The following is a 72,089-nucleotide window of genomic DNA, read 5'->3' as shown; positions in this document are numbered from 1 at the left end:
TAGACATTAAATGAGAACTAAAAATTAAAAGAATAATATGTCACTAAAAGACTTGATTTGTAACGATTATCAAAATTTAATAAAAGTTATAAATGTCATCCGGTTAATATCAACATTAAATCGTCTGTCAATAAAAAATGTGAAGAACAATTGGACAACACATAGTTTGGATTTAGAGGTGGATTGGGAACAAAAGAGGAATTGTGCGCAATGGTGGTACTATTACAAAAATGAAGAGATTATAATGAAAGCGTATTCTTATCTAATATAGATTTTCAAAAGTATTTGACACAGTTCAACCTGGTAAGCCCATACATGCACTAAAACACATAAACCTAGATACCAAGATATTAATTTAATAAAAAATCTACTAAAATCAAACAGCGGTCATGCGGGTGAAAGATGAGACAAATCAAGCAGAAATTCTAAAAGGAATCAGCCAGAGATATTTGTTGTGATGTGAAATGTCACCACAATTATTTAATGTGTACTCCCAACTACTATTTTAGGAGACACTATGGGAAAGAAGTAAGGAATGGAGTGAGCATCATTAATAACAAAAAATTTGCATACTAAACCCCAATTATAACAGAAAATATAGATGATTTACAAATTCTTATATAAATCATTAACAGATAAAGCAAAAAGATAGGACTAAACTAAACAGATAAAAGTCAATGTTTACAAATAAGAAATTGAGTATGGTTATTAGATTGAGATCGTCGAATGTTATGTATGGTTGCAACTGCTCTATGGGGTAGAAGCTTGGACCCTGAAAGCCAAATCTGTAAACAAATTAAAGGCATTCGAAATGTGGCTATATAAAATTCCTTGGACTGTAAAAGTCTCAAACGAATTGTCTATCTGGACATCGTATCTGGGCCACATAGTTCCAAACGATAAATACTCTCTTCTACGCGTCATCATGCAAGGAAGAGTAGAGGGAAGAAAAGTCTTGGGAAGAAAGACAAAATCTTTAAATCTCAAAAAGAATATCTAAAGTCAAATTTAACACGATTTCAAGCCTTGTAGTGAAATTTTGTTTCTTATTACAATACCGGATCCTGGAAAATTTTAAATACATTAAATTAAATCTCTCGTAAATTATAAAGCCTATTCTTAGATTAAAATAACAGACTTCTTAGTATTATGATATGTAGTATTGTGATAATGTATAGGTGTCAGTATTCTGTTAAAAGAGATTTATAGATTGGTATATAAATTTCACGGTCATGTTTCATACGGTTTTATCTTTCATACAAACATTAAAAACCTTAAAAAGTTTCATTTTACATACAATTAGCACGTTGGCTCTGAAAATGACCTATAAATATGCATTGTTAAAAATCGTACAGATTTATCAATTTAAAATGTTCTTTGTCGTCTTGATTATTTATCTCAATTCGTTCCTAATTAAGCATATGTTGTCCACAAGGTACCTCTCTCATTTTTTAATTACTACTTTTTTTTACCTTTTTGCCATAGTTTTCCTCATTTTCTTTATTCATATCGATTTCACTCATAACGAATATTGGGTAGTTTATTGTTTCATGAAACTTTCTCCTTATATGTCCGTATCATACAAGTTGTCTAGTTATTATAGCGTATATAATGTCGTATGTTAATTCCATTTTATTTAACAACAAAATACTAAAAACTTTGTTTTCAAAACTTTCACCAAATTAATTGTATCTTATCACTACAGCTGTTTCGGCAGAGTGCCTTTCTCAAGTCTCAAGTTTCTCGAATCCATCAATCATCTATTGCATTTCTTATCAAGATTTTGAAGCAGCTGTATTCCATTAGTCCATTTTTGTTGCTTTTTGTCACTGTTTCTTTTTTTTTCTTTATTGTCATCATTACGTAGCGCTACAACACTGAGTGGGTCTTCGCTAACTACAACTTTTTTCCAAGTTGATCGATTTTCCACGAATCTTCAATGAAATGTTAATTTTCTAAGATATGATTGGATGTTTTCTCTCCATTGTATACTGAGACGCCCAAGTGGCATTCTTCTGTGCTAAGTTTCTTCCATACCAGTTTTACAAGTTTGACATCTTGGCGTCTATGCATGTGTCCGATCTACCTTAAGCGATTTATTTTCCTGAACAATATCGTTATAAGAGCTTTCTTTATTCAGTATATGTTCTTATTCTATACGGATTTGTAGTGATATAATAATGAGGTTAAAAAATTTTAGAAAAATTATGCTCTGTATTTCTTTAGTGACATTATTATTAACCGTGATTATTGATCTAAGATATTTAAAGTATTCCATACTTTCGAAATTGAAGTTGTTGACTTTATTATTTTATCTAGATGTATTGAATTGCTCTCTTCTTTTGATTCGTTTGTATTTGGTTTTCATTTTGTTGATTTTAAGTGAAACATTTTTCGTACTCTCTTCACTTTGTTAATGTCGTTTGCGGACGGGAGAGAGTTTCTTATGAAATCAATATCATTAGCATATGCTAGGAGTGCTTTGTACCTTGGTCCATTAATGGATTGCATCTTAAATATGCGTTATTTCTATTTTAGTAAGCTGTTCATAAATTTTTTGAATATTTAAATCGAGAATCTGTATTTATTCGACTGATTTATAACACAGTTTCTTGGCGCCTATTTTAATCTCTGTTTTTTTGGTTCGGTTATCATTATTACAAAGATTTTTCGGGATATCGACATAGGGAACTCGATGGTATGTCCTTAACGTTTCCATAACCAACGTTCGAATATTTGTCTTACTGTAAAGTCATGACGATTTTACTAGGAAATATAGTGCTATTTAATAATAATAAAGTTCAAGCAACAATTCCTATATGCCTTAACTTGGTACTGATATCTCTGCTCCCCGATCCCAGGTAGCAGTCAAGAAAACATTAAAACTGCTACACTCATGTTTCCTATTATCCAACGATTAGCCAGTCCAGGACTATACGCCTTATTATAGTACTGATATTGCTTCTGCCCCTCATAAGTGAATCCCCCTCATCCATTGTATTTCTTATACTTTCATTTCAATCCCTTCCAATCAAGATTTTGAAGCAGCTTTGCTCCATTAGTCCATTTTTGTTGCTTTTTGTCACTGTTTCTCCTTTCTCTTTATCATCATTGTTACGTAGCGCTATAACATTGGATGAGTCTTCGCTAACTTTTCTCCAGTTGGTCGATTTTCCACGAATCTGTAATCAAACGAAATGTTAATTTTTTGAGATATGATTGGAAGTTTTCTCTCCATTGCATACTGAGACGCCCAAGTGGCATTCTTCTGTGCTAACTTCCTTCCATACCAGTTTTACAAGTTTGACATCTTGACGTCTATGCATGTGTCCGATCTACCTTAAGCGATTTATTTTCCTGAACAATATCGGTATAAGAGCTTTCTTTATTCAGTATATGTTCTTATTCTATACGGATTGGTAAGCGATATGATAATGAGGTTAAAACATTTTTTTTATTATTTTTCTTTCATATATTCGTAGTTCTTTCCTATTTTGTCCATGATTCGCATCCATGTATTAAAATAGGTCTAAAGTTTGAATTATGCTCTGTGATTCTTTAGTGGCATTATTGAAGTTATATTTCTATAGGCACGGTCGGCGTTGGAAATTTGCACGGGAGTGAATCTGTGTAACCATTACATATGTAAGATAATGAGTAAGAGAGAGACATAAGATATATTTTCTCTCTCTTCCTACCTCGGGAATAAAAATGTTCCTTTTGTATATATATTTAATATTATAAATATATTATATTATATTATATTATATAATGTTATATACTTATATAATATAATATATATTAATATTATTATTTATGTGATATGTTTTGTATTATTTATTAAATGTTCATAATTATTTTAGGCTTTTGCATTTCAAAATAATCACTGTATGACAGACAACTGTCAATTTTGAAATCCGTTAGTATCATGTCTAATTGGCAAATCTTTTACGTGTTTGGTTCATACGCTGGTGTACGTGAGTTCGAATCCCAATATGAATTTCCTTTTTTATTTTTGAAATATTTAAAAACCTCACGTTAATGTTATTAAATATATGTAATATACGCAAAAATGCTAAATTTTAAAATTAAATGAAAATTTACAACATAATCCGAGTTGTTGGTTTTTTATTTTTATCTTCGTAAAGTAAATTATGTATATTGGCAGTTTTAAATACTTATGAATATTGCATTTTAATTTGTATTGTATTATTATATTGAATTATGTTGCAGTGTATTGTATTGTCATTTTTATATTAATAACAAAATAAACAATGCATTTTACTGCAGAGTATGCGTAAAAAAATTTTTTTGCATTCAACTCCTTTTATACATATATCAAAATAAAAATATATATTTTCATTAAAATATTGATACAATCCTTCATTTACTATACTCCTATTACAGGTCAAATGTTTATATACAGCAAACGATGCACCATATACCTATATACCTAATTATTTTTCTCTTTCTGCTCTCTCTTACCTATAGCATTAAATATGTAAGGATTGTGCAGATTGACTCCCATATAAATTTGTAACGGCGAACGCGTGTATAGAAGTATAACTTCTACCGGCAGTCCCACTGGACTGCCACACCCGTTTTTTTTATTAACCACGATTATTTATCTAAGATATTTAAAGTGTTCCATATTTTCAAAATTAGTAGTTATTAACTTTAATATTTTATCGAGATTTATTGAATTGGTCTCTTTTGTTGATTCGCTTGTATTTGGTTTTCATTTCGTTGATTTTAAGTGAAACATTTTTCGTGCTGTCTTCACTTTATTGAAGTTTTTGGACGGGAGAGTTTCTTATTAGAGTTATGAGATATATATCATTAGCATATGCTAGGAGTGCTTTGTCCCTTGGGCCGTTAATGGAGTACTTCTTAAATAGGCGTTATTTCTATTTTAGTAAGCTGTTCATTAATTTTTTGACTATTTGAATTGAGAATCTGTATTTTATTCGACTGTTTTATAACACAGAGTTTCTTGGAGCATATTTTCATCTTTGGTTTCCCGTATCATTATTACAGGGATTTTGCTGGATATCGACATAGTGAACCCGGTGGTATGTACATGATGTTTTCATAACCAACGTTCAAAAATTTTTCTTACTGTAAATTCATGATTATTTTACTAGGGAATATATTGTTGTTCAATAATAATAAAGTTCAGGCAATAATTCCTATATTCTCGGTATATAACTCGGTAATGATAATTCTGCTCCCCGATACCAGGTAGCAGTCCCGAAAACAATAAAACTGCTACACTCATGCTTCTCATTATCCAACAATTAGCCAGTTCAGAACTATAAGCATTATTATGGTACTGATATTGCTGCTGCTCTTCATAAGTGAATAGAATATGCAAGGAAGGTTTTGACAATTTAATAGGATTTTGTATGTTAGAATATCTGAGAAAGTAAAGAATATCTATTTGCTATCCGGATTTAATCCATAAATTAAATAATAAATAAATAAAATAATGCTAGTAGCAGCAAAAAAAGCGGTCTAATAGTCACTAATGAGAAAATCAAATAAATGTTCTTTAACATACAAAAGAGAGGATCTAGATTAGGGCATAACGGAACAATAAAGCCATATAATTTTGAAAGATTGCAGCGTCTTAGATATCGTAGGTAACGTTGTTACATAAGAAATAAAAGGAAATATTCAGGTAGCCAACTGATGTATATGTATATATAACCCTCTTTTAAATCCAGAAGTCTAATTCGAATCCATAAAATTAGGGTATATAAAATAGTGAGCAAACCAGTGCTAATATGTGGAGACGTGACGAGAACGTATTAATTAGACCAGGATTGCTACAAAAGTCATCAGAGGTATTTTCCGACTTACAGAGGTCCGAGTACTAACCAATACCGAACAGAACTAATTCCAAGATCAAACACATATATAAAGATAGCAACGTCGTACAAGAAACTAAATCTCAATGCTAAAGTTGCGCTGGCTTTATCCAAAGACTATAATAACTGCATTTCCATGTTAAATTGGGAGGATGCCCCAGGAGAAAAAATGTCCTTAGGACTTCCACAAATGAAGGGGGAGGTAACATATGGTCAGATTTAGGAATAATGAGACTATCTACCGACCCATCATATTTATCAACACCTGCTATCCTACCTACAATCAATACTTATCTGTTGTGGACTATCAAATCAATTACATATAATCAAACGAACTAGGCTTAAAACAATTATCCTAGAAAAGGCACTTCAGAAATATTGACATAAATTTTAAAAACGCCATTTACGTGGCTGTATTTTCAAAAAGGCAATATAATCTTGTTGCGTTCTGACTATACGATGACGATGATCTTTATATAGAAAATATAGAAAATAAAAGCAAGAGAACTATAATTATGAAACGACAAGATTACGAAATGAAAAGATTATATAAATCCCTTATATTTACACAGACTGGTTTACAAAAGGTAACCGAATGAGCATAAAAACACAGCTGTTTTAAAAACTTAATATTATTAGACGAATTTAGGATCAATTTCACTCAAAATATGATATGCTAAAATATGATATGACAGAAAAAAAGGCAATGACTTTTACAGCTGATTGCCACATAAATATCAATGTAAATATGATAATTGAAATATGAAATCCAAATATGATGATTTTGCCACAGCATATGAATATTGTCTCGTACTGTTATATAGCAATTTGTTGTCACATTTTAACCTGTTTATTTCCTTATTATCCATATATGAGTTGTAAACCGATATTACAAGCTCATTTACTTTTCACAAAGAGACTATATAAGTACAGTTATTACTAAACAAATCTGACTCGAAATATCGTCTATAAGTAACAGTATGCAAAATTTAAATTTTTATGGAGTTCAAAGTAAAAGCCTTCACGAAATTTGAAGTTACAATAAGACCACCGCAATCGAGCGTACTCTTACTCTGGATAATGAATAATTATTTAATCGGTTAATTCTTCAATCAACCGTTCAATATGATGTTTGTCAAATCGGTCCTTTTTAGGACCAACTATTCTACTTATGTCTATAAATAGTAAGGACATATCTACAGATACACACACTCTACTTTACTTAAGCTTATCAGACATATACGCTTAACACAAATGTGACGTATTTCTACTGCAGGAAGCAAATAGAGGGCCAAACCTAGGGTATTTGGTATTAAGCTAATCCCTGAAAATAACGAAATAAACATAATAAATGCCGGCAAAGAAGCAAAGAAAAACTTAAAATAAGAGAGGACAAAATCAGTCAGCTGAGGAAACCTTTCAACGATGTTGAGTTTGGATCCACTATCCACGTATATTATGAACAATATTTTGGCTCCTGACTGAGGATCTAAACACAAAACTAATTATAAAATTTGGACAAAAAAATACAACAGTGGCTAATATCCAAAGTCTGTAGACAAGCAAAGTAAAGACAAAGTTGTTGCCTTGCTTAAACCTGACAAAAACCCCAACGACCACAAAAGCTATCGGCCAATATATCTATTTATTTTTTCACCTATACACAATACTTCTGCATATGATCCTTAATATAAACCGATAATAGAAGGAAAACTTAAATTTAAAGATAAAAGTGGCTATATATGACAGGGTAGATCATGTTCGCCACACATACTAAATCTTGCCCAACACAACGAGGACGGATATAAAAAATATCAGACATGAGGAGTGGTATTTGTCAATCTAAATTCTGCTTACGACACCTTAAATTAAAGGACATTTCTCCAAAATCTATGTGATATACCCTTAGGTAATAGAACAACAGAAGATTTTCCGTATCACTCAATGGTAAGAAAAGATGAAGATTGAAAACGTAGAAGAACGGTCTCCTTTGGGGTACCGTAATGGCACCTACACTGTATAACATTTACACAACCCATAACAGTAAATACTAGGACTTTTATTATGTAGACGATACATCTATTGTTGCAGAACCACAAACTTTTGTTGCTGAAGTGGAGAAAGATCTAAATTATATCTTAAACACAATAAAAATAGATTATAAATTAATTTTAAGCCAAACCCTGGAAAAAGTCAGGTGTGCTCCTTCAATGTCCCTAACAGAGACGCTTTCACAAATTTGAACATATACCTGAACCAATAGTGTCATGAAATCATTAAACACACTTTGTAATTTACAGAACTTTGTTTAAAACTAAATGGCAAACTAGAACCAGAAAAATAGTATTCTCCGCGAACTTGTCAGCTAAAAACGGGAAGCACATCCTTTCACTCTTAAAACGTAGACGCTTAAACTCTATGCTTCTGCTGCCAAATATACCTAGCTTGTATGGGTGACATCAATACATACTTGACACGTAGATTTAGCTACAAATTAGTCAGCCAAATTAAGCGGATATTAAGACTCTCATCCATACATAAGCTCTACAATATCGTAGTTATCAATCCACCTAATATCCGAAGATAAGTAGCTAGAGAACAAAAGAAACAAAGTCTAGATTCGTAACATTCACTCCTCGAATAACAACCCATTTTATGACTAGAATCGAGGAAAAACTGGCTAGATCAACACATCTGCAAGATATACAAAAAAAAATAAGCTGCTTCTCGCCATCTGAACCCTCAAAAGGAACTTCCTTATGGTAGTTATCTTCCTTAAATCTGCCAGGAAGACTCTTGCCTGCAAACAGCGGTTAACCTGTGTGAATCTGGGGTGATAAAAGATTCATTACACTTTCTTCGTTGACTTTGCCATTCAAATCGCTCTTTTCTGACGGGACAAGGTTTATTTATTTAAACTCAACATGTAAAGTACAGTCAGTAAGCTATTACTTATAAAGATCATTGCAAATTTAACACTAGCTTCACTTATATTGACTACATATTACCCCTAAATAGGAGATAAAACATTCAGAAGTATCTAATATGGGTGAAGTGGTATAATTCTTGTTAGATAAATTAAGCATTCTTCCCTTTTTTGTGCACTACTATCCATTTTTACACAAAAATATCTATTTAAGCAAATAAATATTTATTTTGAGATAACCTTCTATCCAGAATTATATGTAGTACACAGATAAAACCAGAAATAAAATAATAAAAATCTGTATACAAGATATCATAAAACATTGGATGAAATAAAAAAAGTTCATACTTATCGAATTCTTAAATAAAACGTATGAAGACATACTCACGTTAACAAAATACATTAGGAAATTTCCGCATATGAAAAAAATCCAATTTGGTAACGAAATCCTTTTGTATCTATAAAGCTATTTTTAGAAAAGCACGTACCTACCAAAAACAGGTAGTTAATAGTATACATATCTGTTACACACTGTAATGCGTATGAACGATAACAAAAATAAGGAGTCCATATCAACCGTTCAGACTATACGCGAGAAGTATACAGCTTAATGGCAGAGTTGCCAAACTATCAGAGCTTACTTAAACCGATATACCTATGGTTCCAATATACAGTGAAAAAGATCTGAACGACCCCTATAAGATATACACGTGAACTATGCAATATACATTCATGATACAGGGGTACTTAAGGGCTCCACAAAATTTTTAAAAATTATGAAACTATACATGTTGACGAATCGACAGACCCAATATTATGGAATGGTCAAGTGAGCTCCGTATATCGGTATCCACTTGACCACGGAGCTCAATTGAACCTGAATTTTAACATGGGCGGAGTTCACTTAATGCCGTAGATATATATATATATATATATATATATATATATATATATATATATATATATATATATATATATATATATATATATATATATATATATATTGTTATGATGTGTTTTTTGTTTGAATGATGAGCAATGAGTATTTTTAATAATATAATATATAGGGTTTTTATCGCGGTTCTCAAAGAATTAGCTTGTAAGTACTTTTTTAAATTATCTTTATTATAACTATTATGAAACACACATATATATCTAACCTAGCCAATGTAAATTTAAAATAAACTATCTTTAAATTGATACTCTTATAAAACTAATTAAATTCTATAGACAATGTAAAATTTAAACAAACTATCTTCAAAATTGAAATTGTTATGACATTAACTAAATTATATTAACAAAATTTTGTACCTTTCTTTCACTGAATGCCTAAATGAACTGTTTTCCACTATATAGATTCTAATCACCACTGAATGTCTTCGTACTTCAGTTATCCTTGTTTTTTGTGAAATTACTTTTTCCAATTATCAGCTTCTACCAATTTAAGATATAGTTTTCTTCACCAGCATTTATACACCACCAACCAAACCAGCAAACAGCATTTATATTTATTCTTCTTTTCAATATACCAATATCCAATTATTATAAGTTGATTTATACTAATCTCCAACCATAATATAATTTAATTTCTTCCAATATACTTTTTTTAATCTTCAATAATTATTTGTGTATAATTATAAATGTGCATTAAATTATATGCATAATTTTTAATCTTCATTTAACTCACTATATTAAACAATTTGACTATTTGTACCTGATTCACTGACTCCAACTAACTTTCATATTTCTTACTAAACTTTTCTGACTGACTTCTTGAAAATTCTGAACAATTTACTTCACTATTCACTAACTAAATGTGTCTCCTAACTTTCATAATGAACTGGCCTGACTTCTGACTAAAAACTCCCATCTTGAATCCAAATCACGGGTATTTATATCTTTTTGGATATTTTAGAACCATCTGGTAAGAGATCATGTTCCAATTTCGTTCTATTTCTTCGATATCGATGTTCTCGAAAAAATATCTGTTCCATCCACCGACATAATCATTATTCCAGAATGTTCGACCGTAAACAATGGTCACACTCTGCACTCTGGAGAATTCGTTAATGTTCCATTGATAATTTTGTTGACATTTAGGCTTTTCAGATCAGAATAAACATTCAAATTAGTAACTAACACTCTAATTTAATAAAATACACATTTCAAACAATATATTATTATAACCCCACTTTATATTCCTTATAATTCTTAATTTCTATCTGTCACTTCGAGAGTATTTTTGGTTGCCTATGCACATGGCTCACTTACATATATTTACAACATTAAAATACAACTTTTTACAATTATTATATGATAATTTCTTAAAAATACCCTCACATAAATAATTTTTATTAAATTCTCTAGTATATAACTTATTTAAAACAACCAAATATCTAATATTATGTAGTATATAACTTATAAATTATTTTCTATAAACCCTAATCGTATCAATACCCCAAAATAATATTTAAAATAAATAATTTACTTATTATTTTTTCAAATATTAATTTTCTCATACCTTATTAAATTTAATAAATTAATAATTCAATTTTTTTTTTTTTTTTTATTTAAAATGTGTTAAATACATCCCTGTTCGCTGTCTATGTCAAAGCAGAGAACAACGGAGCACAGTTCGGCTATTCTATGGTCAAACTGTCATGTCAAATGGGGCAATGGATGCGATATCAGAGAATAAAATATAAAAGGTAAAAGAAATAATAAGTTAGACTTACTCACAATCAATTTAATTTAACTAATCGGACGACCGGTTTCGCTTTCTATAATATGCAAAGCATCTTCAGGTCACGATACAAAGTTAAAATGCTGAAAATAATAATCCCATATTAGGGTGTTGTCTAATAAAGATAAAAAACATAGGTAGGTGATATAAATTATATAAATTACAGTAATTATGCCAATATTACATGTCTGTGGTTTTATAAATGAATAAAAAATAAAATGTTTAAGCAGACAAGGTAAGACCCACAAATTGGTAACATCGTCTATTAAACTGTAATGAATTAATAAATAAACCACTAAATAAACATTTCTTACATGCCGGTACTCTATTAATTGATGGTTGAAAGAACATGGTTCAAACTATCTTGGATTGTTGATTGGAGAACTCAGGTCAACTATTGTAATTGTTTAACAGTAAACTGGGAAGTTCTTGAGGAGACAGATTTTATCCAATGAAGTAGAGATAGGTGGAATGTATTGTTTGTTTTATGAAAGTAATGTTCTATACCATTAATTTCTTTAAAGTTATTTAAGTTTATTCTGGAGATATATTTATGAAATGTGTGTTATTTATTGAGATTTTATGTTTTGTTTTGGAAGGTGACAGTTGTAAGACAATGAATAGGAATGGATGTACAGATTGTGTGGGTGTGCAATTGTATAATCTTGTAGTTATCAAAATTTCTTTGATAAAGTTGTTGCAATATCTGGCAAATTATTGTAAAGTCCAAAGATTTTTATGTTAAAATTAAATTAAGACACTTTTACACACACAGAAACACACAGAAAACACTTTAAAAAACGGGGGACGAAACAAACATTTAATTTAAAAGGAGAGGATTTCCAAAAGAACTACATTTCTTACTAGGAGACAATGAGTTTTTTATGTGCTGTATATCAGATTTTAGAGGTAAACTTGACAAATGTAGGTTAAAGTGTGACAGTTCTTCTTCTATTTTAAATGCTGTAAGTTAAGTTATCCAGTTTATGAAACAAGCTGATATTAATAAAAATCTAAAATTTTTTAATTTTAGATATCAAAGTTATTTGATGTGTTAATATTGGCATACTTTAACAAACTTTAAATAATTGATTTCAATGTAACAATATAAATAATTGTAATACTTATTCTATGATAACTAACTCAGCTTAGTCAAAGTTACAGAACAAACTTAAGTGATTATTTGTTAATTAAATTAAAATATGTACATTTGTATTGAAAATGTATAATGTATAACTAAATTACAAACTTTCTTTGAAAATAATTGTTGGTGTGAGTCATCTGTCATGGTGTGTATAAGTATTTTTAAATATTTATTCCAATTCTGATATGTTAATATGGAACTGAAATAATAAGCAAATAAACCATTGTTGATAAAATTATTGATAAATTAAAGAAAATTAAAGAAATTGACTGAAAATTAAGTATTCAAAGGTTAGTTGGTAAAAGGTGAAAGAAATAATAAGTTAGACTTACTCACAATCAATTTAATTTAACTAATCGGACGACCGGTTTCGCTTTCTACAATATGCAAAGCATCTTCAGGTCACGATACAAAGTTAAAATGCTGAAAACGATAATCCCATATTAGGGTGTTGTCTAATAAAGATAAAAACATAGGTAGGTGATACAAATTATATAAATTACAGTAATTATGCCAATATTACATGTCTGTGGTTTTATAAATGAATAAAATAATAATAATAAAATGTTTAAGCAGACAAGGTAAGACCCACAAATTGGTAACATCGTCTATTAAACTGTAATGAATCAATAAATAAATGAACAACTAAATAAACATTACTTACATGCCGGTACTCTATTAATTGATGGTTGAAAGAACATGGTTCAAACTATTTTGGATTGTTGATTGGAGAACTCAGGTTAACTATTGTAATTGTTTAACAGTAAACTGGGAAGTTCTTGAGGAGACAGATTTTATCCAATGAAGTAGAGATAAGTGGAATGTATTGTTTGTTTTATGAAAGTAATGTTCTATACCATTAATTTATTTAAAGTTATTTAAGTTTATTATGGAGATATATTTATGAAATATGTGTTATTTATTGAGATTTTATGTTTTGTTCTGTAAGGTGACAGTTGTAAGACAATGAATAGGAATGGATGTATAGATTGTGTGGGTGTGCAATTGTATAAACTTGAAGTTATCAAAATTTCTTTGATAAATTTGTTGCAATAACTGGCAAATTATTGTAAAGTCGAAAGATTTTAAGTTAAAATTAAATTAAGACACTTTTACACACACAGAAACACACAGAAAACACTTTAAAAAACGGGGGACGAAACAAACATTTAATTAAAAAAAAAATAAAAGGAGAGGATTTCCAAAGAACTACATTTCTTATTAGGAGACAATGAGTTTTTTATGTGCTGTTTATCAAATTTTAGAGGTAAACTTGACAAATGTAGGTTAAAGTGTGACAGTTCTTCTTCTATTTTAAATGCTGTAAGTTAAGTTATCTAGTTTATGAAACAAGCTGATATTAATAAAATCTAAATTATTTTAATTTTAGATATCAAAGTTATTTGATGTGTTAATATTGGCATACTTTAACAAACTTTAAATAATTGATTTCAATGTAACAATATAAATAATTGTAATACTTATGCTATGATAACTAACTCAGCTAAGTCAAAGTTACAGAACAAACTTAAGTGATTATTTGTTAATTAAATTAAAATATGTACATTTGTATTGAAAATGTATAATGTATAACTAAATTACAAACTTTCTTTGAAAATAATTGTTGGTGTGAGTCATCTGTCATGGTGTGTATAAGTATTTTAAATATTTATTCAAATACTGATATGTTAATATGGAACTGAAAATAATAAGCAAATAAACCATTGTTGATAAAATTATTTATAAATTAAAGAAAATTAAAGAAATTGACTGAAATTAAGTATTCAAAGGTTAGTTGGTAATTTTTATATCTGACAGTTGGGACCGGAAATTGGTTATACCAACAGGTAAAAGGTTCTCTATTTAAACCGGTGTAAAGTAAAATTATTCTTATTTCAAAAAAATAAGAATAATATTTTATTTGAAATAAGAATAATTTTACTTTACACCGGTTTAAATAGAGAACCTTTTACCTGTTGGTATAACCAATTTCCGGTCCCAACTGTCAGATATAAAAATTACCAACTAACCTTTGAATACTTAATTTCAGTCAATTTCTTTAATTTTCTTTAATTTATAAATAATTTTATCAACAATGGTTTATTTGCTTATTATTTTCAGTTCCATATTAACATATCAGTATTTGAATAAATATTTAAAATACTTATACACACCATGACAGATGACTCACACCAACAATTATTTTCAAAGAAAGTTTGTAATTTAGTTATACATTATACATTTTCAATACAAATGTACATATTTTAATTTAATTAACAAATAATCACTTAAGTTTGTTCTGTAACTTTGACTTAGCTGAGTTAGTTATCATAGCATAAGTATTACAATTATTTATATTGTTACATTGAAATCAATTATTTAAAGTTTGTTAAAGTATGCCAATATTAACACATCAAATAACTTTGATATCTAAAATTAAAATAATTTAGATTTTATTAATATCAGCTTGTTTCATAAACTAGATAACTTAACTTACAGCATTTAAAATAGAAGAAGAACTGTCACACTTTAACCTACATTTGTCAAGTTTACCTCTAAAATTTGATAAACAGCACATAAAAAACTCATTGTCTCCTAATAAGAAATGTAGTTCTTTGGAAATCCTCTCCTTTTATTTTTTTTTTTTTTTTAATTAAATGTTTGTTTCGTCCCCCGTTTTTTAAAGTGTTTTCTGTGTGTTTCTGTGTGTGTAAAAGTGTCTTAATTTAATTTTAACTTAAAATCTTTCGACTTTACAATAATTTGCCAGTTATTGCAACAAATTTATCAAAGAAATTTTGATAACTTCAAGTTTATACAATTGCACACCCACACAATCTATACATCCATTCCTATTCATTGTCTTACAACTGTCACCTTACAGAACAAAACATAAAATCTCAATAAATAACACATATTTCATAAATATATCTCCATAATAAACTTAAATAACTTTAAATAAATTAATGGTATAGAACATTACTTTCATAAAACAAACAATACATTCCACTTATCTCTACTTCATTGGATAAAATCTGTCTCCTCAAGAACTTCCCAGTTTACTGTTAAACAATTACAATAGTTAACCTGAGTTCTCCAATCAACAATCCAAAATAGTTTGAACCATGTTCTTTCAACCATCAATTAATAGAGTACCGGCATGTAAGTAATGTTTATTTAGTTGTTCATTTATTTATTGATTCATTACAGTTTAATAGACGATGTTACCAATTTGTGGGTCTTACCTTGTCTGCTTAAACATTTTATTATTATTATTTTATTCATTTATAAAACCACAGACATGTAATATTGGCATAATTACTGTAATTTATATAATTTGTATCACCTACCTATGTTTTTATCTTTATTAGACAACACCCTAATATGGGATTATCGTTTTCAGCATTTTAACTTTGTATCGTGACCTGAAGATGCTTTGCATATTGTAGAAAGCGAAACCGGTCGTCCGATTAGTTAAATTAAATTGATTGTGAGTAAGTCTAACTTATTATTTCTTTCACCTTTTGAAATGGACTCACACAAGCAACACATTCATGGTTAGTTGGTAATTTTAATATCTGACAGTTGGGACCGGAAATTGGTTATACCAACAGGTAAAAGGTTCTCTATTTAAACCGGTGTAAAGTAAAATTATTCTTATTTCAATTTTCCAATACCATGAAGAAGTATCATCACACCGACACGAACAATGGTGAGTTTGTACAATAATTTCTGTGACACTTTACCAATTTTAAATTTAAAACAGTTTATAGTTAAAATATAATATTTCTATTAGAAAATGTAGATTTGCTAATTATTAGGATTAACAAAATTCTATTTAATTAATACTGCCAGTCTGAACGACTTTACCATGTTGTGTTGGGAACAATCAAACCACGTGTTAATTTGAAATTAAATATTTTGTAAAATGAGTGTATGTCGCAACCGGATGGGGTGTAATAATAATTTTGGGTTAAATAAGTTGAGGCACCATACCAGTTCAATACTGATGTTTTATATAGTTTTAGGAAAATGTAGTTTAAAGTAACATGTTAATGAATCCAGTGAACAAAAAACTTAATCAATGGGGACCGTATTTTAAACTTTATGTAGAAATTCAAATAATCTGAGGAGTATATCAAATGTATTTGAATGTATATGGGATACTGGAATAAAAAGTTTGACCATGATGTTGAAGTTAATTCCAGAAAATGTGCATGAAGATAATGGATACTGTATGGAAAACCTCATATAAAAGAAGATATTGGGTAATCAATTATATAAGTATATGGATTTTGGTGTGGAAAGCAGAAATGGAGTGAGATCAGGTAAAATTATTTATATTAAGTTTATTTAACCCAAAATTATTATTACACCCCATCCGGTTGCGACATACACTCATTTTACAAAATATTTAATTTCAAATTAACACGTGGTTTGATTGTTCCCAACACAACATGGTAAAGTCGTTCAGACTGGCAGTATTAATTAAATAGAATTTTGTTAATCCTAATAATTAGCAAATCTACATTTTCTAATAGAAATATTATATTTTAACTATAAACTGTTTTAAATTTAAAATTGGTAAAGTGTCACAGAAATTATTGTACAAACTCACCATTGTTCGTGTCGGTGTGATGATACTTCTTCATGGTATTGGAAAATTGAAATAAGAATAATTTTACTTTACACCGGTTTAAATAGAGAACCTTTTACCTGTTGGTATAACCAATTTCCGGTCCCAACTGTCAGATATTAAAATTACCAACTAACCTTTGAATACTTAATTTTCAGTCAATTTCTTTAATTTTCTTTAATTTATCAATAATTTTATCAACAATGGTTTATTTGCTTATTATTTCAGTTCCATATTAACATATCAGAATTGGAATAAATATTTAAAAATACTTATACACACCATGACAGATGACTCACACCAACAATTATTTTCAAAGAAAGTTTGTAATTTAGTTATACATTATACATTTTCAATACAAATGTACATATTTTAATTTAATTAACAAATAATCACTTAAGTTTGTTCTGTAACTTTGACTAAGCTGAGTTAGTTATCATAGAATAAGTATTACAATTATTTATATTGTTACATTGAAATCAATTATTTAAAGTTTGTTAAAGTATGCCAATATTAACACATCAAATAACTTTGATATCTAAAATTAAAAAATTTTAGATTTTTATTAATATCAGCTTGTTTCATAAACTGGATAACTTAACTTACAGCATTTAAAATAGAAGAAGAACTGTCACACTTTAACCTACATTTGTCAAGTTTACCTCTAAAATCTGATATACAGCACATAAAAAACTCATTGTCTCCTAGTAAGAAATGTAGTTCTTTTGGAAATCCTCTCCTTTTAAATTAAATGTTTGTTTCGTCCCCCGTTTTTTAAAGTGTTTTCTGTGTGTTTCTGTGTGTGTAAAAGTGCCTTAATTTAATTTTAACATAAAAATCTTTGGACTTTACAATAATTTGCCAGATATTGCAACAACTTTATCAAAGAAATTTTGATAACTACAAGATTATACAATTGCACACCCACACAATCTGTACATCCATTCCTATTCATTGTCTTACAACTGTCACCTTCCAAAACAAAACATAAAATCTCAATAAATAACACACATTTCATAAATATATCTCCAGAATAAACTTAAATAACTTTAAAGAAATTAATGGTATAGAACATTACTTTCATAAAACAAACAATACATTCCACCTATCTCTACTTCATTGGATAAAATCTGTCTCCTCAAGAACTTCCCAGTTTACTGTTAAACAATTACAATAGTTGACCTGAGTTCTCCAATCAACAATCCAAGATAGTTTGAACCATGTTCTTTCAACCATCAATTAATAGAGTACCGGCATGTAAGTAATGTTTATTTAGTGGTTTATTTATTAATTCATTACAGTTTAATAGACGATGTTACCAATTTGTGGGTCTTACCTTGTCTGCTTAAACATTTTATTTTTTATTCATTTATAAAACCACAGACATGTAATATTGGCATAATTACTGTAATTTATATAATTTATATCACCTACCTATGTTTTTTATCTTTATTAGACAACACCCTAATATGGGATTATTATTTTCAGCATTTTAACTTTGTATCGTGACCTGAAGATGCTTTGCATATTATAGAAAGCGAAACCGGTCGTCCGATTAGTTAAATTAAATTGATTGTGAGTAAGTCTAACTTATTATTTCTTTTACCTTTTGAAATGGACTCACACAAGCAACACATTCATGATTTGAATAAAATATAACCTTAATTAAAAATATAATCGATATGGTGTTCTGTTTGTTTATAGACAAAATCTAGGAATTATTTCCATTCAAAATAACTTTCATCAATATAAATTGGTAAGTTTTTTTTCACTTTATTATATTAGAAAGACATTTTTATAGCAATTATAGTATCAATTTTGTGTCTAACCCCAAATTATGATTTTTAGGGTACAAATTAATTTCCATATATACAAAATTCAACAAGTATGATGTCAAATTGATTCAAAATAATGAAATCTACCATCTACCATTTAACAAATCAAGTCTATTGAATAAAATGGATATATCAGTAAGTTATTAGTGTTATTATATTTGTGTTAAAGGTATAGAAATCATTATTCAATCTCTTCATGATATTGAAAAATGTCGTTGATATGAAATATGCCTCTTAGTCTGTTTTCTGCATCTATTAACACATAACTATTTAGTCCATTCTGATTTTCAATTGTATATGGACCTTCAAACATTGGTTGTAATTTCTTACAACGGTTTTCTTTAACATTACTTTTTCTAAGTGAACGAATTAACACTAGATCTCCTTTTTGAAATGTGATTGGTTTTTTTATATTTTGATTTTGTCTTCTGATATATTTTTCAGCTTTCCTCCTAATTCGGTTATTCACTTTCTGCATTACTTGTTCTAACATATCCTGATTATATTCACTAATCCACTTTCTGTTTCCTATATGGCCAAACATTAAATATTCTGGTACTTCCTCTGTATTCAAATTATGTGTATTATTTAAAAAATACTCTACTTGTGGTATATGTTGCTGCCAAGTTTCGTGTTGATTTTGGCACAGTATCCTTAAATATTTTATAACTTCTTTAATATATCTTTCTGCAGGATTTGCCTGAGGATGTCTGATACTTGTAAAATGAATGTTGATTCCCTTTTTCTCACAAAATGTCCGAAATTTTTGGTTGTTAAAATATGTAGCATTATCTATTATGCAATTTCTAAATGGTCCTATTTCTTCGAAAAATTGATTAATATATAATTTTAATGTTTTAACATTTGTTCTGGAGCAGGGATATAGTTTAATAAATTTTGTATATAAATCAACTATCACTAGTATATGCTTTTTTCCTGTTGGACTGAGAACTAAATTTGAAATAAAATCCATGGAAACTGTATTTAGTTTTTCATATACAACATTAGATTTATATGTGTTCTGGTTTTTGAAATTCTTTTCTTTGTTTAGTTGACATATTGGGCATTGGGTAGTAATTTCTTTTGCTATACTTATGTCATTCTTTGCAAAATAATTGTCCCTAAATAGCATCCATAGCTTTCTTGAACCAATATGCATATAATTGTTATGTAAATTTTTCAATATTTTCTTTGCTAAAGTTCTAGTTATTACATATACTTCTATGCCATTTATTATTTTATAATATACCCCATCTTTCCTAAGGACTTTTGTTTTTCACTCAAATTGATCTGATCTCTTATAATTTCTTCTTTAGAATATAATCCAGTACTTTCTACTAATTGATTTAATCCAATTTTTATTGTTCGCTTCCCTTTTTGTAGTGTATTTTCTAACCTTGATAAAGCATCTGTCACTATATTGGATTTTCCAGAAATGTATTTGATTTCAAAGCAGTATTCACTAAGTATTAGACTCCACCGATGTATTCTACTGTTTCCATATTTGTTATTTAATATAGACGTTAAAGCTTGGTGATCTGTTTCTATTGTAAATTCATTACCCAACAAATAAAATCTTAATTTTGTGACACAGTGTATTATACTTGCTAGTTCTAATTCTGAAACTGAGTAACCCTTTTCATGTGGCTTTGTGATTCTTGAAATGAATTGTATTGGGTATTCGACCCCATCATGTATTTGTAATAATACCCCTGATAATCTCTCTATGGATGCATCTGTTCTTAATATGAATGGCTGTGTGTAGTCAGGATAGTATATTTTCAAATTTGACAGAAAAATGTTTTTAATTTCTTGGAATGCTAGTTCTCTTCTCTGATCCCATCTCCATTTTACACCTCTTCTCAGTAGTTCAAGTAATGGAATTTCTTTTATACTTAGATCTGGTATCATCCTTTTATAATAATTAATTATTCCAATAAATCCTCTTAAAGTTCTTAAATTGTGTGGTGTTTTATATTCCTGAATGACTTGTGTCCGTTCTGGATCCATTTCGATTCCCTTAGTGTTAAGTTTATAACCTAGATATATGACTTCTTTTTGAAAAAATGTACATTTTTCTTGATTTATTTTTAGTCCAACTTTGTCTAATCTATTTATTATAATTTTTAGGTGTTTCTCATGATCTTCAGCCGTTTTAGAAAAAATTAATATATCATCAATGTAGTGAATTACAAAATGTTCATATTGATCCAAAATATCATGAAGACATCTACATAGAGCACTGCAAGATGATTGAAGTCCAAATGGTACTACTTTGAATTGATATACTACTCCATCTATCTGAAATCCTGTATACTGTCTACTTTTTCTTTCTAGAGGTATTAACCAGAAACTATGCTGTAAATCGATTTTAGTGAAAAATGACATTCCTGTAATTCTTCCTAATATTCCATCTATACTCATTGGTGCTTCAAATTGCTTTTCAGTAATCTTGTTAATATTCCTTGCATCCAAACATAACCTGATTTCACCTGATCTTTTTCGTACTACTACTATGGGGTTAATAAAACGTGTGTCTGCCTTCTCAATGATCCCATCTTCTAACATATTATTAATTGTTTTGTTTACTTCTTCTCTGTATTTATATGGTATTGGGTATGATTTTGTTTTAAAATCTTTTTCTTCTTTAACTTTTATACTATGGATATAATTTTGTGCAATTCTATTTTCTTTATTGACAAGTCCCTTGTGTTGCTGCAATATGGAAATGACTATTGATTTATATTCTTCAGGGCAATTTAAAACTTTCATTATATCTTCTTCTTTACAAATAAAATTATTCTTTATTATGTACTCATTATTCCTTGCTTCCAATTTTACGCACTCCGCCTCGTAGGCATCCATCTGCTTAAAATTTCCATTCCTTAAATATTCACTACAATAATTATTCTTTACATTCTTTTTGGACATTTCCCTATCATCAAAATACATTTCTTCTTCATAAACATCATTATTTTCTTTTAATAATATCCTATCAACTCTTATTCCTTCTTCCACCTCATCTTTCTGCATAAATTTAATTATTTGCCCTTCCAAAGTTACCATTTTTTTTTCAAAATCTATCTTTACTTTCTTCTTTTCCAATTCATCATTTCCCATTAATATATCAACACATAAATCCTTGACAATAAATCCTTGCATATTAATTTCTTTATTAAGAATATTAATTTTAAAATTGGCTAGTTTATCAATTTCACCCAACTTCTTATTATTTGCACCAACAATTAAAATTTTTGGAATCTTTATTATATCTGATAATTTTAATGTATTAAAAATAAAATTCTCCGAGACTAAAGTACTTTCTGAACCAGTATCTATCATAATCTTAATCATTTTATTTTTGGCCAAAGCATTTATATAAATTAAATTAATAGATTCAATAATTTTATCTTCATCTAAAGAAATAAATTCAGAAGGTTTTTCATAATAGCAATGGCCTAACTTGTAATTCAGAAAGTTTACTGCACAAAATTTTGATTATTAGAATTGTCAGATTGTATCTGACCACTTGGATCTGATGTACTATGTCTTTCCCTACTATGACTTCTACTCACATTTTCTTGCCTTGTACGATTTCGTTCCCTGTCTTCGCAGCTCCTATTCCTTCGAACACAATTTACCTGTCTGTTATAGTTAGGTCGCTCTGTATTTCTTCTATTGTTAAAATCTTGTCTATTATTATTAGTACTGTTATTAAAATGTTGTCTATTATAATTACTGTTATTATTATTAAAATTTTGTAAATTATTACCATATCTATTATATAATTGTCTATATTGTTGATTATCATTTTTATTATATTGAAAGTTATTATTGTTTTTTCTGTTTTTATTTTTACTTGTCATGTTGCCTCTTTGTATTCTTTGAATAAAATTAATAAAACTATCTATTGTTTGAATATTTTGTACAGTTACTGTTTGCACAACATCAGCATCAAGATGTCTAGATACATTTAAGACTGTTTCATCCTCTCTAAGTGGTGGTTCTAAATATTTTGCAACTGTTATCAATTTCAATGCATAATCTACCATATTTGATTTTAAATTTTGATTATACTTTCCAAAATATAGAATTTCTCTAAACTTGGCTTGCTCTAATTCACCCCAATAATAATTTAAAAATTTATTTTCAAATGTTTGAAAATGATCTAAATCATTCTCAATACTAGCAAACCAAGTTGCTGCATTGTCATTTAATGTCATTCTAATATAATCTTTAATATCATTAATATTATTCACAAATCTTAATTTATGTTTTAAACTATTTATGTATACTCTAGGATGCAAATTTTTTATATTACCAGAGAATTTAATCCCAGTCTCATTTGTTAAATTTAAGTAAGGTCTCCCTATGTCTCTCATTTGTGAAATATCATCTATTCTCTGTTCCACATTTCTTATTTGATTACAATTTATTTGGATATTTTGTTGTATATCGTCTAATTTTTCTTCTGTGTTTCTCCTGTCTTCGTTAATTTTTACTTCTAAGTCACATTTCTGTAACTCTATTTTCTGTTCTATATCTATCTTATTATCTTGAATAATCCTCTTTACTTCTGTCCTCTCATTGTCTATCCTTTTCTTGTAGTCATTCCGTATACTTTTTATTTCATTTGCTACTTTTTTCTCTGCAGCTTCAAGTTTTTTATCCATTTGTTTTACAATTTTATTATTATTATCTTCTATTTTCTTTTCTAATTTTCTATAATTCTCTTCCAATTTGTGTTCCATTTTTTTCATGTCTTCTTTGACTTCTTTTGAATTCTCTTCCAATTTTTTTATGTCTTCTTTGATTTCTTTTGAATGCTCTTCCATTTTTTGTTCTATTTTTTTCGTATTCTCTTCCATTGTCTTGTTCATCTGCATCATTAATGACATCAAAGCTGCCATATTGACATTTTCCTCTCTTTCTGGATTCATTTCTGCAGTATCTTGTGGAGCTTGTACTAAACTCTCCTCTTGTATAGGTTGTGTTTCTACTTCCACATCTTCTTCATTCTTTTTTGTTCTTGTACCTTTCTTTCCTTGAGACATTTTGAGACTTTACTTGTTCACATATAATTAAAATTAAAATCTATACTTTTTTCTTTCTACTGATAATTAATTTAATTATATGAGAGCACTTATCTTCCCAAACTAATTCTTTTAAATAGAGAGCCACCGCGTTGTGTGCCAAATTGTTATGATGTGTTTTTTGTTTGAATGATGAGCAATGAGTATTTTTAATAATATAATATATAGGGTTTTTATCGCGGTTCTCAAAGAATTAGCTTGTAAGTACTTTTTTAAATTATCTTTATTATAACTATTATGAAACACACATATATATCTAACCTAGCCAATGTAAATTTAAAATAAACTATCTTTAAATTGATACTCTTATAAAACTAATTCAATTCTATAGACAATGTAAAATTTAAACAAACTATCTTCAAAATTGAAATTGTTATGACATTAACTAAATTATATTAACAAAATTTTGTACCTTTCTTTCACTGAATGCCTAAATGAACTGTTTTCCACTATATAGATTCTAATCACCACTGAATGTCTTCGTACTTCAGTTATCCTTGTTTTTTGTGAAATTACTTTTTCCAATTATCAGCTTCTACCAATTTAAGATATAGTTTTCTTCACCAGCATTTATACACCACCAACCAAACCAGCAAACAGCATTTATATTTATTCTTCTTTTCAATATACCAATATCCAATTATTATAAGTTGATTTATACTAATCTCCAACCATAATATAATTTAATTTCTTCCAATATACTTTTTTTAATCTTCAATAATTATTTGTGTATAATTATAAATGTGCATTAAATTATATGCATAATTTTTAATCTTCATTTAACTCACTATATTAAACAATTTGACTATTTGTACCTGATTCACTGACTCCAACTAACTTTCATATTTCTTACTAAACTTTTCTGACTGACTTCTTGAAAATTCTGAACAATTTACTTCACTATTCACTAACTAAATGTGTCTCCTAACTTTCATAATGAACTGGCCTGACTTCTGACTAAAAACTCCCATCTTGAATCCAAATCACGGGTATTTATATCTTTTTGGATATTCTAGAACCATCTGGTAAGAGATCATGTTCCAATTTCGTTCTATTTCTTCGATATCGATGTTCTCGAAAAAATATCTGTTCCATCCACCGACATAATCATTATTCCAGAATGTTCGACCGTAAACAATGGTCACACTCTGCACTCTGGAGAATTCGTTAATGTTCCATTGATAATTTTGTTGACATTTAGGCTTTTCAGATCAGAATAAACATTCAAATTAGTAACTAACACTCTAATTTAATAAAATACACATTTCAAACAATATATTATTATAACCCCACTTTATATTCCTTATAATTCTTAATTTCTATCTGTCACTTCGAGAGTATTTTTGGTTGCCTATGCACATGGCTCACTTACATATATTTACAACATTAAAATACAACTTTTTACAATTATGATAATTTCTTAAAAATACCCTCACATAAATAATTTTTATTAAATTCTCTAGTATATAACTTATTTAAAACAACCAAATATCTAATATTATGTAGTATATAACTTATAAATTATTTTCTATAAACCCTAATCGTATCGTATATATATATATATATATATATATATATATATATATATATATATATATATCTATATATATTATATATATTATATATATATATATATATATATATATATATATATATATATATATATATATATATATATATATATATATATACTACAGGATTTAACTTGTAAATACAATACATTTTGGAGACGGCTATCGCCGTATTCCGTTTCTTCTCCACCAATCCTCCCGGTCCAAGGCATGGTCCTCCTCCAAACCACTCGATTCCATCGCACTTCTAATTCGTTTTTGGGACCAACGTTCGTCAGGCATTCTCAATAGGTGTCCAAACCATTCTAAACCTCTTTTTTTTTTATTCTGTCAATAACCGTTTCTGTAGTATTCATGTTATTTCTTATAGATTCGTTGGTCTTCCTCTCCTTAATTAATGTTCTAGCTTTTCTTTTCAAATAATACATTTCAACTGCCAACAATCTTCTCTTCAGGTCTGCATTAATTGTTCGTAATTAAGAGCCATAACAAAGAAATAATTCAATTATGGTTTGCCGTATTCTTTTTTTGTTCCTTTTGGAAATGTTGCGATACCACCATTAGGAGTACAATTTTACGTCCCTGATTAATTTGGTGTTTAATTTCAGTTTTTCCCAAGCCGTTCTTATCAATAAGTGCATCTAAATACATATTTCAATTTTTCCATTTGTTTGATTTTCACGTACTTTTCTATCAACACTTTAAACCTTGCATCTGAATTCTGTAAGTGTGTTGATAAGTAAATATTCTGTTTTTTTCATGCTGACTTGTAGCCTCGATTTTACATATTTTCTGTATAGACGCTTTATCATAAATTCTAGATCATAAGAATCTTGAGCTAAGACGACTTGGTCTTCAGCAAAGTCCAGGGAGAAGAGTACGTCATTTTCTATGGGGATTCGCATTCCCTGGCAGTGGTTTTTCCAATTTTGGACTGCTGGCTCAATATACATATAAATTAAACAGTAAGGGTGACATACTGCATCTTTGTCTTAGTTCTTTAGTTACTTTTATTGGCTCTAATAGTCTATTTCCGATTTTTAGGTAAGTAGTGTTTTCTCTTTATGCTTCTGTGATTATTCCTAAAAGGTATGAATAAATGCCGAGTTGTTGTATAGCTTGCCACAATGTAAGTTTTGGAACTGTGTCATACTCCTTTTCTAGGTTGATTAAGGCTAGATGTACTCCGGTACCAACCGCTATTCTTTTTTCTATTAATTGTTGGAGTATAAATAAGTTATCAGTGCAAGATCTACGAGGCGAAAATCCACTTTGGTCTTCGCTAATTAAATGTCCTACATCATCTTGTATTTTTCTATTTATTGTCTTTCCATACAATCTCCTGAAAGTAGGTAGGACACTTAATTCTTTGTAGCAGTTAGGATCTTTTCAAATACCTTTTTTAAAGATGGACACTTGGTGAGCGGTTTTCCATTCAGATGGTACTTTAATTTGTTGGCAGCATTGATTCATTAGAAAAGTTATTCGTTCTATTAGAAGTGGACCTCCTGCTTTAAGTAACTTTACAGCTATATTGCCAGGTACTGGAGATCGCCCGTTTTTTATTTTAATTAACGCAGTACGGACCTCAATATTAGTAGTATTAATGGTACTATTTGTTTGTCTCTCCATACTGTATTCCTCTCTCAGATATTTCAATATGGACTCTTGGAGTAAATTTAAAAATTTATAGTAATTTTTCTACTTTTGTATAGGAATTTAGTTGTTTAAGTAGTTATGAATGTTTTTCTTTAGATGAGTCATAGTTCTCCATGCTTCCGTAGTCTGAGAACCACCAATAAATTTTTTAACTTGGACACATTTTTGTTTTCAGAAATTGTTTTTTTGCTACTTTTACTTGATTGCGTATTTCTCCGTTTTCCTTTGATTTGCTACTCGATTGCTCGATGTTTTATTTGTTAGTCATTTCTTATATATTTTGTTTTTTTCTTGTATCATTTCTTTGACGTTTTCTGTCATCCATGGTGGTTCGTTATGTTTTTTCGTTGCTCTCTGTTCCTAATACTTCATACCCAATTTTTTTTATTATCCTTTCGAGGTTGTTGTATTCTTGTTCTACATTTATATTTCTTTCCATCTCAGTTAGTTTATTTTCTAATCTAGATAAAATTTTTTTTAATATTGGGTTGAATAAAAGGTGCAATTTATATCTCTGTTTTTTACTATGTAGTATTATTTCTCGCACATTTGGTGTTCTGTTTGTAGTATTATTTAAAGGGGCACAAAAATGTTTAAGAGTTATTTTTTAAAAAATTGTTTAATATAAAGATAATATAGAAATTATTGTACAAAATTTGAGCTAATGACAGCAATTTTTTCAAAGATGCAAAAAACAAAATTCACTTTACAATGTTCATGGTAACTTCTGTTGATCATCTGTTGACAGAGTTTCCCTAGATCGCAACGTCTAAATATTATTTATTTTATTATTTTTTCAGGTTTTAGAAGTAAAAAAGACGAATTTTTTTAATTTTGCGGAAGAGTTTTGGGTTGTAAAAATTTTTTTTTCAAATTTTTGATACATATGGATAGTTTATTAACTCTTAAAGTTTCATTTGGAATGCGTATAATTACCGTATATTTAATATTTTCTAACTAATGCTATTGCAAAAAAAATTTTGCTGAAATTTTAGCGTTTGTTAAGGGTTAAAATACACAACTTTGGATATAATAACAATTACTAGGTTGACTTTTTAGTATTCGTAACGATTACTATAGAAAGCAATTAACGATTTTACGTCGATTTGCAGTTTTTAAAGCAACAAATTAATCTTATAAGTTTTAGTAATAGCTATTTTAAACCTTTTTAGGTCATAAATGATATTTTTTTATAATTTTACCTTAACCCTTAACCACTGACATGCGGTATGCCATACCGAGCCGAAAATATATTTTGTTGTAAAACGTGTTTTATAAAAGATTCTTAGAACACCATCTGTGTACCTTGAAGTGAGGTTTAATTGTACCTGCTCTCAACTGCTGCAGTTTTAGTACACGTTTAGTCTTTGAGCTACGTTGACATAAAGTTTTCTTGCGGTATCAAGTACCGCATGTCAGTATTTACGTTTCTATAGTTAAAAGCAGTGTAGTGTATTCTTTTGCTGTTAGTATGGCAGCAAGTTCATCCAGTTGTTCTAAATTTAGCCGCAAAACTGTAAAGCTTTCAGATGATGATTTTAAGGCTGTTTTATCTCAATGGGCTGACGAAGTACCTGGTGATTTAGAATATTTTAGTGATAGTGATGTTGACGATGCAAGCGAAGAAGTATGTATTGAAAGTTCACACGACACCGAAAGTGAACAGTCGGAAAGTTCTGAAGACGAATATCATTTAAATGATTATGGTAAGTCATATTTTTATGGCAACAATCGTTTTAAGTGGTCTACTACAGCACCCTCGAAAAATGTAAGAACTCCGTTACACAACCTTGTAACAAAAGTACCAGCTGTGAGGTCCAGAGATATAAGAAACGAAACTTCATTATTTTTTTATTTTCTTATTTCTGAGGATATAATACAAGAAATACGTAAATAGACAAATAATAAATTACGTGCAAGTCGTGAAAACTATAAAAGAATGAATAGACCAGAACTAAATGAAATTGATGAAATAGAACTAAAAGCCTTTTTGGGATTGCTTTTATACTCATCAGCTTTCAAATCCAATGACGAAGATATAAATTCTATATTTGCTACAGATGGCACTGGTAGAGATATATTCAGATGTGTTATGTCAAAAGAAAGATTTGCAATATTTCTAAAATGTTTACGTTTTGATAACCCTCTGGATAGAGAAGAAAGAAAAAAGATAGATCCAACAGCAGCCATTAGTAACATATTTAATATATTGATATCAAATTGTCAAAAACTGTATTCCGTAGGCACATGTGTTTGTATTGATGAAATGTTGGTCGGCTTTAGGGGAAGGTGTAGGTTTAAACTGTATATGCCTAATAAGCCTGTGAAATATGGCATTAAAATAATGTGCCTGACTGATGCACGAACAAGTTACTTATAAAATGCCTATATATATGAAGGCAAGGACACTGACGGAACTGGGTTATCTGAAGAAGAAAAAAAGATGAATAAACCAACTCAATCTGTTCTTCGGCTTGCTAAACCTATTTATCGAACTAACCGTAATATCACAGCTGATAATTGGTTTAGTTCTATAGAATTAGTAAAGCAGTTAGAAGTAAAGAAGTTAACGTATGTGGGGACCCTCAAGAAAAATAAACGGGAAATCCCTCCGGAATTCCAGCCACACCGATGTAGGCAAGTAAATTCAACTACTTACGGATTTACGAAAAGTTTATCCCTAATTTCCCATGTGCCAAAAAAATCGAGGGCTGTTTTACTTATTTCTTCGATGCACCATTCAATAGGCACAAATCAGATTACTGGAAAACCAGTAATTATAGCTCATTATAATCGTACGAAAGGAGGTGTCGATACTTTAGATGCCAAGTGTGCCAAATATTCTGTAAAACGTCGTTCTCGCCGATGACCACTTACTATTTTTTACCGCATCATTGATATAGCTACTGTTAATTCGCATGTTGTGTACCAATCACTACCAGAAGATAATATGGAAAGGCTAAACTACACAAAGGAGTTGGCGAAACAATTAGTTTTACCTCATCTACAAAGAAGACTCGAAAATCCCAGAATCCCGAGAGAATTATTATGTGGTATTGAACGAATACTAGGACAAAAACGCCAAAAAGAAGCAGATTTTGAAGAAAGGCTTGAGAAAAAGAAGACGTGTTACTTATTCCCAAGTGCATTAAAGCGAAAGACTTTTTATGTGTGCTTTTCTTGTGGAAAACCAGTGTGCTTACAGTGTACAAAGAAAAATTGCGGACCTTGCGCGCAAAATGACTAGTTATTTTATTGTAATTTTTGGTTATTATCAGAATTTTGTATTTTAGTTTCTCGTTAAATTTAAATCATTAGTCCGTTTCTTTTGACATTATTTTACTATTTGTTAGTCACAAGTAATCAATTTTGCTTGTAATTTAGTTTATAAACGATTTTGTAGTAACGTCCACCATTTTTTTAAATATTATGCATGCATTCATAATATTCTTGAAAAAGTAAAGTTTATTTTACTTGTAGCAGTATATTATGCTACAGCAATGTGAAGAATCATTCCGTAGTTGATATAAAAAACAAATACAGTGATATAAGATAAATTCATATTAAAAACAAAGGAGAATAGGCAACGGTATGACATACCGCATGTCAGAGTCTACGTCCTGAAACATCCACGTCAGTGGTTAAGGGTTGAGCATTAAGCTTTTTAATAGGAAGCAAAAAATTGAAAACATGGCATTTTTTACACAAGTTATCAATAATTCAAAAAACGCAGAAATCTTCGCAGAAAACGTATAGGTTTTATTTATATAATATGAATATAAAAACTAAAAAATTTGCAAATACCTAGATCTATTACATTTCCGAGAGAAATCTTATTTTTCCGAGCTAAGAATAATACTTTGCTGACGATAATGAACATTGTAGTGACTTCGTGAACCGCCGCGCCAAAATACTAAAATATTAAATTTATAAGTTAATTTTTATTTCCGTTGTTATTTTAATTCTTATATTATATAATAATAATAAATAATTAAGGTAATTAAGTTAAAAACTATTGATAAGGGAGGAAACAACAATTTTATTGTAATAAAAAATACATTTTAGGTTTCTGATGTTTTAATTTCGACGTCGGAAATCGTTTTCAAAAAACATTATTTTAAAAGTTTAGTTATTTTTAATTGTTAATATTAAACCATTTTTAAAATAATCTTTAAAAAATAAATAAATAAAAAAGAAAATAAAAAATGAGATGTAATGATGAAAGATAAAATTCAAGAGAATTTAAACAAATTCATGATTTTTTGATTCATGAATTCATTGCAAAAGACACTGCTTAGTTGTTATTATTTTTAAGCGCTACCTCGATTTAAAAAAAAACATCGAAATTGATTCATTATTACCGGAGATGCATAAAATTTTCAAGCGCTTTCGAAGTCTTTATTTTAATTTTTGCAACTTCTCAGCTTATTCCCCCCACTACTTTCAAGATTAAATATTCCTTTTTTAAGACACTTTTAAATCGTTATTTAACGTTAAAAAATCAACTATTTTTATATCTGCAATGCCAATTGGTAACTTAAAGGATCGAGTGATTTATTACCTGAGTTTAAAATGTTAATGTTTTTCTTCTTCTTCTTCAGCTTTTCCCTTTTCACGGGTCACTGTTCCTTACTCTTCGTCGCCACTCACTTCTGTCCATCCGGTTTTCTTTACCTAAACCGTTTTCTCTTAAGTCCTCTGCCTTCCGTTTTCTCCTCGGTTTTTCTCTACCTCTCTTTACATAATTTTTTAACAGCTCTATTCTTCATTCCACATAGTTTTAATTTCTATTTCTGACATGACCAAACAATTGCAGATTTTGTTATTTATTGAGACTGTAGTCACCCCATCTCTTTCCCTAATCAAGTCGTTTCTGATCCTGTCCCTTTTAGTCCTACCCAACATCCACAGTAACATTTTTATTTCAGCTAATTCCATCTTTTACTGTCTACACTTCACTGCCGTACACCAACACAGGTCTCACCACACTCTTGTATATCTTTACTTTTAGCCTTTTTTTGAATTTTCGATCACAAAATCACCCCGCTCATTCGCTGTATCCTGTGGGAAATTTCTCAATCTAGTGTCCCATTTTCCGTTATGTAGGAGCCAAGGTATTTAAATTCTCCTGCTTGTTCTAGTTTTTCTCCAATCAATTCTATGTCTTCAACTATTCTTCTTCCTCCCAGCTACATATAATCCGTTTTCGACCTGCTAACCTTTCTTCTTCAATATCCCTTCTCCAAAATTTTCATTTTCAACTTCCCCTCCAATATTTATTTACTCTTCTCTACTAACGCGATATCATCAGCAAAGAGCATTGACCAAGTATCCTCCTTCCTTACTTTCTCTGTCAGTACATCCATAATAAGATGAAACAAGTAAAGACTCAGTGAAAAGCCTTGATGCAAACCAACCGTCACTCGACAACTTTAGATAAATCCGATACCGATCCTTACGTTGGTATAGGTTGCCTTACACATATTTTTCACAAGCCTTACGCACTTCTCAGGAAACCATTTGTCTCTTATACATCTGCATAGCACGTGTCTAGGAACTGTGTCGTACGCCTTCTCAAGATCTATAAATATCAAATGTATCTTTCTTTTCTTTTTGATGTATTTCTCTGTCAACTCTCACGAAGAAAACAATGCATCTGTTGTCCTTTTACCTAGCATAAAACCAAACTGTTTTGGTTTTATGTGTTCTCTCCCAAATTTTCATCATGTTTTCAACTTTATCCCTCTGCAGTTATTACAATCCTGAATGTCCCCCCTATCTTTATATAATACTACTATCACACTCTCTCTCCATAAATTGGGCGTCATTTCTTCCTCATTTATTCTACTCATCATTTGCCACAATCTCCACAGGTATTCCATCAGGTTCTACTGGCTCACCATTATTTATCCTATTTAACGACTTGATAACTTTATCTCTCACTATCCGCGGTATTACATTCCCATTTGGGATCCCCCATCCTCGGTCTCTCCTTTAGTATTTTTTATTTAGCAATTTTCTGTAGTACTCATACCATCTTTGCTTTATTTCAGTATCAGTTCTTAATACTCTTTTATTCGCACTCTTAATTTGCTGCACGTGGGTCAAGTCCTTTGCTGACTTATCCCTTGCTTTAGAAATGCTGTATAACCCTTACTTCACCTCGGATGTTTCCAACTCTTTATACAGCTGTGCATACGATCTTTCAGCCCACTTTGCTTCCCTCTTTGCTACCTTGTATATATACTTATCTTCTTCGTTTTTAGATCTGTCATACCTCTTTCTAGTCTTTCTCTTCTCTATAACTTTCTGTTGCATTTCATCGTTTCACCACCAAGTTCCTTTGTCTCTAGGAGGCCCTTTACCAGTTGTTTTTCCTAAGACTTCCTCTCCTACTCCTACCAAAACTTGGACTATTGGCGTTTCACCAGCCATTTACCGTATCTTTTTCCTTAAGCTCTTTCAGCACTCTAGTCTTAAAGACTATTGCCAGATCTTTATCCTTTAACTTCCACCACTTTACTTTCTGGTGTTCTACTTGCTTTTCTTTCTGCCTCACCTTTATCTCCGTATCTACTATCACCGGCCGGTGTTGACTAGCTACAAACTCACGCTTTATCACTTTACACTTGGTTCTCTTTTAGCTGACTTCTTTTACACAGCATAAAATGTATCAATCTTTTCTTTTCCCTGCTACTATAGGTAACACACTGGTCTCCAGTGTTCATAAAGAACGTATTAATAACAGCCAAATCGCATGCCACTGCAAAGTCAAACACACTATTTTCTTCAATATTTCTTATTTCCATTACCAAACCTCCATGAACTCCTTGTATTTCTGCTCTTTCTCTACCAATATGTCCATTCAAATCACCTCCAATACAATACTTTCCGTCTACAGGAATCTTGAACATCTAGCAATCAAGGGCCCACCAAAATTCTTCTTTTTCCTGTTCCCCACACCCTAACTGTGGGGCTTTTGCACATAAGATGATCACAGTGGTATTGCCTGTATTCCGTCAGACACTTCTTATTCTAAAGCTTCTTTTTTGTTTACCCTTACAAGTTGTTCTTTTCATTTGTTGGTCAAAATAATACCTACGCCATTTTTGCCGTGACTGTTCGAACTATAATATATTAACTTGCACCCATCTCCAAGATCTCTCGATTTATTACCTTTACAACGAGTTTCCTGCACACAAAGTACATCAATCATTCTGCTCTATCTCATTCTTTACCTGTCATACTTCCAACGTTGAGAGTTACAAATATCAGGCAAGGCTCAGGCAAGGACGCAACTTCGCGTTGCTTACAGGGAACGCCCTAACCTCTTAACTATTTTCCATATTCCTTTTTCCATGGTAAAATATTTTAAAGTCTTAACGTTAATATATAGTTAACAAATATTGAATTTAAAAAAGAGATCTCGGTTAAAAATGGTTCTACAAAAACTTTCAATTTTTGAATTGGTAAAAAAATCCCAGCAAAACGAATTTCAAATCAGAATTAAAAAATATTTATTCCTTGCAAAGTTATAAACCAAAAACCTTACAAATAAATTGAAAAATTGACAGCAACTATTTGGGGGGGGGGGGAGGGAATTGACATTTTTTTTTATTATTCAAAAACAATTAGTCCGTATAGAAACCTGAGATATAACTATAAAAACAGCATTTTCATCAATTTATTTATTCTTCACGATATCGAAAGCCAACTTGTGAAACAAATTTTGAAAAGATTTATCCATTCTTCTTTATCCTCATACCCATTTTAATTTCACTGGTTTTTTCAATTATTTAAATAAATTATATAAAAAAATTGATTAAGAAAATCTAAAAAGATGTTTTCAAACCCTTTTAAAAAAAGTAAAGCCTTCTATTGGGATCACCTTTTTGATGGATCTTACTTACAAAATAATTTCTGGTAATTTTAATGTTTTAGTCAATGTTTAAACAATTATTCCGTAAAACTAAACCGATCCTTTTATGAACAAATTAATACTTTTTTTGTTCGCTTAAAATAATTTGATCTCGAAAAGTTCTTAATTTGAAACCTTATACACTACAATTTTTTTATTTTGACTGACCTAGTACTACTAGTTATAGTAGAATATAGTACTACTGTCGGCGGAAAAAATAGTGGTAAAGCAATGTTAATAAAAGTGCTTTAGAAGAATGGATGGCGCAAAAATGGCCTACACTAAAATTAGGCTACGAACAATATGACACCAGACAGGACTTTACGTTCGAAGAAGAAAATTGTTCTGAAGAAAAAATGTCTGAGACTTATGATTGAGGTTGAAGCAAATATGACAGTATTCTATAAATGCCAGCTTATAGTTATTGGGAAACCTAGAAAACTAAGAGGCTTTAAAAACGTAATGCTTACTGCCGGTAACCAAGTCAGGGACGACTTCGAAAATTTTTGAAAGATATTACAATACTGGGTCGCTGAATTAAAAGCGATAAAAATAAGATAGTTATCTTTTAGTTAACAATAATTATCCTGCTCATTCGGCTGTTACTAGTCTAAATCGCTTTGAATGCTTTCTTTAGGATCTTGTCATATCTTAAAAAAATAATACGCATTATGGGTCAAATTCACTTGGAACAGGTAAAATCCTGATGAATACCTTTTATAATCTTAACTTTTCCTGAAAATAATTTTGATTGTTGCTGTTCTTTTGCGATAACGAATTGTTGATTCCTAACATTCTGGCTGTCGATGTTAATCGTGTCAAAGTATTTCCAAAAGTATTTGTTATTGTATCTTATCTGTTAGAACGATTAAACCAATAAGTGCTAACTGTTTTATTTTATTACCCATTGTTATACAGAAGACTATTGTCTATACTCTAACAAGAAAGTAAAGAGGGTGATTCACCATTAAGAACCGATTATAGAACTGCCAACAGTTTGAAAATTTCGCAATTTTAGCGGCGTCCTTATTTCATTATTGTTTTAGAATTGAATTGAAATTACTTCCATTGTGATCACCTTTGTCATGTTGTGGATTTCTTAATTAAAAAAGTTTTGCCTAACTATTATAAGAGTATATATACATTACTTCCTACGGTCAAAGATTTTATCTGAATTAACTTCTTAAATACACACATACCATTGGAAAATTATATATATATATATATATATATATATATATAATATATATATATATATAAATATATACATATATATATATATATGTATCTATATATATATATATACATATATATATATATATATATATATATATATACATATATATATATATATATATATATATATATATATATATATATATATATATATATATATGTTTTTTAAACTTTTATCGACAAGGAAATATGTACTGCGACGGCCAACATCTCTGATGATTGTATAACTATAGAATTCATACTTTTCATCATAATTACATTTTTGTTGAGAGTTAAAAATTAAATGATCTGGTATTACGTATTATCTTAGTGCGAATTATATATTAGGTAAAAAATCAATAGGCAAAAATATTATTTAAAACATACGGACTCCATTGCAATCAATGTTTAACTTATGGGTGTTAAATAGTTTCGGCTGTTAAATGTATGTCCAATTACTTCGTCTCGATAGTTTTCGTAGTCACTGTGTTAATTAGTTTTTTATTATAAATTAAGACAAAATATATATACGATCAATATTTTCTAGAATAAAAATAAATGTAACAAATGGTACAAGTACACGACATCCACGTCATAGACCTCTCTCAAAAGAGAAAAAACCAATGATCTGAAAGGTACATGATGGACAAAAAACACTTCCTTCAACAGAAGCTGTTAGTCGCTGTTCTTTTTACCGGAAGTATCAGTGTCAATAGTTAAACGTAGTGTGCGCGAAAAAAAAACTTCATAGCGACAAATCAGCATGAACGAAACCCTATTAAGTTGCATGAAGCCAAAAAAATATCCTCAGCGGAATTATAAACTATTTTTCTTTGAAAATAGAGCTTCCACACGCATATACACTAAACACACATACACACACATACAAATACACATACACGACAATTTTTGTAAAACTCCAGCCCCGAGTGACCCAATCCATAACCAACCACCCCTCCCCATCGCAGGAGATAACGAATGGGAAGGCTTTGAACTAAAAGTTACTTTGGATGCCTTCGGTAAGGAAAATCCTCTATTTTACTTTAAGTGGTTCAGTTAACCGATTTTATGGGTAGCTAGAAGAGCTAGAAACCAGAAAACTGGAATACCTAGACCACGTGATGAGGGAACAAAAATATGAAATTTTGAGAGTATTATGATACAAGAATTTTTCCCTGCATCATAACACAGGAAAAGATTCAAAGAACAAGATCTGTTGACCTAAGGCAGCATTCTTGGCTGAAAATTCTACATAATTAATATCAATACAGATCAATTGATTTGTTTAGAGCAGCAAGTTCTAAAATAAAAATAGTCGTTGTGATTACCAACCTCCGTAGGGAGACGGCACTCTAAGAAGCAGAAGAAGAGCTTTTCTCCCAATGAATAACTAAAGTTAATTTTACATGACTTTGGAATTGTATCTCAAAATATGTGTTCGGTGACTCGGTGACGCTTAGCCTGGATTGCATGTGCTCGGTCACTTAGCCGACAAATTGGCAAAATAGTTTTTCTTCTCGTAGTCTGCTAAGGGCCCGAAGGTCTGCTCAAGGGAGCCCACGCTTGTCGGTACGTAACTTCGATGTTCAGGTTCCGCGAGCTTGGTCCTTTTGACCTACCTGAAGCGTATTAGGTGCCTGAAGGGCGTTTTGCCTGAACGGCTGTTCAGTCTGTGGGGCTGATCAGCATTCAGTTGATCTACTTTTTTATATTGTATTGGCGCTGCATGACTGCTGTAACAGTTTATTAATATACAGCTCCTAAATCTGTTTTCAGTTAAATGATTACAGTAAAACCATTACAAGATCTTAACTTTAGTTATAGAAACAATCTCGGAATGCAATTTTGACAGATAAGGAGAAAATTATGTCAGTGTGACGTAATTATTTACGCTCAATTCAGAAATATCATGCAACAAAACAAAAAATTAATTGCCTTGATTGGACTGGGGTTATCTCCAGGTCTACATATATCAAAGTTTGGCAAAAAACAACGGTAACAAATGTACGGTAAGCATTTATTGAAGTTTTATGAATAGGATTGCCAGCACCGTCAGGTAAGGACCAGCGTATAATTGGACGTGTACGAACTCATCACTTTATAGTCCTCTATAAAATTATTAGACCCACCGAGATATAGTAAACTGATCATAGGCATCCTTTGGAGATAGGTAAACTTATCACCGCAGGTAGGTAAACTCATCACCAGCATTTTTGCCCCAAGGCGCTGGTTTCTAAGGGGCAGATTGCCTGTTACCCGTTACACTTCTCGTTTATGTGGTTATTTATTAAATTCAGAAATTATTTGAAGCAAATTGCTTTAAAATATATATTAATATCGGGTTTCTTACGGTGTGACCTATTAGACGTATCTGCCAATCTAAAGGGTTTTGAGATTTGAAAAATCAGTTGCATAGATTTTCGATAGTGAACTTTATAATGAAAATATCTATTAAAAACAGCTGGAAAAATGAAAATAAAAGCATTCGCATGGATTTGTGGTGAAATGTATACAGCTAGACTGGGATGCCCAAACAGTTAGAGGGAAAAGAGACTCATTACTTATGTAGTTCTCTACCATATACTCGGCCATTTTCATAAATGAAGACAGGTTATTGATATCCTCATGAAATCGCTGAAAAAACAATCGCCTACTCGTTCTGGGTCCAAAAATTGCAAGCCAAATAAGTAGTTAAGTCACTTGCCGTTGGAATCTCCCCTCTTGTAAGTGGTTACCGAACCAAGTTTTTGGATTTTGCAAAACCAATTTGAAGTCAAGTGAAATAAACACCCAATTCGCCTCGCAGATGGCCGAACGGCAATTATGGCCTTTTGAATCGAAATTTCAAATCAGCCATAAGTCTTTAAGTCTTGATGGACTTACGACACCAACTTCTTCGGAGCAATGAATTAATTGAGTTAAGACCGTGACGTAGGTTTCTATGCATTTGTCGGGAAGAACACAGAATATAAGAGACACGTAATGCCCATTTAATAGGCTATGAACGGTAAATAATTTCAAGAAAAATTTTGTAGCATATTTAAATGTACCTATGTAAAGTGTCTCTGCTTTCGTCTGGCTCTAGTGGTCGGACGGTAAGGACGTGCAGTGTGCTTAGGTGAGAACGACTGACCTGTTGTCAACGGAGCTTATCAGCTCCCGGTGTGTAAGACACCGTGTGTGGCACAGGCACTTGTTTTTCAAATAAGTGAAGAGTGGATGCGAGGCTGTCACTAAGTTAAACCTCGAGGGGTTGCCTTTATGGGCTCCTCGTAGGAGGCTTTTGATAGCTTCGTGTTTACGAAAAATTCGGGTTCATCTCAGTGGGTCGACAGGGATGACACTGTAAGGCTTAGTAATTTGTATTCTAAGTCGGACAGAAACGGCCCCTGCCTCTGAGGTGAGAGAAACTTCAAGAGGATCCCTCCCTGAGAAATCAGGGAGTGAACTACCGTGAGGTTGCTGGGACGACACCCAGGAAAACCGTCAGGCAGCGGCTTGGCGGAACGAAAAAAACAGAGTCTTCTGTGTAATAAAATCCTATTTTCTTTTGAACACTTATGTTCACTGCCTTACGGCAAAATGAGTGAAATTCCCCCCCAAAAAAGTGATGTCACGCAGGTGACATCACAAGAAAAAGAAGAAGGTGACTATCCCGAGTCACTCACCCCTACGGTCGCTTCAGCGATTAAACTTTATAATAATTTTCAAGCCAAATTATCCCCTGATTCCGATTTAATCGAAGACACCTCCGACGATGAATCGTTCGTACCAAACGAGGAAGAAAACCACAGCGAGGTGGATACAGACGATAGCGTCTCTACCACCATGGAGGTCACCCCCGACGATGAGCTGAGCCCGGCCACCGAATTAATTGTCCAGTCGGACGAATCCTTGAACGTCCAGTCGGACGAAGCCCTGAACGTTCAGACGGACGAACAACTGAACGCCAAGACTGACGCAGCAAGCGTAGAAGCCCCGCCCCCATTAGACTTCATCGAAATGAAGGACCCCAGAGTGGACATCATCTCCACCAGCAACGATGCCGAGCCGGAGGTAGGCAAGAAACATAAAAGACAAAGGCCATCAGAGGAACACTCCGACGAAGAAGAAGTGCCAAAAAAATCCACTAAAGATAAAGACGAAAGCGGTCTTTACAAATCGGTCGACTTATTGACCGAACAAATAAGACAACTCCAGAAAGAAAGCAGGCAGCGCGAAAAACAGGCACAGGCCCAAATCCAGGATCTCCTAACTCAGATGACTGAGTTGAGGAAGGAGAATCAAGAGAAGGACCAAGAGATAAAGAAACTGGTCGGCCACATAATGGCCCTGACCGAGAGGAACGAGAAGTTAATAGAAGTCGAGAAGAAAAGAGACCAGGCCTTGTGGGAAACCCACAGGCCCCGAGAAACAACCCCATGCAAGACGGTGAAAGCCACTCCCTCGACATCTGGGGGTGCAGCCAAGCCTAAAGAACGCAAAACAGAAGGAAAAGAACCAGAGAAATCAGAAGCAGGATGGACAAAAGTCCAAAAGAAGGAAAAAAACAAAAAAGGCACCGCTACTGAGAAATCAGTAAACAGTAGTGAGACAGTAAAACCAAAAAAACCAATAAGCGTTGTTGAAAAACAAACGCAAAAAATACAAGAAAGAAATGACGAAGCGCTCACAAAAGCCGCGAAAGATCTACAAAAAAGAAGTGAGCAAAAAGCCCACAAAAACTTGGAGTCTCCGAAAGAAACCCAAGTAGAAAAAGAAAACAGCGTAACCCCTCAAAAACCTGCTGAGGTTAACGTAAAGAAACCAAAACCTCCTGCGATCATCTTAAAGACGGTCGCAGAACACCAAGCAATCCTGCAAAAAGCGGCAAAAGCAGGTATTATTTCTGACAACAAGTTCGCCAGATCTGGTAGAACAATTGTAATAAATACAAAATCAAGGGAAGACTACCTAGGAGTAGTCAAAATACTCGAAGAGTACACACCTAAGGTAGAGTATATTGCCTACCCAATCGACAACGAAAAACTGAAGAGGGTCATACTAAAAGGGCTATCTGCAAACACAAAAACAGATGTAATTCTCAACGAATTAAGGGAAAAAAATGTCGACGTTACTAGAGTAAGCAACATGTACTCTAAAAAAGAAGGAAAACAGATCTTGCCTTTCTTCATGATCACCCTCAAAGAGGATGATATCCAAAAAATACGTGGAGTCACAAATCTGTGCTTCATGAGAGTACGTTTCGAAGACGAAATCAAAATGACAAAAGATACCCTACAATGTTTCAACTGCCAGGGCTACTACCACAGTTCTAAGGCTTGTCACTGCATCTCCAGATGCGTAAAATGTGGAGGAAACCATCTCAGCAACGATTGTGAAAAGAGCAAAGAAACAGCCCCAAAATGTGCTAACTGTGACCAAGCACACACAGCGAATTACAGAGGATGCTCCAAAGCTCCTAAGAAGAAGATCCCTGCCCCCGTAAAACCGGCGAGCAAACCGATCACACCAACAACAACAACAACGGGCTTCAGCTATGCTCAAGCTGCCAAAACAACCACAGAAGAAGCAGCTCCTACCATGCATGATGCTGCCACACTTATTGCTTCGTTTCATACGGAGTACAATAAGAAGATGATGGAGATGATGTCCATGATGGACCGTGCAACTAAAATGATGACTGCATTCGGAGAAATACACCGACAATGCTAGCAAACCGTACGGAGGATCTACGCATAGGGTCCTGGAATTCCGGTGGAATTTTCAAAAAACTCAACCTTTTGGATGAGATGATCAACAGATTAGAGCTCGATATCGTAGCCCTTCAAGAAACCAAATTAGTGGAAAGGAAGAAAACCAAATTCCCTGGCTACGATATCTATAGAACTGACCATAGAGCGATATCAGGAGGAACAGCCATACTAGTTAAAAAAGGCTTAGAACACGAACACATACCAACACCAGATGGACTGGTGACAATGGAAGCCACGCTAGTCAGATTAAAGGCCAACAACGAAACACTAAAAATAGTGTCAGCTTATGTCAGACCTAACGATTTGATATTCGATGAAGACTTGAGCCTAATCCTCGATACAGAAGAGCCCACAGTGATTATAGGAGACCTTAATGCGAGATCTCCCCTATGGTTCGACAGAGCAACCAATAACAACGGGAGACGACTTTGCGGCCATCTCGAAAATAGACCTAACACCTACGTGATCGGACCAACAGGACCGACCTGTTTTCACGGACAACTCCCAACACATCTAGACATAGCAATCCTACACAACGTGGGTCAGCAACACGAGATACAATCCCTAAATGAAGGCGATTCAACGCACAATCTAATCGTCCTGACCCTGGGTGCAATAGAACTAAACTATTTGCAGCCCCACCAAAAGAAGATTACAAACTGGTCAAACTTCAGAAGGGTTTTTAGCGAAAACATCGGTAACATCCCAACAATAAACAACATCACAGAACTAGAAGACAGTGTAACTAAACTAGAAACAACCATAAATAATGCTATCGATGCCAGCTCAAAAACCGAAAACACTACCAGACAACAAGGTAGATTCGGAGATATTAGTCTCGAACTACAAAACCTAATAAAGGAAAAAAATAGAAAAAGAAGAAGAGCCTACCGTACTAGAACTCTAGAAGATAAAAGGATTGCAAATGAGCTAGACAGGGAAGTTAAAAGACAACTACGAGAACATAGAAGCGAAAACTGGGACAACTATATCCAAGAATTAGACCCAAACAAATCCGCCTTCTGGAAACTATCGAAAATACTCCGACAGGACAAGAAACCCATACCTCCCTTACACGGAGAAAACGGGATTGTTCATACGGAGAGAGATAAAGCCGAAGTCCTAAAGGACGAACTAGAAAGAGCATGCAGAAACAACGAAAATCCCAACGAAGACATAGACTTCGAAGAAAAGGTAGAAAGAACAGCTAGAAGATTAAAGAGAAGAAAGGGCAGAATAGGAATAACTCATACATCTCCCGAGGAAATTAAAGAGCTAATCAAACTCTCTAATGCCAAAAAAGCCCCAGGACCTGACAACATCACAAACAGGGCACTCAAAAACCTACCCAACAAAGCTATTGTCTATATAACGAACATAGTAAACAACATGCTCAAATTAAGATATTTCCCAGACAGATGGAAGGAGGCACATATAATTATGATCAAAAAACCAGGGAAAGATGGCACTTTTCCGCAAAATTACAGACCTATCAGCTTATTATCATCAATAAGCAAGATAGCGGAAAGAGTTATACTAAAGAGACTCAATGAAGAATCGGAAGCACTAGGCACCATACCAGAAGCTCAATTTGGATTCAGAAGCGAACATTCATGTGAACTACAAGTTCTACGTTTCACAGAATTCACAACCAAAGGATATAACGAAAAAATGTACACGGCAACAGCATTTCTGGACGTCAGTAAAGCATTTGACAGGGTCTGGCATGATGGACTCATCTATAAAATGAACACCATGGGATACAGCGAGGCGATGACATGCCTCCTTGGATCATACCTAGCCAACAGAAGGTTCAGAGTTCGGACAGGGGCAACCCTGTCCGAGGTCGGGACCCTGGAGGCAGGTGTGCCTCAGGGAGCTGTTTTGTCGCCTTACTTGTACACCATCTATACGGCCGACACGCCTAAAGAACCAGGATCCCTGTTAAGTCTTTACGCCGACGATACGGCAATAGCTGTTAGCTGGAGAAATCCAAACCATGCAGCTAATCATCTGCAGAGAGCACTCAACAGATTCATAAGATGGTGCATCAAATGGAAAATAGCCATAAACCCAGATAAAACACAGGCTGTAATGTTTAGTCACAGAAAAAGTGTACCGAATCAAGAATTAACAATTGGAAACACCCCAATACAATGGACAAATGAGGCCAAATACCTAGGAGTGCTACTCGATAAAAAACTTACATTCACGCAGCACATAAACCAGCAAACGTATAGAGCCAAAGCGCTGAAAAGTCAGCTCTCATCGCTAATTGGCAGACGAAGCAAGTTAAGGTTCAAAACCAAAATTAGGATGGCGAATAGCATTATCCTACCAGTCCTCTCATATGCCTCCGCAGCGTGGGGACACACCTGTAAAACTAACAGGAAGAAAATACAAACAGCGCAAAATCAAATAATAAGAGACGCACTGAATCTGCCAAGATATGTGCCTCTGAGAAATTTATACAGAGACTCAGGACAAACGAGGATCCTACACACAATGGACAAAAAGGCATACGAACTTTTCAATGGACTAAATAACCACCCAAGTAGCATGTTGAGAGAGCTGACAAACTACAACGCAAACACCAGGACGGTACACAGAAGACCTAAACAGCAAATAGCCGGATATAGGGTCCCAAACTAATAAATGAAGAATGAGATGGTCGCAAGGACGTCTAAATAAAAGAATGCAGACATCAGAAAACAACCACCCAAAAAAATCCTTCTCTTTTAGGACTCTGGCGAGAGGATACAGGTGCCAAGGCACTTAGTTAAGGACACTATACACCGGGGTGTGTGGAGGCCGTATACACCCTGCAATGCACACCCCAACCCACCCACACAATTTAGCATGTAAGAAATAAAAGGGTAAGAATTGTGCCGGCATTTTAAAGTCCCAACGCCAAGGAAGACCCCACAAAAAAAAAAAAAAAAAAAAAAATCGGTTGTTTTCTTTTAAATACAGTTAGTTCTTAATCAATTTTAATCTTTAAACGTTCTAACGTAAATTCACTTAAATTACTCCATATAGAAGACCCTTCAGGCCTTCTATATACCGCTGATGCGGAATAGGCCCTTAAGGCGGATCGAGTGTTACTGATCCTCTCGCGACACCCGAGCACTGAGGTCATGTGCGGCAAACATGGGCTCAGTGGCCGGACCCACATCGGACACCCAGCCGGCGAGGAGAACAAAATTTATTTTTGCCAAATCGGCGGCTGAGTGATCGAGCACACACTCTTTCCGAACATGAAGTCGACAGCTCAGGCTGTCGACTCCATGGACGGAACACACACGCTACTTTTTCTTTTTTGTTTTAGGGACTCAAGTCCCGAAGTACAGTTAGAGTAAAATCTATAGAATCAGTAAAGTAATTAGGGAGAAAAGCCTAGATGTGGCTACCCCTACAGTTAGGTGGCATAACCACAATAATTAAAAACGGGAGTTGTCTCATTACCCAAGGCAACTCTAGTAACTTTCAAGATCATAAGCCTCCTCACGTATGTCACACGATGAGGAGGGGTGGTGGAAAAACCTGGGGGTCAGATAGGTACCACTTCGACTAGCGAAGTGAGACCGGTTTGATCTTCGGACATGTGGATCCCATGCTTAGTATGGTATACACATGTTCCTAGAGGTTGGGTTGATCGCTTAGCGTGATTGTGTGTGTGTGTGTGTGTGTCTCTGCTTTCGACAAGTAACGTAAAGTTGCGAATCGTTATGAAACACAAAACATTTATCGCGGTCCTTATTTAGATTCTTCTGTTGAATTACTTATTGCGATTCCTCATTGTCTTCGGTATAGGTGACATAAAAGGCAAATGATCGTTTGTGCATATTCCTCCGAATACAAGAGATTTCTGTTGTTGTCAGGTAATCTTTGAAAGAAGAAGTTGCAATCTTTTGGTGAATGATTTTTGGTGGCCTCTCCGGTAAGTCCTTTTGAGCTTTCATCTTGCAGGAGTTGCTGATGACTTGACGGCTTAGTTTTTGAAGGTCGCTTAAATGACTGTGTTCCAAGTTGCAGTGCAGAATATTTTCCGCAACTGAAATAATTATAGAAATACAAACACATACTGGTTATTTTTAAACAACTGGACTTTATTCCATCAAATAAAATCTTCTTTAGTTTTAAAATCCATTTATGGTTGTCAAAAGAATATTTGGATCTTCAGCTGGTATTGCAAAACTTATCATAAGACTACAATTGCAATTCTACACAGAAATTGGTTATTTATACTAAATGATTTTCCAATTCTGGCATTTTAAATTTTTATCAAAAATATTTAGCCAGAAAAACGAACAATATTGACATACATTTGTCTTTAGATTTAAACTTCTAAATATGCAGCGTGTTTCATTCTACCACCATTCACGAAACATGGAGGTTGTGTCAACTAAGAAAAATAGAGAAGTTCTCTAGAATTAAGTGGTCTATCACCACAAATTATTTTTGGGTATGTAAGATGTTGTATGTCGCATGATTTAGAATGTTTTTAATAGACCACCATCTTCAATATTACACTCATTTGCACTTGCTTTTATTACCGTACGTTTCTCAAATGGATAATGCATAAGTAATATACATATTTGATATACATACTTTGGTTTTTATCTAACAGTTTTGTAAATATTAATTTTTTTATTCTTATTCCAATTAAAATCCAGAAAATTTAACCAACAATCAAACTTAATATTAAATGGTGACTGATGTAAAACTGTCATAAAAAAACCAAAAATTTTTTGCGTCACACTAAAGTGAACGTAATATCTGGCATACTTTTTGAGATATTCAATGTTTTGGAATGATCTACCTAAAATCTATAACTGTAACAATGCGACTTTAACACGTTAATCATAAATCTAAAAATGTAATATCAGAAAGAGTGATGTACTTAAAGCAACAAAGTAATATTATGCCTTGTCTACAAGAAACATCTTGTACAGTTGACTTAAAGAACTTAATTAAGCTGATTTTTTTCTGTTTGATCAGAATGATCCACCGCCAGTGCGAAATACCTAAAAAACAATATAAAATCTATTCACCAGTTGTATGATATTTTGGAAAGGCAATTTGATTTTAGAGTCTTTAGCAATTGAAATTTAAAATTGTTGCTAACTATTATTTTTCGTCCGCATTAGCTCAAAACGTAATCAATAAGCAGTTTACTATAAATGTTAAATCAACAAGGACATAGCGGTTTGCAAGGGATTTATGGTCTATAACTGCCACTGGGTGCAGGTAGGTCAGTGATGAGTTTACCAATCTCTAGGGGTCTTTTTTAAAATCCCTAGTTTTATGACGGTGATGAGTTTGTACTATGTACAAGGGTATATGCTAATTTGTGATGAGTTTAGGTGTATACTGTATCCAGAAATTTAGTGTCTCATTATAAAAGTTATTTTAATAACAGCTGTAAAACTGAATAATCCCTTGTAAATACTCTATTGTTGTATAATTATCACAGCTACCAAAGCTGCCAGGACCGGCATAATAGCCAAGCATAGCACTACTGTATATAGGTATATATAATCATATCAAATATTATCATTCAAGCATAATGTCAAAAAACTCTTTTTATAAACATACAAATTTCCCATAATTATTGTTATTAATCATTGTTTTAAGTCTCAACGAAGAAAATGTTTTGTGTGTGTTTTGTGTTTTATTGGCACTAGTTTTCACACTGGCCAGTCAATTTCATAATGATTTTTTTAGACTATAACTTATCACTAACTCAGGGGAGTACTGTGTAGTGTCTGTGTTAAGTAAATGTCTTGTTAATTTAGTAAAGTCGACTTCATTGACTTTACAAAGAGACGCTAATTGTATCTGAACATCTGAGGTCCCATCGACTTCATTGTCTTTACAAAGAGACGCTAATTGTATCTGAACGTCTAAGGTCCCTTTGGTGAGTACCGATTTACTCGTTTTAAAAGGTTCATATTTATTCATGTTGACTTGTTATGTTTAAGTTTTCCGTTTCATGTCTGAAAAAGTTGGCAAAAAATGGGAAATATTCTTTATTAATAATTTTACGAAAAAAAATTATTCTTCATTAGAGGTTATGCATCACATAGAAATCATTAACAAATAATCTTATAAAATATTAAGTGGTAGATAGGAAAAATCAAAATTATTAATTAATACTGAAGAGGAAAGTGATTTTAAATTTAGATATGCTAGAAAATGTAATTTTAAAATGTTTGTAGCTATTAAAAATTATGTCCAAGTTTAGACTCATGGCCTTCTAATAATTAAATAATACATTTAAAGTAAAAAGTAAATAAAAAAATACTTTTGTATTTGTTGATTTTGTATATTGAATAAGGTAAATTAGAAATAAAATTAAAAATTAATGCACCTACTGATACATCATTAAAAGGCCATGAATCTAAATTTAAAAATAATTTTTATATCCTACAACCAAATTAGAATAACATTTTATGCTGCACCTAAATTTAAAAGCACTTCACTTTTAAGCATAAATCAATATTTTTGATTTTCGGTGTATACCACTGAAACTTTTATAAATTTGATTATTGATTTCTATGAAATGCAGAAATGTTTATGAAGAATAGTTTTTTTCATGAAATTAATAATAAAGAAATTTCCCATTTGTTGCCAACTTTTTCAGACATACTTTATACCTTACTAACAATTAAAACACTTCTTTCCTTACATGAAGTATAAAATATAATCATATTTAGCTATATGTATATATCTACATTAATTCATTTTAATTTTCACTTCACCATTTTATTATTTCACTTGCAATTTTTTTAACAAAACAAAAATTGTTTATGACTTTCAAAATTTGGATATATTTAATATATCTAATAAAGAATCGAGACAGAAAATATAATAATTAATTAATTCTAATACTCCATCAGTTTATATACTTTTTCCCTTAATTATCTAGATATTTATTTAAATTAAATATGTAATGTAAATGACAAATAAAATATAAAATTCGTTAAGCCGGCCCTTTTTACTATTTACCTGAAGAGGCAAATCCCTTTATGGCTTCGACTTCTTCGAATTCTGCATAAGTCAGTTCTTATAATTGTGAATGAAGTATACCCGTCTAATTATCACCCATAATGGCAGCGATTTGATTTTCTGCAGGATGGTGCCCTTATTTTTATATTATATTTTATATTATGAAGACATGAACTCCATATGCTTCGAGAAGTGGTTCGAGAATATTTTACAGTGTGTAAATAGTAACTCTGTCATAGTAGTAAATAATACATCTTATCACAGCCGCCTTGTTAAATGCATTTTAACGATGACTTATAGAAAATCTACCATGCTGAGCTGGCTACTTGAAAAATCAAAGAGGATATGATATGGTCGAAGCATGACTTATAACAATATTTAAGAAACATCTTGGCAGATATTGTCAATATGCAGTTTACTCAATGGCTACACTTCATGGTATTACTGTTTTAATATTTTCCCCTTACCATTGCGAGTTGAATCCAATTTAATTAATTTATATTCAGCTCCTGTTACAAACCAGTATAGATTACATAAACTATTGAGTATGTACTTTAGAAATAAACTACAACGTTAAGCGGTTTTATTGATTTATACGATCAGTGGACCGCAAATATGAAAAAACCGGCTAGTGCTACCATTTAAAGGAGTGCGTTTTTAAGAAAGGGGTGAATTAGTCCCTATGCACTAGGGTGAATTTGGGTGAATTCTACTCACTTTTCGTAATTATAAATGTACAGAAAAGTTGTTCAAATTAGATTTTCTATCGAAATGTCGTCTTTCAAAGTCAATAACAATTTTTTTGACAAAAATATGTTCAAAAACCGATGCATAAAAAACACAAAAACAAGCCATTTTCCATAAATTTTTTCTACGTGGGTATAGGTACAGGCATTTCTTTATAAAAAAAACTTGTATCCTTTTTTTTCAAAATTCTTTTGGTATAAGTCTTTAATATTTATAGTCTTCTAGAAATGATTTTTAAAATTTTGCCACACTCTATTTTTGGGTCATTTTTCCTATTTTTTCGCAAACATTGTTCTATGACTTGTTTCTGCTTAACTTTAGGTATAGTTCATTCAATAGAAATAAAAGTCAATTACCTTTAAAATGGTCTTTAGTAAAAGGCTCTAGAACTAATTTGACGTAAGATACGGTTCTTCAAAGTTTTTTATTTTTACCGATTTTTGCTTTTAAGCGTATTTTTTAAATTTCTCATAACTTTTTTGTTGGACATTTAAGTATATTCATTACTAAATAAAAAAAGAATATTATTTTCATTACTTAAAAATAGTCTATTACAATATATTCTAGGACTTAATAGAAATTAATAAATAGCCGTAAAAGCAAAAAATTCTTATCCGTATGTTAGTCATTAAGGCCAGTTATTTCCGGTCTGGTTTAGCAGTATGTTAACAGCTGGTTGTTAACTGCCAGCTATCTCTCCATCTTTTCGGTGGTCTACCTTGTAGTCTTTTAACTTCTGGATTTCTATCTCTTACTATTCGGGCAAGTCTCTTTCCTCCCATTCTATTATTAATCTGTTGGTTCCATTCTCATCTTATTTGGCGTCCACATCTGACGATATCATATACTTGACACATGTCTCTTTTTTCTTAAAGTTTTACCTGCTATCACCTAGTGATAGCAGGTAAAAAAACTGCTAGTGTTTTCATCGCTGTTGTTCTTAAGATTTTCTTTCTAATTGATGTTTATGCTCTTGTTTTTATGGCATAGATTAATATTGGTCGTACACAAGTATATATGCGTGTTTTTCTTTTTATTCTTATGTTCTTATTACTCCATGTCACGTCTCGTAAACATCCTTACACGTACGCTGATTTATTAGCTTGTATGCGAGTTCCTTCGGAGATGTTTTCATAATAGGATATTTGCGTTCCCAGATAGTTGAATTTCGATATTTGTTTTATTATTTCTTCTACAATACTGCATCTTACTACAATATTGCATCTCACTGACTTCCCAGCACTAATGAGGAACTTGGGTTTTATTGATGACATTTTCAGGTTAAACTTTTTGCGTTAGCTTTTAAAGCGTGGACCATGCGTTGTAGGCCATATCCTTTATTTGATATTATTACTGCGTATCTGCATAGTATAGTCTTTCTACTTCTTCTATTAGGTTGATTAAACAATAACTGGCTCAAGCTATCACACTCGTCTTATACCTGATTAAATGTTGACTTCCTCCGTTAGTTCGGTTCCTATGTTTCTTCTTATTTTAGGATCAGGGTTAATATCATTTACTATCTTTATTATATTGGCTGTTTTATTCTCTATGTGTTAAAGATGTCAAGTTGCAAACACACCTTGTAGTTTACTACAATTGAGGGATTCAATAAGGTTGATAAAACACATGAATGCAAAAGTGCTAAATTTGTAACGTAAATATTTTGCCTACCACATAGGGTATAATTATAGGGGTTTGAAAATTGGGACAGAAGTTACTGGGGTGGAGATAGGGCAAGCAAAATAAACGATACTGTGCGAACGGCACTCAGGGCTTATTTGGAGAGCTGGGTCGTAGATAAGTTAATGTTAAGGGGTCGGATTGGGGCAACTACAAAAAATGAAACAAATGGATACTTATATGAATCTGCTAGGCCAAAGGGTTAACAAACAAACAACAAGAAAGACCTCCATCTATTTGATATAAGGACGCCGCTTCGAAGAATTTTAATCTTGCTGGAAAAAAGAAAAAAAAGCTCTTCTTTCCTAAAATAAGAAACACAAAAAAGGTTAGGAGACTTTTCTAAAATAAACAAAATTGTTCAGAGAGATAAATTAAATATTTATTACTGTCTCAATACAAACAGTTACAAATACAGATAATACATAAAGACTGTAATAATAGTCATAAAAGTAAATATAAAAATAACAAAAAAAACTTGCATGTGTCCTATTCGTTTACAAGTGGGAATTGCTACATAACTTACAAATGTTACTGGGCTATAAACTGTGGCAAATAAAAAATTATTACAAGTAAAGAATTATCTTTTTAAATAAAACTATTCATAAAGATTAACCTTTGTTAAAAACCAAACAAGCTAATGTCACAAAAATATGAATCTAGCTGTAATATGTCAACATTGAATTTAACAGAGAACAATTAAAATGACAGCATAGCCACACCCTAAGATTTACAATATTAATTATTAAAACGTTTTATTTTTATTATTTATTATAGTTTAGTTATATATTAGTTATATAGTTAAGTTTAAAACAAAAAAGGTTACCTTGGTTTCACAAAAAAAAAACAATGCACTGGCACTTCTGGGGTTAAACTGGAATCATACTGGAATTATACTGGAATTTTTTCTACACAAAAAGGACTGCTTTAACTTGTCTGGAAAGACGACCAGAGATAAATAAAGTGAGATTGGAACAAAATCAGCGGCACATTGCGACACACCCTATAAGCGGTTACAACACTGGAACCAATTTCAATACTCTGGTACACGGCACAAATCTCTTATTCTCTTATCAAAATAGTGATTACTCTTTTTTAAATCTGCCATATTACAGAAATTTCCCCTAAATTTCCACAAATTCTCCGGTTTTGGCCATCTTAACTGCTACACGTCCGTTCAACACAGACTTAGTTGCAAACCTGACCCTCCATCGGTCTCTAACGCAGATACGCAGGTCGCACTTTCCCCCCGCGTCCTGCTACATACCACGGAATCAGCTAAAATTCGTTAGACCTACGAATCGTGAAATAACCTTGAAATATTTCCAGTGTTTAATCTAACACGTACAAATAAATTAATTCTTTCTTGGGGATTTTAAATGTGTACACAAAGACACCAAAATTTATATATTGCCCAAGGGGTACTGTATAATTTTTATAATATACATTTGCATTTTAAAAGAAATTATTATGCTACAAATTCTACAGCTTTCTCTCCTATTTATCTTATTACGAATACGGCATCGACAGTTGATCTGTTACACCGAAATATTTATTGCTCTTCGCATATTTGATACTTTTTAATTAGTTTCCCAGCAAGTATTTAAATCAATTTTAATTTCAAACTGGTGTCAAGCAACGTAATAGTTCAAAAGTTAGATGGGTCATTTTTGCCCCTTTTATGTGTATGGGAATCATTATACTTAATTTCCATTCCTTTAATATGAATTTCATTCCAAGCACCTTTTAGAATAGTTTCGTAATATTTTCTGTTAATGCTCTTCCTCCATATTTTATTGGTTCATTCGTATTCGGACCTGGGACTTTTGGTTTTTTAATCCTTCTATTTTCTTTACCACCTCTCCTTCTGTTATTGTTACCAGATCGTCTTCTGGTCTGATCTGTCTATCTTCGTTCTTGTAAAGCTATTCTATATACGAAGTTAAATGTGTCGATAGCAATTAAAGTAAATTGTATACTCACGCTTAATCAAGCCATTAAGAGCGATGCTGGGAATATTTATATTCCACTATACATCAACAATCAGTGCGTTTTGATTTGGTATGAGTCTTCTTACAAACTCTCTCTGATGACGGGTAGACCCAGAAACACGTGTCAGGGAGTAGTAAGAGACTTAAATTAAATTGAAACGCAACCATTTTCGTATATTTTATATACTTTTTCCATTGTTTTTCTTGTATTTTATTAATATTGTTATACTCTGTAATAGCTGTTTTCCTTTCCTTCACCATCTACCACAGCTTTTAGTGTGCAGCATATAAATTACATTCCATTTCTTTTGTGAATTTAGACCAATTTTTCCTCTTTAGTTTTCGTATTTGTGGGTGTCTTATTACTTTGATAGTGAATATACGCTTTTCGTTTTTCATAGGCTAAAGTTTTAATTTCGTTGGTGAATCAACCATTTATATTAACGTTCAGTGTTCCCATGCTTTCTTTAGCAGTAGTTATTATGTTCGTTTTTATTGTTTCCCATCTTTGATCTCCTCCATTTTCTTCTAATATGCCATTTTATTAAAATTTTTTCTTTGAATCGTCTTTGATATAACTATCTAGTTGTTCCTTCTTCTAAGGTTTCAATATTTATTGTTTCCATATATTTTGGGGGTAATTTTCTCTTAAGTGGTATTTTTAAATAAGATTTTCCCTAATATTATAATATAAACTGATTCTACATTAGATGATGTTAATATTCTGATATCTAATACTTGTTTAGGGTGTATTTGCTTGCTCGTTATTATATAATCTATAGTAGATTTATGTCCTTGGGTATTTGTAAACGTCAATTTGTGTTGTGGTTTATGCGGAAAAAGTATTTTACTTACTCACAATATGCTCTGGACGCAGAAATTAATTAGTGCTTCTCCATTTCGATTTATTGTCTCTTCGTTAAAAGGTTGTTTTATTCCTTCTAATACTTCGTTCCCTATTCTTGCGTTTAAGTCGCCTAATACAATGATTTTTTCATGTATATTAATTGTATTCGTCTGATCTTGTAATGTATTATCGAAGGCTTTAGATTTTTCTTCGGTTTTACTGATATCTGGATGATAAATACAGATATTAAATGTATGTTACTATTTTCCATTTTTGGTGTCATTGTGAATATTCTGTGATTAAAATAGTGTACATCATCTATAATTTTTCAAATTTCTCGTGGATGAGTATACCAGTTCCTGAGCTTGCATATTCTCGCTTTTCTTTCGCGTTGTATATCAATATGTATTTTGCATATTTACAGTTCCCTAACCTTTTTTCTTATCTCTGAAATTCTGCATATATCGATTTCGTAGGTATTGAGTTCCATAATTATTTCTTGTTCTCTGCTTGTCCATGATTTGTTATTCCAACATGCTATCCTTACCATATCCTTTCTTGTTGTCCTTTTCGCGCCGTTTTTTTCGTCATTTGGTTCCGTATTGTTTCCGGGGCTTGTTGACCGGTTCTTTAAGAACTGATTCGTTTTTTAAGATAGGTAGGTTGCTAACATTGCCTATTAACGCTCCATTTTTATCCGGGCTTAGGACCGGCTGTGATAAATACAGGAAAGTAATCTCAGGCATCCCAGTTTACTTAGTAACGCACTCTTTTACATGGTAACACTCTTCTGTTTTCTCTTATTTGGGGGTCCATTGAACATATGAAACAATAAAACCCCTTTAACGTTGTAGTTCCTTTTAGCCCTCTTTTTGGACGTAATCAATAGCCTAACATACATTCCACAAATTGGGAGAACGCTGTTGTAATGTCTTAATAGAATAGAAAATGTGTAAGTTGGATGGGATATGGGAAAATGCTATTTAACATGTAAGAGTAAGGGTCGGTGCCAATGAGTTAGAAGACTCAATGGATTCCAAGGATTACGATTATTTATAAACCAAACTGTAAGTAAAAAGCTTAATGTAGTAAATATGAATATTTTTATGGTAGTAATACATTTTTTTATCCAAAACGGTTAAAAATTAATTTACTATATTTGTGTTAAAAATAGAATTAAAAAAAAGCAACCCGAAATAGTGAAAACCGTAAATATACGAAAATTTGAGGTTCCACCTTTTATTCAGGGCAAAATATGTGAACAGGTCCGGTCAAAGAATATCATTGTTTCGTAAAGTATCATTATCACCAATTAGCCTATATTTGTTCACTGCTGAACGTAGGCCTTCCGTAAAATTTTTCACCTATTTCTATCTTAAGCTTCTTGCATCCAGTTTGTGGTGATGCGCTTGATATCATCCGTCCATCTAGTCGGTGGTCATACTCTGTTTCAATATGCCTCTTGCCTTGGTCGCCATTCCAGAATCTTTCTGGTCCATCTATTATCCGTTAATCTGGCAACATGTCCATCGTAAGCCTATTTAGCCATGGCTATTTTTTCAATTGCGTCTGTGACTCCTATTCTTCTTCTTATTTCTAGGTTTGGTACTTTATCTCTGATGGTAATACCTAATATTGATCTTTCCATAGCGCGTTGTGTAATTCTTATTTTATCTATTGGTTTTTTTTGTCAGAGTCAGTGTTTCTGCACCATATGTAAGAACCGGTAAAACGCACTGGTTAAAAATCTATCTTTATAAACAAACTGGGATAAGAGACCTGCCCATATGAGACCTATCCTTTTTTGTATTCCAGTTGTCTGATTATCTCGGCCTAAGCGAATCTCATGCCCTAGATATTTGTAAGCTATTACTTGGTCGATGCTATTTCTGTCAATCATAATTTTACCGCTGACTACAAGGTTGGTCATAAATTTTGTCTTTAAGGTGTTAATTTTAAGATCACTTGTTTTTGACACTTTATAGAGCATGTGCATTTTTGTAGCTTTATCAACTCTATCAGATATTAAAACGATGTCATCGGCAAATCTTAGGTGGTTCAGATCTTTCCCATTTATATTAAGTTCCCTGTTATCCTCTCGTTCCAGTTGCTTGAACATATATTCAAGAACAGTTGTAAACAATTTAGGGGAGATAGTATCAACCTGTCTAATTCCACGTTCTATTCGAAACTTCTTGGTATCTTCATAAAGGCGGACACAGGCTGCTGTACCAGTTTCGTAAATACTTTTAATCAAGGCGATATATCGGTAGTCAATGCGGCAGTCGGCCAATGCTCGAAGCATTTTATGATGATCTATAGTATCAAACGCCTTTTCATAATCTACGAATATAAGAAAGATAGGCTTGTTATACTCTGTACACTATTTTATTAGCATTTTTATGACTTGTAGATGATCATTTGTTCCGTATCTGGAGCGGAACCCAGCCTGTTCACAAGGTTGGTAACTATCCAGTTTGTTTACAAGCCGTTTTTTATTATCTTCATGAATAGTTTGTATGTATGGGAGAGCCAACTAATAGGTCTGTAGTTGTTTAGGTCTAAAATGTTACCTTTTTTGTGCATTATGGATATTATGATATTTTGCTACTGGGAGGGGGTTACGCCTCTTGTCAAACAAGTATTGAACATCTTTTTTAACATATTTACTAACGTTCCTCCTCCTTCTTTGATTTGTTCAATGACTATCCTATCTTCTCTAGGTGATTTATTGTTTTTCAAAATCCACAAGGAAAATAATTCCTGCAGCTGGCTGTATACCACGTATCACAAAAAAAGAGGTTAATCTTTGTAAATGGGTATATTTTATAAAAACCCTTAAAAGGGCCACATCAAAAACACGAACGTTTTTGGAACAACAGTTCCATCATCAGGTTAAAATTACAGGTTACCATACCTGAGCCACCAAAATATCAGGGTAAAAACCCTTTAAAATATATAAAGTTACCAAAGATTGTACATGATGTTATACATATTATTTGATGTTTAATATTTTAATTAAATTTTACTACAGGTAACATACACCCATGCTTTAAGTGAGTTCCAGTGTCCGGAGAGTAAACCTCTTCAAACGGACTTCAGCTGGTAACTAGCTGGTAGTATTTTATAAAATATACCCATTTACAAAGATTAACCTCTTCTTTTTTATTTACAAGTTTACAAATATTTTTCGATCCTTCAGTTATTTGTCGGCGCAGAACCTTTAAACTTTTATCTTTATCAATGGCTTGAGTTATGTATTCAGTGTTGTAATTTCTGACATCTTTTCGAATGGATTTTGTGATATCTTTGTTTATCTGTCTAAGTGTTATAAAATTATCTCTGTATTTGTCTTTCAATTCTCTTCTTTTGTTTATAAGATCTTTAGTAGCTTGAGTGAGTTTGTTCATTTTGTTTTTTCCTTTTTTCTTATATTTTCTATGAGCGTTTCGAATCGCACTATTTATTCGCATGTTTGTTACCTCTATATCTAATAGATTTTCATTTAGATGTTCTATTACTTTCAGTTCTGAAGTTATGAGATTCTAATAAGCTAGTCTATCTTCTATAGATTTTCATTTATTAGAATGCCTCTCTCTTATCATTGCTGTCCTCTCTCGTCTAATATTGATCATTGTTTTTGCTCTAACCAACCGATAGTCACTCCCAACAGTGATTTTATTAATTACTGTAACATCTTGGACAATATTTTTTTCTGTTTGTGATGATGAAATCAATTTCGTTTTTTGTTATGCCATCTGGACTAGCCCACGTCCACTTACGTTGTTGGTTCTTTTTAAAAAATGTGTTCATCACATAGAGCCGATGATGCAACAAAAAATGTAGTCGCACACCTCCCCTGTCATTTCGCTCACCGTACCCAAATGAGCCCATAGCCACTTCTGTGTTATCTTCTTTAAAGCCAAGTTTAGCGTTAAAATTGTTGGTGCATATACTTGGATTATTTTAATAGAGCGTCTCTCATTCAGTTTTAATAAGAGGTACACATCTCTTGAGCTTACACTCTCTATTTTTATAATTTTGTCTAGGTGTTTCTTCTGCACGAGAAAGCCTACGCCGCCGACTGCCTTCTCCAATGGAATGTAGCAGATGCCCTGATTTTAAAACTAATTGGTTTTCTCATTTTCTTCATATTTTGGAAAGTCCCAATACCACCCAATTTTTGACATTTAAGTTCTTACTGTAATTAAATGAGTTTATCTTCAGTTGCAAGCGTTCTTACGTTATAAGTGGTAATATGCAATGTTCGTTGTCCATGGGGAAAATTTGCCATTTCACTACCATGCTGGCCAGTGCGGGTTCGTAGCGGGATATATCGGGATGTGGTAATGATTGGAAAGTGGGTAGGAAGATAGGTTGGGGACTTGGCCTTTCCTAAAGGCTTGGACATAGTAGAAAGCAGGGACACCACTCCCTGTAGCAACCTGTCCTCTACCGGGATCATAGAGGAGTGCTACCCGCTACCGTTTATGAGTGCTTGCCCGGCCGCACGGCGTAACGTATGTGAGTGATTTAATCAGTCCTATTCGTCTCTCTTTAGAGTTGCCGTGAATCAAATTATGATACATACCTAAAATGATAACCAACGTTTAGTATGGGACATAACACGCAAAGAAAAATGAGTGTTAAATGTACGATAACGATAATTTTTTTTAATCACAGCATACAAACTAATTTTCTCTCTAGTCGTCTCCATCCATCGCCTTCCTCCGCCATGCACGTATTCCCATATTTCTCACGTCTTCATCGATGTTATCAAGGAACCTTGTTCCGGGTCTTACTCTTTTTCTTTGATCAATGGGTCTATCAAGGAGCGTTTTTTAGCTGCGTCATTTTGTTTCATTCGCATTACATGCCCTATCCATCTTAGACGTCCTATCTTAATGTTTACAATATCTGGTTTCTGATATATTTAATAAAGTTCGAAAATGTATTGTCTTCTCCACACTCCTTTATCATTCTCTGCTCCATATATTCGCCTTAGTACTTTTCTTTCAAAACATCCTAATATATTTTCATTACTTTTGTTAGAGTCCAGGTTTCTGAACCATATGTTAGGATTGGGTGAATTATTGTTTTGTAGAGTTTCATGTTTTTATTTTTCGATATAATTGTAGATTTAAGGAGTAGATTGAGCTCAAAATAGCATCTATTGGCCGTGCAAATTTTGCGGTTTATCCCTACGGTAGTATTATCCCTGATGCAGCCCGTTATTTATTTTAAAAGGTTCAGACCGTTCCCACTGGATTCGTACTTTACATACAATTTTTTTAATAGTTAGTTTTGTTAAATTTACCAATTGATTTGGTATTCCTAGCTCTTTGCCATTTCACTACCACTACTGCTTTAAACATTTCTATTCTATTCACAGAGTCGTAGGCTACTTTGTAGTCTATAAATATGTAATAAATATCTACGCCATATTCCAGTTCTTTTTTTAACTCTTAGGGATGCAATTTGATGAATTGTCGATTTACCACCTCTAAACCAGTCTGGTATTTTCACACTATCCGTTCTGCATATAGTGCCATACGGTGACATAGTACCTTGGACAATTTTTTTCTACGCTGCATTTAGATGCGTAATTCCTCTGTGGTTAGATCATTGAAAGATTTCTACTTTTTTATGTATAGTGCAATCATAATATTCCAATCATTACGGAGGGGTTTCTATGTCCACATTTTTTATGAGCTGCTGTAATGACATTATGGTATCGTGGCCACCTTCTTTATACAGTTTAGCTGAGAGATTATTTATTCCATGTGATTTGTTTTTGACTAGTTTTTCAACTGCCTTTTTAAATTCAAGAATGGTTGTTGGTTCTTATTTCCTTATTCTCTCTCGTCTGTCTACCTTACCTCATCTCTTTCGTTATCCTTTTCTTGTTTGCATTGACTTGTGGTTGCTTTTAATTCCTTTCTGTTGATGTTAACTTTCTTACAGAATGCTCTGAATTCTTTCTCTCTGTTGTGGTTTTCTATATATTTAAGGTCTTCATTTAAGCGGTTTCGTTTTTTTCTTTTGTGTATACTCTTTTCTTCTCTTCTCTTTGTCTGGTACTTCTCTACTACAGTTGTTCTAGTTTGTCGGGTTAACATCTTTCTATACGATTTATTTTACCATTTTCTTGCATTCTTGCATTCATTATCAAATCAATAATTTTTACGGGAACAACTTTCTGTTACTATTGTATTTTCGCTGCTGCTTCAAATTTTTTCCTTTATTCTGGTTCAGTAGGAGTATATTTTTATCTGGCCTTCCTCATTTACATTTTGATTCCTTAGTCTCTTGGTGATGTTTTTTGACTACATTTTGGTATATTTTTGTACTATAAAAAAGTAGCATTAAGCTATTATTTTAGCCCTCTAGCTGTCCCTGGCCCTGAGATATCCCCCTCGAAAAGGTCAAAAATAGCCATTTTTACCCTATTTTTTAAGAGCTCATTGCACTGATTTTAGCTCACAAGGCCTTATTTTCTTATCTGTTCTTATAATGTCAGCATTTTATTAAAACAATTTACAAAGCCGCAAAAGATAAGGTTTATTTTATAGGCCAAGAAGAACAAAAATAGAACTTACAAAAGTTTATGATTTTTAACGAATTGTTAATATTTAATGAAACAAGGAAAAAATTATAGAAACCGTTAAATTAAAGCATTTTTAAGTACCTTTTAAACGAGCAATGGTAAATTAAAATCTATGTAGTAGATTCGAAGATACAGCTTATTAAAAATAGCCAGTATTTCAACAATTGCATTTTTTATCATTTGTAAATTGATAGTACTTTTTTCTGATAATCTCAAATCGCATAAAAATTTGATTTGGGTAAGTTTCTATGTATACAACAATCTTTATTTATTAAAATTCTTGGTCCAGGCCTTTAACAAGCTTTCATAGATATCTAAAACTCCAATTTTAAAGATTATCAGTGAGTATTTCCATAGTATGATTTTTTCTGTGTGCACAAAAATACAATAGGACGGCACAAAAACTCCTACGTTGAAAATTATCTTCTAAATTTAATACCAACAGCAGATACCGGTTATTCACTTAAGAAGGCCACCAGCAAATTAAAGTAAGCCAGTACACATATTCTAGCATTAATAAATCCAGATGGCGTATGGGCTAGGATAGATCAAGAAAAAGTAGAGACATTTGGAAAATATTACTATTTTATTGAAAATAAGCCAAAATTGAAGGTTAAAATAAGTTTACTGACGTGTCAATTTCCTCTTCGGAAATCGTTCTCAAAATACAAACATTAGCAAATTAAACAAATTTTGTTTTTTGTTACTTGGTAAAAAATTCTTCTAATAATTTAATTTTATCTGACTCATTTATATTGACAATTCAGACAGTTATTTTAATGTAGACGACTTTAAAATGATATTGCCAATATTGCTGAGTTGCGTTTCTGGGACGACTTTTTGTAAGATTCAGTTCATTCGATTACATTTTGTAAGTTCATTCGATTACGTGAAATCAACTTTAACTTTAGAATATCCGGAAAAATCATAGTATGTGACTCGTCTTCAAAACGACAATCAAATCCAATATTGGCAGTTAGTAAAATTCTCCTTTTAGTGATTCCATAGTAAATCATGAGAAAAAAACCAGGAAAAAAACCTCATAATACTATCCCTACATGGTAAGTATTTGGTCTTACATTTAGTTTACTCTCAATAAACACCAAATTCTGATTTTATATGTATGCTATTTTAAAAACATAAATGATATATCCTCGATACGTTACCGACTTACTAATAGTGGTGTTTTCCTATTAACTTCCTCTTTTAATATAGGTAATCAGATCCTACTGCATTCTGTCAAGAAATCTGTGACACAGTTGGCCTTATTTGTTATAATTAAAGCCGTTTCTTTGATTTTTTTCTTTTTACCATCTGTTTCTTTTACGACTATACTTGAATCATTCCATTGAACCTTTTGTTCATTTTCCCATGCGTGTTTACATATATTTGAGATATATCAAACTCTCTACTTTTAATAAAAAAATTATGTTATTCTAACAGTTAATGCTCTTGATGTTTCACCCAAATAAAACTAATTCACAAGGTATTTTACACAATTCTTTGTTCTTTCTTGTTCATTGTTAGGTTTAGTTTTAGATAAAATAGATCTTAATGTCTTTCTTGTCTTGATTGTTAAGAAATGTTAAATTTATTTTCTATCTTTTTAAGATTTTCTGATAATCCTTTTATTTATCGTATTGTTATTGTCCTCTTTTCTTGTTGATCTGTTCTCTTCTGTCTATTGTTAAAAATTCCTTATTTATAAACGAAAAAGGATAATCATTTTTTAAAAAAACATATGTTCACAAATGTTTTACCTCTAAAAATGAATTTTCGTTTCATCATCATCATTTTTGGCTCGACCATCCTCTGTGGATCTTGGCCTGCTCTAAGATTCGTCGACATTCTGTTCGGTTTCTGGCAAGATGTTGCCATCTTCTGATTTGTAATATCCGTAAGTCGGTTTCAACTCCATCTAACCACCTAATTCGCGGTCGGCCTTTGCTTCTTCTTCCTACAGGTGTTCCTGTGGTTAGCTTTTTAGCAATCGTATTTTCTGGCATTCGTATTATGTGTCCAGCCCATCTAAGTCGCTGTGTTTTAATCAACGTTATGACATCTAGCTCATCAAAGAGCTGATACAATTCAAAATTATATCTTCTGCGCCACTGCCCTTGGTCGTTTATAGCTCCAAATATTTCGCGGAGTATTTTACGCTCAAATATTCCCAAAAGTCTTTCATCTTTCTGCGTTAGAGTCCATGTTTCTGCTCCATATGTGAGGACCGGCCTCAGCAATGTTTTGTATATAATAATTTTAGTTCTTCTTTGAATGTTTCTTGAGTGGAAATGCTTTTGGAGTCCATAGTATGCCCTATTTGTAAGATTTATTCGTCTTTTGATTTCTTCGCTTGTTTTATTGGTAGCAGTCAATAGCGACCCAAGGTATGTGAAGTTGTCAACACGTCCAAAGGTATGACTTCCAAAGACTGTTTCTCGTTCCTCATTTGCTATCGGATCCTTTGTAACCAACGTGTACTTGGTTTTGTCTTCGTTGATGACTAGACCGACCTGTTTCGCCTCTGTTTCCAATTCTAGGAGATATTGATTAACATCTTGCTTGCTACGCCCTATTATGTCAATATTATCAGCATATGCTAAGACTTGTATCGATATATTGTAAATAGTACCGCCATCCCTAATTCGTGTATCTCGGACTGCCTTTTCTAAGGCAATATTAAATAGGAGGCAAGCCAGAGCATCCCCTTGTCTGAGTCCATCCTTTATCTCATAGGATCTAGAATTCTCTCCCTGTATTCTAACAGTGGCTTCTAAGTTAGACATTGTCATTCTTGTTAGTTGGATAAGTTTTTCTGGTATACCAAACACATGCATTGTTTGAATTTTCGTTTAAACAAGTAATTTTGGCTCTATCGTATAAGGATTTAATGATTCCTTTTTAAATATTGATATTGTGATTTGATTTTTAATTTAAATATCTGTTGGTGTGTGTTAAAATGCCCCAAAATAATAGCTTCAGCTATTTGGAAAATATCTTGAGGACGTTTATTAACGTCTACCCTCTGTCAGTGCTAAAAAAGATGAAGCTATTTAGAAAAGTCTAGCAACAATCCAACATTCAGGTGAGCAAATTAAACCAGTATCAAAAAGAGAAGTAAAAAGTGTTAATATATATATATATATATATATATATATATATATATATATATATATATATATATATATATATATATATATATATATATATATATATATATATATATATATATATATATATATATATATATATATAGACTAAAACCCAAAAGGCTCCAGGTTATGACCTTATAAAAGGAACTATTTAAAAAAAGTTACCAGAAAAAGGAATAGTTTTGATAACCCAACTTTTCAATATCTCACTAAAGCTCAAAATTGTATCAAGTCAATGAAAAATTGCTAATATTATAATGATTCATAAACCTTGTAAAGCGCCTTACAAACATACCTCTTATCGTTCTATTAGTCTCTTACAGCTAATTGCTAAACTATTTAAGAATCTAATAACAATAAGACTTATGAAGATAATAACTTATAATAATCTCTTCCCGGATCATAAGTTTGGCTTTAGAAAAAAGTATTCAACAATAGAACAAGTACATAGAGTCATTAATGTAGCGAATAAAACTTTTGTGGAAAAAATACTGCTTTGCACTTTTTCTTGGCGTCAATTAGGCTTTTGAAGAAGTCTGACATGAAGGGTTGCTCAGCATAATAAAAATAAACATTTCAGAGTTAATGTTTACTTTAATCAAAGCATATTTATTAGGAAGATACTACATTGTTAAGTATAAATCAGAAACATCAAATCTAGGTAGTGTTCTGGGTGCTACAATATATTTGATATTTACGTACGACATACCATCAATCAAAAATGTAACGATTACAACATTCGCAGATGACCCTTCTATGTTAGTCACAGAAAATAATTCTGCAACAGGTATCAAATCTCTTCAAAAGCATATTGGTAACAGTGAAAAGTTGACAAAGAGCTGGCGTATAAGGATCAATGAATCTAAATAACAGCATAACATCTTTACAAAATGTCACAAAATATCGCCTAGTATATAAATAACAAGGTAATTTCACCAGGTTAAAGCGTTAAATAACTTGGAATGCACCTGGACCAAAACTTTGAGATGGAGAACCCATATATGGAAAAAGCGCTGAGTTGAACTTAAAATTTCGTAAACATTATTAGATACTCAGCAGAACATCGAAGTTGTCCATTCGTAACAAAATTTTGGTATACAATTTAATACTAAAACCGGTCTGGACCTATGGGATCCAGCTATGGGACACAATAGCAAAATACAACTTATCTATAATGAATGCAACCCAAAGTGTTTCACTCTATAATAGACGCACCATGGTTCGTGTCAAACTAAGATATTTATTGTGACCTAGAAATATCTACGATCAGTAAAGTGATATTTCAGTACAGTGCTCGGTACCTAAAACGTCTAGAAAACCATCCAAATGCCCTGGCAATAAACTTGCTTGATAACAGTCAACATTCTCAAATTAATTACTATTTAAATGGAAATAAGCCACAATTAAAGGTTAAAGTAAGTTTATTGACGTTTCAATTTCGACTTCGGAAATCGTTCTCAAAATAAAAACATTAGTAAATTAAACAAATTGTTTTTTTGTGTTACTTGGTGAAAAATTCTTCTAATAATTTAATTTTATCCGACTCATTTATATTGAAAATTCAGACATACGTTATATATTTTAAAGTAGACGATTTTAAAATGATAATGCCAATATTATTGGGTTGCATTCCTGGGACAACTTTACTTGATAATAAAGTCAGTAAAGTAGATAGTTCATTCGATTACATGAAATCAACTTATTCAGCTTATATAATTCGTCTTTATAAAGACAACCACATGCCACGATGATAGTTAAATTCTCTCGTTACTGATTCCATATTAAATTATGAGTGAAAAATCAGAAAAAAACCTCATAATACTATCCCGAATAGTTATAATTTGGTCGTACATTTAGCTTACTTTCAATAAACACCAAATTCTGATTTTATATGTTTGTTATTTAAAAAACATAAATGATGTATCCTCGATATGTTACTGACTTACTAATACTGGTATTTTTCTTTTAATACCTTCCTATTTTAATATGGATAACCAGATCCTACCACATTCTGCCGAGGAATTTGCCACACAATTGGTCTCATTTAGCATAATAAGAGTTGTTTGATTTTTCTCTTTTTACCATCCGTTTCTTTTGGGACTATAGTTGAATCATTCCATTAAACCTATAATGAACATAGGTTTACATATGCGTATCCCATGCTTGTTTACATATTTGAGATCTATCATACTCTTTATTTTTAATATACGATTGATGTTCACTTATTCTAACATTTAATGATCTTGATGTTTCACCTAAATAAAACTGATCTCATGCACAAGGTATTTTATAAATACAATTATTTGTCCTTTCTTGTTCGTTTGTTCGTTATTAGGTGTGGTTTTAGACAAAATAGATCTCAATGTGTTTCTTGTTTTGAATGTTATTGAAATGTTGAATTTATTTCCTATCCTTTTAAGTTTTTCTGATAATCCTTTTATGTATGGTATTATTATTTTCCTTGTATTATTCCTTGTGCATCCTGTAGGATCTCGTTGTTCTGTTCTATTCGGTCGACTGTTGAAAATTCCTTCTTTATAAACGATTAAGGATAATCATTTTTTAATAAAACAGATGTCAACAAATGTTGTTTCTCCAAGAACGAATTTTCGTTCACACAACAAGCAATTTTGGCTCTATCGTATAAGGATTTAATGATTCCTTTTTTTTATATTAATATTGTGATTTCATTTGAAATTTAAATATCTGTTGGTTTTGCAACGGAGAGTTTAATTTTGTGAAAGAGTTTCAACAAAAAAAAAAAACATTTGTTTAATTTACTAATGTTTCTATTTTTTGAACGATTTCCGAAGTGAAAATTGAAACGTCAATAAACTTACTTTAACCTTTAATTGTAGCTTATTCTCGTGGCATTTTAAAATAATTACTATTTAAATAGTAATTACTTTAAAATTCCACAAGAACATAGCTTCAGAACAATAACAAGATCTTAACTTTCGATGTACATTTTCAAAGATAAGGAGAAAATAATTTCATAGCGACGTAATTATCTAGACTCAATTCGGGAATATTGTGTTAAGTTTGGCAAGATACAACAGTATTAAATTCACGACAAGCCTACGTTGAAGGTTTATCCACAGGATTGCGAGCACCGTCAGATAAGGGACAGCGTCTAATTATCCCAAGTAATAATATAATTATCTATACATAAAAAGGGTGATAAAAATAATTGTGAAAATTACCGAGGAATAGCTGTAACCGGATCTATGAGTTGAATATATGGAAAGGTGTTAAAGAACCGAATCGAGAGAGAATACTTAGATTATGAAGCAGACGAACAAGCAGGATTTTGTACGGGTCGATCCACTATTGACCAAATTTTCTCCTTAACCCAGATAATAGAAAAAAAAGGCAAGGAATCAAGAGATTCATATGTTGTTCGTCGACCTACGGAAAGCCTACGACAGCGTTACCCTGAAGAAGCTGTGGCAATCAATCGAAAGCACGAATATTAATATAGAATTAATAAAAGCCGTCAAAGTGCTATACAACCTACCAATAACAAAGATAAAAGCAGGGACACAAATAACAACAGGATTTATAACATCAAAAGGATTAAAGCAAGGATGTTGCTTTTCTCCCACTTTATTTAAAATATACCTCGAAAGTGCTTTAAAAAGATGAAAACAAAAATGCAGGACAATGAGGATACCACTCACCAATACTATGGTATATACATTTAACTTTGCAGACGATTAAGTAATAATGGCTCAAGATTATGATGATTTAAACTATATGGCACGAAAATTAATTGAAGAGTATGATATATGGGGTCTAGAAGTAAATAAAAAGAAAACCGAATACCTGTGCATTGGAGCAGAACAAAAAGATCTCATATTAGACGATAACACTACGATAAAGCACTGCTGTGACTACAAATACCTAGGTATCACTATTTCACAAGATGGAACATTAGACAAAGCCATAAGAGAGAGAAATACGTCAGGGAGAAAAGCCATCACAATGTTAAACACCATTTTGTGGGACCAATCAATCAGCAAAGAAAATAAAAAGAGGATATATGAGACTATAGTAAAAAGTATCACTTTATACAGCTGTGAGGTATGGCCACTGAAAGAAAGAACACTGTCAATGCTGAAAGCGACGGAAATGGATTTTTGGAGAAAAGCCGCAGGAAGATTTAGAAGAGAAAGGATTACCAACGAACGCATTAGAGAAATAATGGGAATCAAACGAACAATCACAGATGACCTAACAACAAAACAACTTATCTGGTTCGGCATACAAAGAATGGACGAATAACGAATGCCAAAAAAAATACTAAAGGTGCAACCAGAAGGAAAGAGAAAACGAGGTAGACCGAGAAAAAGTTGGAGCGAAGGAATAAATAAAGAACTGAGAGAGAGGGCCATAGAAGAAGATCTATGGAACAACCGGCGATTGGAAGTCGGAAAACGGCGGAGAACGTTATAAACCAACAAGTAGTAGTAGTCTGATTATCCTTAATATTTGTAGTGATCTGGTTTTCTGCCAAGTGATGCCTTTTTTATATCGAAGAAAACTGTTGACTATCATTCGAGAAGTGGTTCGAGAAAGTTCTCCAACGTGTAAATAGTAACTATGTTATAGTAGTGAATAATGCATCTTATCGCAGTCGCCTTGTTGAACGCATTCCTACAATGACTGATGCAAACACCGTCATGCAGAGCTAGTTACGAGAAAAATGTATTTCATTTTCAGATTATACGGTCAAAGAAGAACTAATGACAATAAACAATGAGCATGGTGGTAGATATCGTTAATATGCTGCTGACTTAATGGCTAGATTTCATGGTATTATAGTTTGGTTCAAGATATAAGAAATTTGGCCTAAGGCTGGTGGGTTGACCCAGTCAACCGCAATATTATAATAATGAACAACACCTATTGATGTTTCTAATCCCTCAATTGTCTTTGCGACGGGTAGCAATAGTTTTGGAACAGCTTACTAGGACCGGAATTTATATTATTTACGGAACTGACTCGGTACATATCAGTGCAAATAAATTGTTAAAATTAAAATTTCTACACAATGCTTCGTATTAATAAAAAATTTGCTATTTATACACGAATTATTCATCTTTGCTTACTCATCTGATTTACTTATCTGAAATTAAGTTGCTTGGAATCAATTATTATTAACGATCACAAACAATTTTCATGGTCAAAGGACTCATTACTTTAATTTTATGGAGTTATTACAGATAATGTTCTGTTAATCTGTTTTATTTCGTTTTCATTATAAATAAAATAGACTTTCGATAACGATGCTTTCTATCTATAAATAGAAGGAAATTAATCAATATCAAGTAAATTAGTTAAAGATAAAGTATACCTTTTATTATTATTTTATACGTTTACACATTATAATTCTCGTGCTAATAGGTATTTAGGTATAATTAGGTAATATTTATTTATCTAGAAAACATAATTTACATAATTTGCATATTCAGGCAGATATTTTTTGCATTTAGATCGCTGGTTAGATCACGACCATGGACGTATAAACATAGATGGACACAGCAATAAGATACCTTAAACACACACTGTTTTGAAGCTTTGATATTCCTGGACAAGAGGGTAAAGGGGAGTAAAACGGGTATCGATAGACTGTGATACTTCCTCAATGAACATAAGCGTGCTTGAATTTTTACTCGCGGGGATAATTATTCAGACGTTAATAATTGGACGTGGTAATAATGTATAAAAACACGTTTTTATAGAAAAAATAAAATACAATTTTATTTGCTTTAAAATTATTACAATAAAATATAGTTGAGCTCAAGTTAATTTTTAATAGGTATCAAATAATCCTACGATAAAAAAAACAAAAACAATTAAAAAATATATATTTTTGTCAAATTTAAGTACATACCTATATTTATTGATAATTGTATTAAAACATATTTTTTAAAATTGTGACAAATTTGTTTTAATACAATATAAATAGATTCCTCGTAGTAAGGGTTTCTGCTACAAAAATATTTATTGATCATTCCAAAGCTGGCATTTGACATAAAATTATTTGCAAATATACCTACTTAAAAAAAAAATTAAAAAGTAGGCGTGAAAATGTATAAATTATTGGAAAGCTATTTAGCGAACAGAAATATTAAAGTAAAAATGGTAAATAGACATAATAGAAGACGTTGGTACAGAAATAAATTTTTATTGATTGCGAAATAAAACAATCTTAGTAAGAACGCTTCTTATGCGCACGGTGCTAGCATCTGAAGTAGTCCTCGTTTCATGATGAATTCCAATTTTAAAATATTTCTCAAGAACCAATTTTAAAAGTTGCATAGAGTGACTATCGATTGAATCTTCATTGATCATACATATGGTCACCAAAATGCTCATAAATTGATTTTGGGACATGTATGGTTTTATTAATCAAAATATTCATAAGGTTTTTAACTCTTACAACTTTAAGGTTGTAGATATTTATAGTTTTATTAAAATATCTGAAATATTTTTCAGCTTCCTTACAAGTTTTAATAACCAAAAATGATGCTTTTGAAAGGTTTTTATACTGTTTTCTCTGTTGAAGTTTGGAGTAAGTTTCATCATTAATCAATATTATTCGGAAACCTACATAGAAAAATAAATGAGTTTTATTCATTTCACTAATTTATTTGAATTCATGAGAAATAATAAATTAAAAAGCTACTAAACAGATCTTTTTAATCAGATGATGTCTATTTACAATTTAAAAATGTCTATACTAATTTCATGAACTAATATCTTGTTCAATACATTAATGAATATGAATAAACCCAATGGTACGCCTATGAAAGACATATTTTAAAATGTAAACAAACAGGCTTTCTCTGTTCCTCATCTTAATAATGTAAACAAACAGTACTTACAAATTAAATAAGACATTGGGATGTAAATATTTCATTTTTTTTGCAAATGCAATACAATAGCACCATTATTATAATATGTTTATTTCACTATTTACAAATATCACTTAAAATACAGCCAAAATATTGAAAAACAACTTTTCCTTATCTTGGGTAAAAAGTAAACAAACATGGACATGACATGGAACAGCATTTGAAGTTTGACGTAGAGCCATAAGACAGAGAAATGTAAACACCGTTGCCATTAATAAATAGTTTTCAGTGCTTCTACATATAAAATAATTGGTTGATATCTGTTTTATACGCTATTATTAAATAATATGCACACTATGTGCACACTTGATGTTTTAATTACAATTAAATATATTAATATAAGTAATAAATTATTATTTTGGTTTGATAGTACCTGTAGAGTATAAAATAAATATAGTAATATTTTCAGCGATACGTGAATAAGATATTTTAATAAAAAAACGTGACAACATTTGAAGGTGCCGAGAATGTAACCTAGTCAAATAATTTTGGCTTCACATTTTTATGTAAATAACTGAGTCCATCTCTGTTTATACGTCCATGATCAAGACTATTCAAGTAAAATGTCAGGATTCGTTGAAGCTAGTGCTAAGTGTAAAATACATGGACGTATAAATAAAGAAGGACCGGGCTATTTACATCTTTACATGAAGTCATGAGATCGTCACATTCATAGACACAAATCCCTAATTTGACGTTGTCAAATTATTTTTTTCTTCCGTCAATCTTCGAAATAATTTTCGATTTTTAGTATAATTTATTTTT

Source organism: Diabrotica undecimpunctata, chromosome 11, assembly GCF_040954645.1.
Source record: "Diabrotica undecimpunctata isolate CICGRU chromosome 11, icDiaUnde3, whole genome shotgun sequence".
Lineage (NCBI taxonomy): Eukaryota > Metazoa > Arthropoda > Insecta > Coleoptera > Chrysomelidae > Diabrotica > Diabrotica undecimpunctata.
Note: the sequence above shows the minus strand (reverse complement) of the source record.